The sequence below is a fragment of the Helianthus annuus genome, chromosome 10 (genome assembly GCF_002127325.2).
Source record: "Helianthus annuus cultivar XRQ/B chromosome 10, HanXRQr2.0-SUNRISE, whole genome shotgun sequence".
In the NCBI taxonomy this organism is placed as follows: domain Eukaryota; kingdom Viridiplantae; phylum Streptophyta; class Magnoliopsida; order Asterales; family Asteraceae; genus Helianthus; species Helianthus annuus.
The window spans coordinates 4,337,883-4,409,971 of NC_035442.2; the positions used below are offsets into that span (position 1 = coordinate 4,337,883).

General features: G+C 38.5%; 2 protein-coding genes, 1 long non-coding RNA gene and 1 other non-coding gene across 5 annotated transcripts; 3 read left to right on the top strand and 1 right to left on the bottom strand.

Annotated features, from left to right (window-relative positions):
- The first annotated feature begins 18,945 nt into the window (after positions 1–18,945).
- LOC110883832 (probable choline kinase 3) lies at positions 18,946–25,495 on the top strand. The gene is made up of 8 exons (XM_022131485.2): positions 18,946–19,421; positions 20,405–20,780; positions 21,718–21,839; positions 22,400–22,595; positions 22,735–22,852; positions 23,293–23,340; positions 24,757–24,857; positions 25,006–25,495. The coding sequence occupies exons 2-8, from the start codon at positions 20,430–20,432 to the stop codon at positions 25,183–25,185; spliced, it is 1,116 nt and encodes a 371-aa protein (XP_021987177.1). The 5' UTR covers positions 18,946–19,421; positions 20,405–20,429; the 3' UTR covers positions 25,186–25,495.
- A 3,679-nt stretch (positions 25,496–29,174) lies between these two features.
- On the top strand, positions 29,175–31,389 carry LOC110883833. Of its 2 annotated transcripts, XR_002560686.2 has the most exons (5): positions 29,175–29,532; positions 29,973–30,079; positions 30,390–30,467; positions 30,722–30,793; positions 31,015–31,389. It is a non-coding gene; the product is annotated as an uncharacterized LOC110883833 (long non-coding RNA). The 2 variants fall into 2 exon arrangements; XR_002560688.2 differs by lacking the exons at positions 29,175–29,532; positions 29,973–30,079 and adding an exon at positions 30,175–30,288 and having other exon boundaries at positions 31,015–31,322.
- Positions 31,390–40,776: 9,387 nt separating this feature from the next.
- On the top strand, positions 40,777–40,847 carry TRNAG-GCC. Its single transcript has one exon. It is a non-coding gene; the product is annotated as a tRNA-Gly (tRNA).
- Positions 40,848–41,896: 1,049 nt separating this feature from the next.
- LOC110883834 (DEAD-box ATP-dependent RNA helicase 39) lies at positions 41,897–50,844 on the bottom strand. Its single transcript, XM_022131486.2, has 9 exons — positions 50,141–50,844; positions 48,463–48,558; positions 47,509–47,697; positions 46,371–46,511; positions 46,125–46,265; positions 44,562–44,704; positions 44,046–44,175; positions 43,914–43,962; positions 41,897–42,570 (listed from the first exon to the last, which is right to left on the bottom strand). The coding sequence occupies exons 1-9, from the start codon at positions 50,669–50,671 to the stop codon at positions 42,056–42,058; spliced, it is 1,935 nt and encodes a 644-aa protein (XP_021987178.1). The 5' UTR covers positions 50,672–50,844; the 3' UTR covers positions 41,897–42,055.
- Positions 50,845–72,089: the final 21,245 nt, after the last annotated feature.

The window sequence follows — 72,089 nt, forward strand, 5'->3', positions numbered from 1 at the left end:
CTACTAGATCTGTAACGATAGTGTACGTAGCCACCCCCTAAATCCGACGGCGAAACTGAAGGGCTGTAAAACGTAGAGTAACCACAAGCAAGATCCAACAAGAATGCAGAGTCTTTGAGATCTTTCAGTTCTTCCCATCCAATATTTGTCGTGTCCAATTTACACACACACACGCCACCAACTGTTTCCTTTGTCACGCGGCCTCCCTCAGTAAATGTAGAACAATTCGGTACAACATCCTTGTAGAAAAGGAATGGCAATCCCACAACTATTCATGTAATTAAACGGGGCCTTCAAATACGGCAATAGACTTATCACGATTTCTCTACCCTTGACCACAATATCAATGTGTATGATAGAAAAATGTATACGCGCATTATTCAGAGCGTATACTTTACCGTTGCAAAATGGCTCGTTTAACAGTTTATTAATAAACCATGTTCTTTAATCCACCTTTCAAACTAAAAAAGAAGACACAATTTTTTTCTGGGATAATAGCCCACAAAAGACAAGATTTTTTAGTCTAAAACTTAAAAAAAAAAAAAAAAAAAAATCATCTCTTTTACACCAGAAATTTTAAGACAATGGATGCATTCATCATAACTAAACACATTCATTACATTGTGTGATTGATATTAAAAGATTTGAAACTCAACTACTTAATTAATTAGACATACATCCAACCTAAACACATAACAACTAACTAACTAACTAAAAAGAGCCATAAAGCTAAGATCTTGCGCACAATCCATGGCCGGCCCTAAGGGTGGGCGGGGAGGACCACCGGCCAGGGCCCGATATTTCAAAGGGCACGTTTTTTTAGAAAAAATCTGATATGTATATGTAAAAATAAATAAATTAATAGGGTATACCCATACAAACACCAACATAAGCCCACTTACAAAACTACTTTTATGGTTTAGATTAGTTATTAGCCCATTGGCATTAGGTTTAGACCTTTAGTGAGCCCAATACCCAAATTAGTTAAGGCCTAAGGGCACATTTTTCCAAGCTTGAACCGGGTACACAAATTCTCAGGGCCGGCCCTGGCACAATCAACACATGAATTCACTCAGATCAAACATGCATAGGATACATAACAGTTTATTGATACAGACCAGACCATGTTCTTTAATCAAACACAAAAAGACACTGTTTCTATTAGCAATCAAAATAAAGGCATGGTTTTTAGGATGCGTTCATCATAACTACATTATGCAAAACAAAATAATAAACAATTCATACCTCTGTACCAGAAAAAAAAAAAAAAAAAAAAAAAAAACAACGAGCGCAAGAGAGGGAAGGGGAAAGAGATTAGGATCTTGATTGTTTGACCCAAATGTCTTGATTCCACTGTGTTCAAGAGTTTACTAATGGGAGGAAAGGAAAAGAAAAGAAACAAAAAGAAAGTAAAAATATATTGTGTTCCAGAGTTTCATTTAAAGAAAGTAAAAGAAAGGAAAATAAAACATGTTGTGTTCCCGAGTTTCGTTTAAGGAAGGAAATGAAAGGAAAACTAGGCTAAATTCTTTAGTTTTTTTATCCTTCCGATTTGGAAGGAAATAGAGGGAAAGACATTTTTGTTGGTTCAGTTCTGTTTGTGCATGAAGGAAAACAAATAAATCATACCTGTGACAGCAGATAGTGCAGAGGAGAATCCTGTGAGAGAGTTCGACATGCCTGTCATCTTGATTCGGTTCCTCCTTAGGATGCTGACTGATGATGGTGACTTAGAAACCGAAAAGGGTATCTGTTTAGGAGAGGAGGTTTCGTGATGATGTTATGGCTTATGGGGTGTGAATTGTGAAACTGAGTAACCCTTAAACCTCCACATAACTCTCCTTATATAAGCACCCAGGAGGAAACCTAATTAGTTACTAAGGGTAATATGGTCCATCAACAATTACCAACTAATTAATAATAGGTTCTAATATATTTTGATCTCTATAATGTAAATGATTAAGATGGCTATAGATTAAATATTAAACATAATATATTTAATCTTACATTCTCCCACTTAGCCGAGTAATCATTTACTATGAGTATTAGATAAGCCTGATCAGGAGTTAACACTCATTTTAGCCTTAAACAAGTACTATAGCAGAGAAATACAGCCGTTGAATCATTATGCGACTCAGGACCCCCATTAATCATACTATAGCCTTAATTTAAAACCTAATCATCATGATCAAAATACACGTAAGCCCTTTGTTTGATTTGTAACTTTTATTTGTCCATATGCCATTATACCGGTTGAACATATTCTAATAGACATACAAAATCAAACTTGAGGAAATTTCATTAAACATAAAACATAAGCTAGTACAATATGCTCAAATAAGGTCTTTACATAATCCCATATTACGAACATGTTCTTCATAAACCTTAGGAGGGAGACCTTTAGTCATCGGATCCGCAAGCATATCCTTAGTACTAATATACTCGATACAAAGATTATTTTCCTCAACACGTTCACGTACAAAAAGATATTTCGTATCGAGATATAAACCAGCTCCAGTCGAACTGTTACTGTTCGAGAAACTAACGGCAGCTGAATTATCACAGTAAAGCTTCAATGGTCTAGAAATGGAATTAACAATTTTGAGTCCAGTGACCAGGTTTCTAATCAACATTCCATGACAGGTTGCGTTATAAACAGCAATGTACTCTGCCATCATTGTGGAAGTTGTAGTCAACTGTTGCTTGTGACTCTTCCAAGAGATAGGGCCGCCTGCTAACATAAAGATATAGCCCGAAGTGGATTTCTTGTCATCTTTGCATTTGGCAAAGTCAGAATCAGAATAGCCCACCACTTCTAAATGATCACTTCTTCTATAAGTCAGCTTATAGTCTTTCGTCCCTTGCAGATATCGAAGTACCTTCTTAGCTGCTTTCCAGTGATCTAGGCCAGGATTAGTCTGATAACGGCCTAGCATTCCAGCAATATAAGCGATATCTGGACGAGTACAGACTTGAGCATACATCAAGCTCCCGACTACTGATGCATAAGGTATCTGGCTCATTTGCTCCTTCTCAACCTCTGTTGTCGGACACTGAAACGAACCGAAAACATCTCCCTTAACTACTGGAGCGACGGAGGGTTTGCACTGTTGCATGTTATACCGTGTAAGGACACGATCTATGTAGGCCCTTTGGGATAATCCTAAGATCCCTTTGTTTCTATCTCGGTGAATTTCGATGCCAATGACGTAAGACGCATCTCCGAGATCCTTCATGTCGAAGTTATGCGAGAGTAACCGCTTCGACTCATGCAACATGTCTAAACTATTACTTGCCAATAGAATGTCGTCAACGTAAAGGACAAGTATAGTAAAGTTGCTCCCACTCATCTTGAGGTAGGTGCATTGATCCACTTGATTCTTCACAAAACCTTGCTTCTTCATGACTTCATCAAACTTGAGGTACCACTGACGTGATGCTTGTTTTAACCCGTAAATGGATTTCTTCAGCTTACAGACTAGATGCTCCTGACCTTCAGGCTCAAAGCCTTCAGGTTGCTTCATGTAAACATCTTCGTCCAAATCTCCGTTAAGGAAAGCGGTTTTAACGTCCATCTGATGCAGCTCTAAATCGAAATGAGCTACTAGGGCCATGACGATCCTTAATGAATCTTTACGAGAGACAGGTGAAAACGTCTCTTGATAATCAATTCCCTCTTTCTGAGTGTAGCCCTTTGCAACCAATCTCGCTTTGTAGCGTTCAACGTTACCATTCGGATCCAGTTTTGTTTTGAACACCCATTTGCATCCTACGGGTTTGACTCCGTTGGGTAATTCTACCAAATCCCAAACGTCATTTTTCTTCATGGAATCAAGCTCATCAATCATTGCTTTATTCCATTCAGAAGACTGATCACTGCTAATGGCTTCATTGTAAGAGATAGGATCATTGAGCTTTCCGGGATCCATTTCAGTCAGGTAGGTAACATAATCATCCCAGTTAGGAGGCCTTCTTTGCCTGGATGACCTCCTGAGTAGATTATCGGGTTCAGCGTTGTCTTGGTTTTGAGTGTTTGATGTGCCTTCGTCATGAGGTATAATGGGTTCTGATTGTAGAGGTAAATTTTCAGTTGGTGCAGTAGCTTCAGGTGTAATAATTTCATTGGGTACAAGAGGAGTAATCGGAGTAATGGTAAGCGACGAGTCTCTCCCCCCCGCGTCTTGTACTTCTTGCAATTCTTCGTAAGGGTTGGTACTGCTCCCACTGACCTTGAAATTCTCCAGGAACGCGGCACGCTTGGTTTCAACAATACGGGTGACATGGGAAGGACAATAGAAACGATAACCCTTAGAGTTCTCAGGGTACCCGATAAAGAAACAGGTAACTGTTTTAGGGTCAAGTTTCCTTAGGAAAGGATTGTAAAGTTTTGCTTCAGCAATGCAGCCCCATACTTTCATATATTTAAGACTCGGTTTCCTTCCTGTCCAAAGTTCATAAGGAGTTTTAGGGACAGACTTAGAAGGAACTCTATTGAGTATATGAACAGCTGCTTTTAACGCTTCAGTCCAGAGGAATAATGGTAAGTTAGTGTTGGCTAACATACTGCGCACCATGTTCATAAGGGTACGGTTTCTTCTTTCAGCGACACCGTTCTGCTGAGGTGTACCAGGCATGGTGTATTGGTTCACAATCCCCTGGCCCTTACAAAACTCATAAAATGGACCAGGAGCTTGACCCACATCAGTATGTCTTCCATAATACTCACCGCCTCTATCTGACCTCACAACTTTAATCTGACGATCTAATTGCTTTTCAACTTCAGCCTTATAATCTTTAAAAGTTGTTAGAGATTCAGATTTCTCCTTAATAAGATACAAGTACATGTAACGAGAATAATCATCAATAAAAGTGATAAATGAAGTATGTCCTGTTATGCCAGCGATTTGGTAGGGGCCACTAATGTCAGTGTGAATGAGTTCTAATAAATTAGAACTCCTAGTGGCACCTTTCTTATTCGCTAATGTCATTTTACCTTTAAGACATTTGACACATGTTCCAAAATCAGAGAAATCGAGAGGAGGTAAGACTTCATCCTTTACGAGACGATTTAATCGCTCTTTTGAAATGTGGCCTAAACGCTGATGCCACAACATGGATGAAGTCTCTAAGTCTCGTTTCTCTTCCATCTTTGTGAGTGATTCATTAATGTTATATGACAACAAAGATTTGGAAAAGCCATCATCTAGTTCTAATCTATAGAGACCTCCATCCAGAACACCAGTACCATAAAGAACAGAATCATAATGGATAGAGAGTTGGCGATGACCATGGGAAACAATAAAACCGTCCATGTCTAACTTTGGTCCTGATACAAGGTTCCGAGTTACCTCAGGAACATATAAGGTATCATAAAGTTTAATACATAAACCAGTTTTCATAACTAATTGTAATGTTCCAATGGCCTTCACTTCTAATTCTCGATCATCCCCAACCTTAAGCGTTCTTTGGTTTCTTTCCAGCTTCCGGATTGAAAGGAATCCCTGAGTAGAATTGGTAACATGAACCATAGAACCAGAATCAAACCACCAAGAATTAGCAGGAACACTTAAATTATAGGACTCAAGTATCATAAAATAATCGTTACCTTTCTTAGCCAGCCACTCCTTAAAATCAGGGCATTCCTTCTGCATATGTCCTGTCTTTTTACAGAACTTGCAGCGGATACTGCCTAAGGAGTTCTTAGAGCTGGAAGGTGCACTTGCATTAGTGTTAGGATTAGACTTATGGACTTTAGAAGCATCCTTCCTCTGATAATTGTGCTTTCTTTTCTTAGGATTGGAGGTAGTAAAGTTGGCAACATCAGTATGGCGATCCATCCTCATACGCTCCTCCTCCTGTACGCACATGGCGACCAGCTCACTCATCGTCCACTTTTCCTTCTGAGTGTTGTAGTTGATCTTGAATGCTTCAAAGGACGAAGGAAGCGAAGTGATGATGAAATGAACAAGGAAACCATCACTGATTTCCATTTCTAGCCCCTTCAGCTTATTGGCCATGTCGTTCATCATCATGATGTGCTCGCGAATGCCGCTCCTCCCATCATACTTAGTTGTCACCAGCTTGAGAATAAGAGTACTAGCGTGCGCCTTAGACGTCCCTTTGAACTGAGCCTCCACATGCTCCAAGTAGGTTTTAGCATCTTCAGAATCAGGAATAGCTCCCCTGATTGCATTGCTTATGGATTGCTTCATAAACATGAGAGACATGCGGTTACACCTAGTCCACTTTTCATGAGTTAACTGCTCAGCAGCAGTACTTTGAGTGGTAAGGTCCGCTGGCTTTTTCTCTCTTAGAGCATAATCGAAATCAAGCAATCCGAGAGTAAGCATGAGAGCATCCTTCCATGCAGCAAAGTTATCACCAGTCAAAGGTGGAATCCCGCAGTTGGGTGCTGATAGTGGAAATAAGATGAGCAAGTTATGATACTAAGGAAGAAATTCTAATGTGATCTATGGGCACGTTAAACTAAGGCAGGCAAAATAATGACCATTTTACATAACGAAGCTGTGATAATGTCTATTACTAACATCAAAATAATAGACTTAACTAAAAAATTCTACTTAAACGAAAACAAAACAGCTTTGGCCAGAAGTGTAATCATTTAAGCATATGTGCAAAGTGGTTGTAACAAATCAGCTTTGGCCAGAAATTGAAACAATCACTTTAGTTATGCACTTGCTAAGTATGCCATCTATGAAAGAATTAAATCAGCTTTGGCCAGATATTAAGACATTCATGCTTATGATGCACACTTAGCATAGCTTTCGTAATACTTGAACGATAAGTAGATGTATCAAGTCAGCTTTGGCCAGAAATGATATATCAAAAACTCATTCAAGTTAAGCTATTTCTGGTTTTGTAAAACATTACATTATCTGATTCTGATTAATTAACTAAGTAAATTACAAAACCATTTATTTAATAGCAAACCACCCGTTAGCGCGGATCGAACTCCGCGGTGAGTTCGCTGGGGTGTGCGGGGGACAGCGTGCCCCCGCCCGGGGTTCGGGGCGGAGCCCCGAAAAAAATTTTTCGTTAGTTCACATTTAAACAGCTTAAAATAATGAGATTGCGAGTCGCAACCACGATTTCGACTAATGACGTTATGGTTGCGAGTCGCAACTACGGTTTCGGCTAGTCACGTTATGGTTGCGAGTCGCAACTATGGTTTCGACTAGTCACGTTATGGTTGCGAGTCGCAACTGTGGTTTCGACTAATCACGTTATGGTTGCGAGTCGCAACCTCATGGTTGCGAGTGATGACATTCTGGTTGCGAGTAGCAACCTCATGATTGCGACTAATGACGTTATGGTTGCGAGTAGCAACCTCATGGTTGCGAGTCATGACGTTATGGTTGCGAGTAGCAACCTCATGGTCTCGACTAATGACGTTATGGTTGCGAGTAGCAACCTCGTGGTCTCGAGTAGCAACCTCGTGGTTGCGAGTAGCAACCTCATGGTTGCGAGTAGCAACCTCGTTAACAGCTGTAATTGTGATATCATAACCGAAAATTCGAAATCTAAGGGATTAAGAGATATCCTTTCCTGTTTAAGCTGATCTAATTTTGTTAACAGATTTCGAAAATTCTAATCTGCTTATCTTTTAACAGTTTTTGTAAAAATTTAGAGGACAAAATTAGATCAAAATCAGGAAAAACACTTAATAATCCAAATCATATTCCAAAACATAACAGAATATTCGAATTTTCACATGAACATGATGAACCCTAATCATAAAAAATAAAATTCTGGAACCCAAAACCTGAATTTTTTAATAATTTTACTAAACAGATTTCGGCTAAAACATGATCCAGTTAATTCGGTGAACAAACAATTAATCCTTTCATCGAAAATCATGATTTCGAGTCGATTCTTATGACTCGAAACCGGCTGTCAAGTTCATACGGTTTCAAAAAAATTCCGTTTTCCAAGTTTCAATCCCAGAATTATGGATACGAAAACAGAACTGACTAATCAACATATGCTCTGATACCACATGTTGGTTCAGTTCTGTTTGTGCATGAAGGAAAACAAATAAATCATACCTGTGACAGCAGATAGTGCAGAGGAGAATCCTGTGAGAGAGTTCGACATGCCTGTCATCTTGATTCGGTTCCTCCTTAGGATGCTGACTGATGATGGTGACTTAGAAACCGAAAAGGGTATCTGTTTAGGAGAGGAGGTTTCGTGATGATGTTATGGCTTATGGGGTGTGAATTGTGAAACTGAGTAACCCTTAAACCTCCACATAACTCTCCTTATATAAGCACCCAGGAGGAAACCTAATTAGTTACTAAGGGTAATATGGTCCATCAACAATTACCAACTAATTAATAATAGGTTCTAATATATTTTGATCTCTATAATGTAAATGATTAAGATGGCTATAGATTAAATATTAAACATAATATATTTAATCTTACAATTTTTTTTTCTTTCTCGTGTTTTCCTTTCTCACTTTTATTTTCTTTTCTTTTCGCACGTTAAAGTTAACTCAGGAAAAGAGCGGAAGGAAGAAAAAGAAGAAAGGTACTTATGGTATAGTCCCTTCAACTTTCAAAACTTTTATAATCGTTCCACTCAGGTGGACGCTCAAATATTATAAAACTCTATGCTAGATCGTGATCAAATCTTTTAATATTCATTTTTTTATTTTCTATATTAAAATAGTATCTCATTATTTATTTTCGAAAATTATAAGGTTGGGTGGTATGGATTGGCGCCCCACCTCCACAACAACCAATAAGGCTGGCTAGACGGTGTGGTTTCGCGCCCCCTGCCACCTCACCCATTTTGGCAACCCTCCTCCATCCCGCCATAGCCAAAGAGGGCGCTATGGCATGCCTTCGCTAGTGGGTTAGTGGGCGTGAAAGAGAAGAGGGTGAGCCACAACCAACCAAACTTCTTTTTTTTATTTTTTTTCTTTTTTATATAGTAAATGGGGGCTTTAAAATGCTTTATTCCACACCGTGCAAGTTAACAATAACGCCCCTCGCTTACGTGTCTCATACGTGGCGTGATAAGCTCTTAGGGGCTTTATACCACATCACCCAGCCTAACGCCCTGATCGCTCCCCACCTCCACCCCGTGGGCGCCAGAGGGGGGCGCCAAAGGGGATCTCGTTAGTGTAATCAGAGGCGGACCCACATCGGTGTCACCGGGGTCCCCGGACCCCAATCTTTAAGAAAAAATAGTAGATTCGATATATTAAATTGTATATGGACCCCATAAATACAATTAGGTGGACACCATAGAAATAAAAAGAAAGCTAGTGTAGTGGTAAATCTCCTTCTTTTCTACCAAGAGGTAATGGGTTCAATCCTTGATAAGCCCATTTTTCTTATTTTTTTTAAAAATCTAGTTCAAACCTCACTTTAACTCGACCCGAACGAGGACCAACCCGAAAATGGACCCCATTGAAATAAAATCCTGGGTCCGCCACTGAGTGTAATGGCGGACTTTAATGCGGTCATGGGGAGGCTCATTTGGACCATATGTTTGGATGAAAATGACAAAAAATCCCAAAAGTGAAGAACTATATTGTACAAAAAAAGTTGTTTTTAATGAAAATGACAAACATGCCCAAATATAGATGATTTTAACAATTTACTCTTTTTATTATTTCTATATTATGTTTTGGGCCACTAAATTTAATTACCACCGTATATGGTATTACATATATATCTAGTTTTACTACTAAATCAAGTTATTATTACACAAGCTTTATTTGTTATTTCTTAAGGCAACAAGCATGGTGCGTGTAGAAATATGAACCACATATGACGTTTTATAATAACTACACCAACGTTATTATTTTTTTTTTTAAAGGCAATCTTCATTCAACCAACAAACAAGACGGACATCTCCAAGCTAGAGATGACCCGTCAAAACAAAAGTTACATCACAGGAAAAGAAAATTTACACCAATCCTTTCAATCTACGTTACCTTTCCTACTTCTACTCCTATACCAAAGAAAACCCAAAGAGTTTACATCCGAAACAATTTGAACCACTTCCATATTAGTACCTGAGAAAGCCTTCTCATTCCTAGCTTTCCAAATTCGCCAACAAGCTAAGATAAGAACACCATATAGCGCCTCTTTCATAGTATCCGAACCACCCAAATAATTAACTAACTGAATGATGCCATTAGTTGAGAACACAAAGAAAGGCGAGATCTTACACCAAGTCGATATGCCAATCCAAACTCCACACGCCACACGCCACGCGACAAGCCGAAAATAAATGGTCCGAGGTCTCTTCCGCGTCGCCACAAAGAAGACATAAACCATCTCCCACACAAATATTCCTCTTTCGAAGCACACTCTGAGTTGGAATCCTATCCATCATTATAAATGACTCACGAAGCTACTACCATCTTTAGGAAAAGATAGCACCTAGGCTAGAATTAGTTATACCTTATCAATACGTTAATTTATTCTTCTTTTAGGCTTCCCTTCAAGATCTCTACTACCAATTTTAAGGCTTCCTTTCACCACACCAATAGGTTAAATACTATTTATAAATACTATTCCCCAAAATTGGTGTGTATGCATCAACTTTTGTTGGTTAAAAAGTATGTATACATCTACCCATTCAAACAATCATCAACACTTCTAACATTTATAATAATATCAATATTCAATGAAAAAACGATATCTGATCTATCTTACACACCAAAAATGATCCCGTTTTGAAAAGATGGACCATATTCCGTAGCAGAGATCTTGATCACATCCACTTCGTCAACCTTCGAATCCCCAATTCGACAAAAAACGTTTAGTAAACTAAACCCCCTTTTCGATTTCAAAAAATCCCTAACCCTCCACCACCTAGCCCCCACCAACCATTACCACCGGACCACCACTCAACGACCATAGCCCCCATCACCACAATTGCAAAATCGTAATTTGGCTAGGAGACAAAAAAAAAACAATAGCAAAACTGTAAATTTAAATGAGGCAAAACCGTAATTTGGCTAGACTAATGGTGAAGCGCCAGGTCTGCCTGACACTATTAGCCTCCATGTAGTTTAAACATGCATATAAACAAAGTTAATCAACAAAAATAATTTTTTTTCCTCAAAAAAGAGGGGCTAAACACCTATATGAGCGAAGTTGAAGGTTTAAAAGAAAAATATAAAAAATATAGCTCCATGACACTATTCAATATTCCTCTCATCTTGTTTGTAGTTATAGGTAATAGGTAATAGCATTTAAAAAATGGGTAATATTTAAAAATAACAGTCATGTAACTCGTTTTAAAAGAGTGCCTAGATTAAAAATAGTTAATTTTAAATTAAAGAGTTAATTACACCATTAGTCCCTGTGGTTTATGGAAAATAACAAGGTCAGGTACTAATAGTTTAAAATAACGTTCTAAGGTTTTAACTTTTCAATTTGTAACAACCTGGGGTATTAACACTAACTTTTGTTAACATTTCTGTTAAGTTTGAATGAAATTACTAAAATACCCTTTTAACAACTATAAGTGCCTTTTATGTAATTATCTTTATCTTAATACAGGGATCATTATAATTAAATTTATCTCAAAGTTTGACTTTTCCTTTTCTTTTATTTTGTTCTTCACCAGATTCTATTCTCACCCACCCATGTTTATGTGAATTGGTCGGCAACGAGCTATGCACTTGATCTGTCAATTGAATCGTTGAAGAAGAAGGTTTGATATTGTAGGTGTCGAGTAAAAGGTTTGATTTGTAAGTTTACCGGAGACTAATACTGAAAAGGGTTTGAACGGTCGGAGTTGATTGTGATCGTGAGTGAAATATTCATCTAATTTGAAGGGTGTTGGGGCACCATGGGATTTAAGGCTTTGATTTTGATTATAAACTAAGAGATAATTATAAACTAAGAGATAAGGATTGTTGCTCCATATAAATGAACTACCGACTTTAAATTGGGATATAATAGTTTATTGTTGTTTATGTGTTCTTTAGTTTGTTTACAAGAGTTGATTTGAAAGGATTTAAGAAATTATTGAAAGATGAAGATGAAAACAGGTTGAATATGTATATGATGGATACAATTGCTCCTCACCTAAAGTTGTACTTTAAGTAATTTTATTTCTGATGATAAAGAAGTTGTGGCTTTGGTTGACTTTGATCTCAAAAAAGGAAATGGGTTTCAGAGAACTTTGCCACAACATTTATGAAAGTAAGATCGAAAATGAAAGGGGATGGTTATCGCTGGGATTTTGTTGCAAGGAAAAATTGAAACCAAAATCGAAATTGTTTCGACACCTATTTGTCAGAACAAAATAAAAGAAAAGAAAAAATCAAAGTTTGGGATAAATTTAATTATACAAATGATCCCTGTATTACAGATAAAGAGAATTTATAATTATATAAATGGCCCTTATTGTTGTTAAAAGGGTATTTTAGTAATTTTATTCAAACTTAACAGAAAAGTTAACAAAAGTTAGTGTTAATACCTCAGATTGTTACAAATTGAAAAGTTAGAACCTTAGAACGTTATTTTAAACTATTAGTACCTGACCTTGTTACTTTTCATAAACCACAGGGACTAATGGTGTAATTAACTCTAAATTAAATGAGAAATGAAACCACAAAATAATAAAGAATAATAAAAGATAACACGTGGAAAGAAGAAAAACAATATATATCTTATTTGCCCTTGCTAATAATTCTAAGGGTGGAGATACAATAGAAAGTTTATTTGGCTAGAAAGGATAGGAAGTGATCTTGACCATCCATTAAGTTAATCAAGGGCTAAGATTAAATTAGAGAAATTGAAAGGAAGAAAAGAGGCGCGTGAGTTTGTTCAAGGGCATTCTAGTCAATCCAAGCCAATAGTTTCTCTCTCCTCCAATTCCCCCCATTTTTTAAACGTTAATAACTCTTTCATACGACATTATTTTTTTATAAAAATTGTACCAAAAAAACGAGCGTTTTTTATCTTTAAAACGAGTATACTATTGCTATATTTAAAAAAAAAATTAAACCCAGTTGCGTAAAACGCAATAGAAAAACCACCAGTTACGTAAAACGCAATGAAAAAAAAAACTAAAAAATGACATTTTTCTAAAACGCAATGCACAAAAAACACAAAGAAATGACTTATTTGTAAAACGCAATGGCCAGAAAACACATAAAAATGTGTTTTACCTAAAACGCAATGCACCAAAAACACAAAGAAATGACTTATTTGTAAAACGCAATGGCCAGAATACACTTAAAATGTCTATTTTCTAAAACGCAATGTACTGAAAACACATAAAAAATGTTTTACCTAAAACGCAATGCACCAAAAACACAAAGAAATGTCTTATATGTAAAACGCAATGGCCAGAAAACACTTAAAAATGACTCATTCTAAAACGCAATGGACTGAAAACACCTAAAAAATGTGTTTTACCTAAAACGCAATGACTAAAAACACTTAAAAATGTGTTTTTTTTCTAAAACGCAATAGCCAGAAACCACATAAAACTCTCTTATTTCTAAAACGCAATGGACACATAAAACTGTCAGTCACTGTGAACTGTCTGAATTGTCTACGAATTACTGTCTTCGAAATGAGCCAATTTCTGGAAAATTAATTTTTCTGATGCGTTTTTAGTACAGCTCAACCCAGCCAGGGGCTCTGCCCCTTGGACCCCGCCAGGGGCTGCCGCCCCTGGAACCCCGCTACCGGGGGCTGCCGCCCCCGGACCCCCGCAAAGATCGTAAAACGCAATGACTAAATCAAAAACCCAGATCATGAAAATGAAATTAAAGAATTTCTTACATGGATCGAAGCCGATTTCTTCATCAATTGACGAAATTTGAATGATAGAAACACTTATCAACGCTCGAATCGAGTGATTATCTCCAAAATCACTAGAAAAAACGAGATTTTTTTATGAAATTAAACTGGGTTTTCTTCAAAAAAAAAAAACTGAAGAACACGTTGATCGGGTTCTGAATCATTGATTGATGATGAAAATCGCACTATAATGTAGTGATTATTGAGATAGAAAGTGAAGAAAAAGTTGAAGATGGTGGGTTTTGAAAATGGCGGGTTTTTGAATTTACTGGGTTTTGAAAAAGGAAGAAGAAGGAGTTGGATCGACTAAAATACCCTTTCTCTTTATTTTAAAATTTGCCACATGTCATAATCCTATGGCTTCCTATCCGTCCTAGCGAAAATTAACTTCCTATTTGATCTTTTCCCATAATTCTAAATAGAAATGCCATTAAAAGATAGCATGTTTTTTTAACGACCAATTAAATCATCAATAAACATCATGGCATGTCTTTATTTGAGCAAACGCATTTTCTTCACGGTTAGAGTTGGATGCATGCCCGAGTCACCAATTCCGGGGAAGGCCCACTGCGGTAAAACTCGGTTCGGCTCGGTTTCGAACTGGCGACCTTCAAAGAGACATAGTTCTAAACTTCATTGACACCACCAATATCATTCAAAGTGATGTTAGTAGGAGTTGAACTTGGGATCAAGGGCGCAACTATGAAAGGGCCGGGGGGCGAACTTTTCGCTTAGTAGTGTTATGTATGTACGTTTTCGACCCCCCGATTTTTTAATTTTTTTAAGGTATATTTGTTTTCGAACCCCCCGAATATTATATAGCCCAAACAATTATATTTGGGCCCAAATATTGTATCTGTAAATGTGTTTGGAAGAATGTATTATTTATAACCCAATTAATTAGAGAGCTCAATTCCCTAATTAATACAATTATACAAAGCCTAGTCCACCCTATTATTTAAAAAGAAAACCTAAAATTGTTGTGCTTGTTGGATACGACCACTCGACCAGGCCAGACGCTGGAGAAGCGAGAACAGAAGGAAAAGAAAAAAGAATCGCTGGACGTTGCTGCCTGCTGGTGCTAGTGGCTGCTGCGCTGCTTGTTCGACTTCGACATGAGCTTCAATCTTCGACGGATTTCGACAGATTCTTCTTATATCTTCATAAGGTATGTGTTTTTAATCTTTATGTTTAATTTAGGGCTGCAATATATGTGATTTTTGTTGAAATTTGGGGGTGAAACTGGGGCAGAATTTTTGCCCTAAACTTGTTTCTATTAACTTTAAATTTGGGGTGATTTGTTAACTTGTTATTAGATTATGCTATGGGGAATAATAAAATTTCGGGTGATTGTTAACTTATATTAATGTTTGACCCGACCCGAATTGAATCACCGACGACCGACCTGGACATATCACCTCGAAACATAGCGATAGAAAAAAAAAACCTTAGGTCCGGTGACTTTCGACCCACCCGGTGGAAATTTTCAAACTTCACCACTACTTAGGATCTAAAGGTGAGAAACTAAGTGACTAACCAGTAACACTAGACCAAATGATGATGAGGAATTAAAAGATGGATGTTGCTATTGTGTTTTTCATTTAGGAAATGATTGTTTACATATAAAATAGAGTACTTTATTTGATTTGACATACTTTTATATTTATTTATCTAATGAATTATTTTTATGTTAAATTTACAAAATTTGTAAAACTCCAAAAGTTTTAGACAACAAAAATTAAATTAAACCTTTATTTGTTGCGGTACTATATTCTAATGCTCTATAGCTCTTTTAAATGATGTTGAATGCAAATTTTATCTCTTTATCCTTTACATGTATTCATAACTCTTATCCGACCACTCATACACCACCTTCTCGATCCACCACCACTCCCTCTACTACCAAATTAGTATACTCTTACTGGTTTAATACTTATTGATTCAAAATCTGTAACCTAATCAGACCTCTTACTAGTACAAGGTTAGCAAACAACCCTAACTCGTTTTAAAAGAGTACGCTAGATCAATATATAGATATTTTTTTAGATATATGTGAAATGAAGCCACATTTATAAAGAAAAAAAAAAAATTGCACGTGGAAACCATATTTGTCGTCATTGATAATCGCAAATTACAGATGCAATTATTTCAATGCATGTTATTATTGTCTATTTTCTATTGAAAATGAGTGTTTACCTACAAACACAGTACAACATTTATTAAACATACGAAACTCTATTATATATAATTAATAATAATATAAGAAAATCAGAAAAGTTTACTTGATATATATGATTACAATACGTCCACTTTAAACAAGCCGAGAAGAGTTAAGCATGAGTCTATTTAAACTCGAGTTTGATCAAATTAGTTCGTTCGATTTTGACTAGTTTTTTTTTAAACGACAAAAACTTTTATATAAATATAGAAACAGGTCAGCAAACGACTAAAAACCCAAAACAAACAAAATTACAAAACTACATTTCAGATATTGAAATCACACCAACTCGGCAACCCTCTCAATTAATACAATTGAATTTAGATTTACTTCTAATCTAAAGATAAAAATTTTCTTTGATGACATCCACAGTTCCCATAAGGCTATAAGTGTGGTGATGATCATAATCACCATCACCACCCTCCACGTTATCGGCACATCACTCCGTCACACCAACCTATCAAATGCCTCAACTTTGGGAAAGGTGGACAACGGTGAGCATTGACATATCCATGCTTCCAATGCATTATGGAGGTCATGGTGAGACCCATGGAATGCCATGAGGGGGCGAGGGACCACCATGTCCCTTTGTGGCATTCCATGAGTCTCACCATGACCCTCATATCCACTAGCCTAATGGTTATGCTTCAAATTTATGTTCGAGCTTGAAAAAATCTGTCATTCCATAATGTTTTTTTATCAAATAAATATTGGGCTTACTAAACCTAACGTCAATAGGCTAACTTCTAAACTATAAAAATGATTTGTAAATGAGCCTATATTGAAATTGGTATAGGTATATATTATTTAAAAAAATTAACACACACACATATACATATATCGGATTTTAATAAAAAATACGTGCTCTTCGAAATTACAGGCCCTGTATGATAGTTCTCCCTGCACACCCTCATCACGGCCCATGATTATTGAACTCCTTTTAATCAATTAGATCTCCCGTTTTGACTTGTAATGTCAAAAATAACATTTTTTTATCATATACTAAGGCCGTGGGTTATGGGACGGGAGTTTAGGCGTGGGTTGGGGCAAAACGCCCAAGTCACCACCCCGGGTGGGCGGGAGTTTTGACGTGGCCCCTTGGGGCTTGGGTTTCAAGCCGGACTTAGGACGGGGGAGCAAGGTGACATGGCGGTTTGTGAATGGCCCAAAGAAAAGAGCCGTTGGGCTAGCCGTTGGCCAACGACTATATTTAAAAAAAAAAATCTTCCATTTTTTCACTATAAAAAACTCACATTTTACTTCCATTTTTACCACATTCAACCACATCTTCTATACATCTTCAATTCTCCTTCTACAAAACGAAAAAATGTATCCTTACAACCGTCCTTTTGACCCGAGCAACCCGTATGGATTCCAAGAAAATAATCCTAGCCCACCACCCACTCGTCCAATAGCTCGTCCGTTTTTCATACACTCTCCTACGCCCGAATTAGCAAGTTATGCATCGTATATCGGGAATCGTTTATATACTAACTTCCCACAAACCAAAGATTCAATACCTACCCCGTTTTCACAATCGCCCATCGACCTTTCACCAACCTCCATCGACCTTTCACTAAACGAGTCCGTTCCCGAAACTCAACCACCCAAAGAGGGTCCTTCCGCATCGAAACCCATCAAAAAAAGAAGTCATAAGAAAAAAACCGAGGAGGATAAAGTAGTTGAAACCGCCAAACGAAAACAACAAAAATGGGTCTATGCTGAAGAAGTTGCATTGGCAAGGGCTTGGTGTGAACAATCTCAACATTCAACTTTAGGTATTCTTAACCTTAGTTTATATTAATATTTTTTATGAGTTTGTAATATAATTTTTTATATGAGTTTGTAATATATTAATATTTTTTTATTAAAATAGGAAATTCGCAACATCGAACCGCCTTGTGGGAATGGGTTAGTAGGAAATTCCATGAAGAAATGGGTAGGGAGACTTATCGTGAAAACGATAGCTTATCCTCAAAGTGGACCGAAATAAGCACCCAACTTACAAAATTTAGTGGGTGTTTAAATAAAGCAAAGCAAAACCCTAAAAGTGGTGACACCGAAGCCGACATTTTGACAAATGCACTGGTCGCATACAAATCAAATATGAAGGCCGACTTCCGCTTCATTTCATGCATTGTTGGGAGATTTGTAAATTTCATCCAAAGTGGTCGACTGTCCCCATTGGTAGCGAAACTAACTCGTCTTCCAAAAGGTCAAGGGCCTCATCCCAAGCCCAATCTGATGCACGAGATCAAGAGTTTGAGGACCTTTTGGATGATTCGCCAAGCCCAAACCGGCCTGAGCATGGAAGAAATGCCTCAAGAAGGCGTGCTAAAAAACAAACGGCGTCGCCTTCAGCTGGGAGTTCTGGCTCGCGTAGGGGAATATACAGCGACCAGTTGGATGACATTTCATCCAAGTTGGATACATTCAACGTATTCCAACAACAAAGGACCGAAATACGTAGGAGCAAAGAAACTAGAGATGCCGCTAGAGATGCCCTGAAACAAAGACGGGATGATTTGAAAATTCTATCCCAGCCGATTGATCACCTACATGGTGACGAGTTAGAAATAGTCTTGGCGTTGAGAGAAGAGATAAAAAACAAATATAAAAGTTAGGAATTTTTTTTTTTGTAATCTTCTTTTTTTGTAATTTTTTTATTTAAAATTATTAAAAAAATAAATTTGTGTTATTGGGTCTGCCCAGCGGGTCAGCCCACAAGCCCACCAAACCCACGCCCCCAAACCCTCGTCCACCATACCGTGTGTTGTAGTGGGTTTCCCATATCTGCCATCCGGTTCCACATATCAACCAATGCCCCAACCCAAGCCCAAACTCCCGCCCCACCATACCCACGGCCTAAAATAGTATCTTCAATATTCATTGAAAAAAAATCATAACACAAGCAGTTCCGTTACTCCGGTTTCGTTACACACATTTCACACGTTAATCCGTTAAAACTGTCAACGCCACGTGTCCCCTTTCAATTGGCCCATACACTTCTGTGCGCGTTTACGCTTCCCAAAATTTCGACTCCCCACCCCACTAAACAATTTATAAAAACAAAATCACAAAAACAAAATCAAAATCAAAATCAAAACCCCTCAAAATCAGAATCTTTCATCCTCCATCTCTCAAAATTCTTTAATTTTTTACAGAAAATAAAGCAGCAGATTCTTGGTCAATTGGGTCATTATCACAACAACAACAATAATTAAAAATTAAAAAAATAAAAGAAATTATTGTTGAAACCCAAAAGTCGTTTATTCAATCTGTTATTTTTTTTATCTATATATACGCCTTGTTCTGCCCTCCATTTGATCACATATCAGCTTCACTTCGTTCGTGTATTCTGGGTTTTCGATTGCGGATTCTGGATATTATCATCGCTGGTTAGTTTCTTTTATTCAATTCTTGTTTTTTTTAGATATTTAAGCGAATTGGGTTTTTTTTTTTTTTTTTTTTTTTTTGAGGATTATGATTATAGATGGTGATCTGGGTATTAATTATTGCTGTTGGATCTATTGGTTTTATGCGTTTTTAAATTAATTTTGCTTCCAAACACAACTGTTTTTGAAAATTTTGTTCAGTTGATTGGAATTTTGCGATTATGAGTGAAATCTACAAGAATTTCTTGAATTATGAATTAAAGGGTGTAAATGAGGTCAGCGTGAGCTCGATTAGGCTCAAGCTCGGCTTGTTTCGGGCTCTATTTCTAAAGTTAGAGCTCATTTATTTTTTTATTTTTCATAATTATTATATGTATTATATAAACAATGAGTTTGTTTTGGCTCATGAGTCAGCTCGAGCCAGTGAAACTTCAGTTCACTTACTAAACAAGCTTATTTATAGGCTCAGCTCGCTTAACCTTGGCTCAGTTCGAGCTTTTAGTGAACCAATCTAGAGTAGCTTGTCTCGTTTAAACATATGGGTGTACACAAGCCCAGAGGCTCGATAGCTACTCGGTTAAAAGCTTTAACGAGACTAAGCTCGAGCCTGAAATAGAGCTCATTTAGTTATCTAGCCTGAGCTCGAGCCTGGAATAAAAAGCTCGTTTAGGCTGGCTCGCGAGCCTAAATGAACCCAAACAAAATTTTAATTTTTTTATATATAATATAATAATAATGCTGATAACATTGACGAGCCGAGCTTTTAGCTCGTTTGAGGTTGTTCTCAAAATAGCTCGAGCCGAGCTCAAGCTCAAATAAGTAGGCTCGAGGCTCGAACCGAGCTGGGCTCGAGCTCGAGCTTCATAAAAACATGACGAGCGGAGCTCGAGCCCAGTCGGGCTCTGGCTCGGCCCGGCTCGTTTACACCCCTATAACTAAACATAATACTTATGATGATTATGGTCTAATTAACATAAGTTTTGCAGCTAATAATCTCTCTGAATTGCATTCATGGCTGTGAAGATCAATGGATTCATCGAAGGCACGCAACCCGAAGAACTAGTGAAACTACTGCTATCGCTTGCTTCCAACTGGGGCGATGTTTTTGACACGAATAAATTAAAAGTTGTTCATTTAAGTGGTGCTATGACTAATGTGGTTTATCGAATCACTTGGCCGAAAAACACCACTGGCAACGATGAACGAACGGTTTTGGTTCGAATTTATGGTGAAGGGTCGGATGTTTTCTTTGACCGTGAAGAGGAAATCCGGACCTTTGAATCGATCTCGACCCATAAGTATGGCCCACGCCTTCTTGCGCAGTTTCCTGAAGGCCGAGTTGAGGAGTTTATTCATGCTAAGGTACAAATTAATTTTACATGACATTGTGCCTTTAAGTTTTACTTTTGGTTCTATGCAGTTAATATCTGTGATATATCGGTTATCGGTCTCCATGTAAAATATCAATGTCAAATATCGGTATTGATATTATCGGCGATATTGATCGATATGTCACCGATATTTGACCGATATATCACTGAATTATTAGTGTTAAATTGCTATATATATAAATTCTGCATGATATTAAAATTACTAATATCTCAACCTGGGTTTTAAAAAGCGCGCCTGAGGCGTGCCTAGGCGCGAGGCGCACTAAGGTGCAGCCTCTGGGGTTTTTTCGCTCAGCGCCTTGTGTAATTACAAGAAGCGCCCAAAAAGCGCAAATTTTAGGGTTTTTTGGGGCCTTTTTGGCCTGAGGCGCGCGCCTCATGTATCTGAGGCGTTTTACTGCAGAAAAATGACCTTGGGTTCTTTGACTTGTACGTATAAGTAAAATGGTATAAAAGCCTTATTTATAGCTATATTTTGGTTAAAGGAAGCTAAAAACCTATGGGATATGTATGGGATATATAAAAAAAATTATATAAACATCTTGCGCCTCGGGTACGAAAAGCCCACCGCTTTTGCGCTTTGCGCTTCGCGCCTCAATTTTAGACCATGTCGCTTTTGTGCGCCTCTCGCTTTTTAAAACCAAGATCTCACCGAGATAACCTATATCTCAAATATCAGTCCTTGACCAATATCCGATATTTTACCGCATTAACTGCATAGGTTTTGTTATAGTTAAACCGATTCTGTTTATCTTACTTTTTAGAAGTTGCTGTACATGTAAATCTATAAATAACAACACTCAATTATAAAAAAAAAAAAACAGATACATATACATAGTTATATACTAAAAAATGAAATAGTAAAACATGAAATCTGAATTTTTTTTAATTATTTTTGATGGTTTCAGACACTATCAGCTTCTGATCTTCGCGATCCTGAGATTTCTACGCTTATTGCAGCCAAAATGAGGGAATTTCATAACCTTAATATGCCCGGCTCGAAAAATGTTCTTCTTTGGTCAAGAATGAGGTACATACATACATACATACATACATACATACATACATACATACATACATATAGAGTGAATTTCAAGGATTGTCCTTTATCTTTATACCGATTTTCAGGCGTTGTCCTTTATGTTCAAAATTGACGAGTTTTGTCCTTTATGTTTTCATATCATACACGTTTTGTCCTTTAGGCCTAACCCAGTTAGTTTTTTCAGTTAAATTTGGTCATATGCTTTGCACATGAGGGCATTTTTGTCAATTAAAAGGTTGCAGAACCTTTGAGCTGTAAATCTGTCGTTGAACTTACCTTTGAATGACAAAAATGCCCTCATGTGCAAAGCATATGACCAAATTTAACTGAAAAAACTAACTGGGTTAGCCATAAAGGACAAAACGTGTATGATATGAAAACATAAAGGACAAAACTCGTCAATTTTGAACATAAAGGACAGTGCCTGAAAATTGGTATAAAGATAAAGGACAATTCTTGAAATTCACTCATACATATATATGTAATAAATCACAAAATTTGATTGTATTGTGTTCTTTTCGGGACTTATGGGTTGGTTTTGTTTTCAGAAAGTGGTTGATTAAGGCTAGAAGCTTGTGCTCTCAAGAACACGCGAAAGAGTTTCAACTCGATATCTTAGAAAATGAAATCGATATACTGGAAAACGAGTTGTCACAACGCCACCAAGATGTTGCTTTTTGCCACAATGATTTACAATACGGAAATATTATGATCGACGATAAAACAAAAAGCGTCACACTAATTGTGAGTTATATCTTACCACTTGTGAACCAAACAGGACCCAAGATTATGAAAATGTTATTTATTCTAGCATTATTAAATCCATTATAAGCGTTTTTTTTTTTTTTTTTTTTTTTTTTTTTTTTTTTTTTTTTTTTAACAGGATTATGAGTATGCTAGCTACAACCCTGTGGCTTATGATATTGCAAATCATTTTTGTGAATGGGCTGCAAATTATCACACTGATACACCTCATGTTTTGGATTACAACATGTACCCAGGTAACATTTTTTTTATCTTTATTTTTTTTTTGTTATTATTGTTCCCATGTCTTACAAAAACTTAACAAATACGATTTTGGCCCCTGTGGTTATATCACTTTTACCTTTTTAGCCCAAAAAGTAATCTTTTAACATCTAAGCCCCCAACGTCTTTTTTTCTAACCCTTTTTGCCCCTAAAAGTAAATGGATGAGGTTAGTGTTAGGGGCCAAAAGGGTTAGAAAAAAAGACGTTGGGGGCTCAGATGTTAAAAGATTCTTTTTTGGGCTAAAAGGGTAAAAGTGATATAATCACAGGGGCCAAAATCGTAATTTACTCTTTATTTTATACAAAAAGAAAATATATTTTTTTCATAATTTCAGTATGTCTTGATTTAGGACAGAAAATTTACTAAATTAATCGCTTACGCACCCTTATTTTTTTTATTATAAAAAAACGCAGATTTGGAGGATCGACGGAGATTTGTGCAGTCATATTTCAGCTCTGCAGGTTAGAAGCAAGGTTTTTTTATTGTTTTACGCGCGTTTTATATCAGACAAGAAGGAAAAAGCAATGTTTTCAGACCCGAACTGGCCGGTCGAACCGGGACCGGGATTTTAATGGGTCGAACCGGATTTTGATTAAAAAAAATCATTTTACCTTTTTTATTTTTATATTATTTAGGATATCATCCGGTTCTTACATCCAGTCCGACCAGTGGACCAGTAAGGATTCGACATCCGGTCCGGTTCTGAAAACATTCGGAAAAAGTGAAACAATTTATTTTCATGATATATATTTATGGGTCTTCCTAAAGAACTTTCATTTAGTATCCCACATCTGATTTGGTCAAAGCAATAAGTCAACAACCACTTTACTTTACAAAGAAGCTTTTGAATTTGAACAAGTCAAGTTTCAATTTTTTAAAAACAGTTTATTGTTTCTGCCATGACAAAATGGACACAATCTTTACATGATATGTATAAGTCTAACCTCCTTATCTGTAACTAACCAAAAAGTCAACTTTTTTGGAGTTGACTGTAAATGATTGTAAATAACTAGTAGTTGCCCCGCCCGCATTGCGGGGCGATGGCCGAATAATTCTCAATCAATTAAAAAAAACACTATGATAATTTTGGTAGGAAAAAAACTAAAACGATGATAAGACCGTAATTTTCGGCTCAGGGCAAAACTGTAATTTTTCAGTACTAATGAGCAAGTGTTAGGTAGCTCCTTGACACCGAAAAAAAATAAACGGAGTCAACCAATTAAAAAAAACTTTTATAGTTTTGCTAAAAAAAACTAAAATGATCGGAAAAACGTATTTGAACTGAGGGCGAAATCATATTTTTCATTCAGGGATAAAATCGTAAATTAAATGGACCAATGAGGAAGTCGCATGCAGCTGCCGGCATGACTGTAATTTTCCCTGGGGGCAAAATCGTAATTTAACCAGGAAAACAAACAAAAACGATGGAGAAAATGTAAATTTAATTTGAGGGCAAAATCGTAACTTGGCTGTGAGAAAAAGAACCTAATGGCAAAACTGTAAATTTAAACGGGGCAAAATCCTAAATTTGAACCGATGGCAAATTTGGAATTTTTAGCTGGGAGCAAAAGCGTAAATTTATTTTTAAGTGGGGGTAAAATCATAATTTTGAACTCATGGCAAATCGTAAATTTAAAGCAGAATAAAATCGTAAATTTGTTGGGCAAATAGAAGAGTGCCAGGCCGCTGCCTGACACTATTCTATTTGCCGCCCATGTGAGCCAATAGATGGCCACCACCACCCATTTCACCCAATAGGTAAAAATCACTATTCCCGCACATCGAATTTGTATACGTTGAATAAAATAATAATATCATAAAGGGTGAATTTGTCTTTTTAATAATAATAATAATCTTTTGTTTATTGATATTTACAGGAAACCAACCATGTGATGGTGAAGTGGATCAGCTTATTGATGATATTGAAAAATACACTCTTGCAAACCATCTTTTTTGGGGATTATGGGGAATAATTTCGGTAAATATTTGATATTTTTTTTTAACTATTTTTATTTATATTTATATTATTTTTATGTCTAATTTAACTATTTTTATTTATATTTAATTTTTTTATTTTATGTCTAAATATCGGTTCTGATTTCGTGCTTTTTCGATCTTTTGAGCAGGGTTATGTTACGAATATTGATTTTGATTACATAGAGTATTCTAGGCAGAGGTTTAATGAGTATTGGTTAAAGAAGCCCCAATTATTGAAGGGTATAAATGGAATTTCACAAATAAACGACTTGGTAGGCGTGGAGACCAGGAACGAGAAATCTAACGGTGTTGTTGCACATGCTACATGAAATATATGTTTTTTTTAGTTATGTAATACGTATGTTTAAGATAAATAATATAGTTAGCACGCGACAAGCTCTAGCGTTGTTGAGCTGTTTTATATAAAAAAAAAAAACTTGTTATAGATTAATTATTATAGTGAATGTTAAACCCTAAACCTAAATTATGTATTTGGGTTTTTAGAATATATTAAAGGTTTGTATTAATTGTGTATATCTTTCTTGTAATGAACTCATAGTGCAAAGGGGAAAAGAATGTTTTTGAACACTTTTCACTTTTGTCTTCTTTGCTTGATATATAAATTTGTAATGGAATTAACCCTCTATTGTCTTAGTTTTTTCTGCATTTTATTTTGTATATGACATATTTGATATGTATGCAAATTAATTAAAAACACATTATAAATTCATATATGAAAAATTTTAATATAAAGTTATAAACATTTCAAGTAAAAAAAATTATAATTTATATAGATCTTAGTTGGTATTCATTATTCATTAATGCTTCTTTAATTTCTATTATTCACCAAGATGATATAATTCAATGTTTAATGGAATGAAAATCAATAATGTGATGTAGATATAGCCTTTCATTGTTATACAAAATTGTAAATATTTTACTGTTTATAACAAAAATTGTATTATTTAGTCATACAAATCAAGGATTTCTAATTGAGGGACCCGTCGATTATCTTGATGAAGATAGAAATCACAAGTGAAACTAAATTTTTTAAGTTAAGTAAAAAATGAAAAAAATTATAAGCTATGCTTGTATTATTTTTTTAATTTATGAGGATAATGATAGAAATGATTGAAATATGCAAGAATCTCTTTAGACAACTACTAAGGTCTAATCCTAATTTACTTCTGTTAGAACATGCATAATGGTAAGGTGAACAATTCCCCCAACTTTGGCCGTTTTCCGCCATGTAGCAGTACAGTCAGCAAGAGGCATTATTGGGCGTTTTTCTAAAATAAATGTAATGGGGATGTGGGCATTATGTTAAAGGGTGTAAAGAATTAAATAAAAATAAAAAAAACCAACAAAAAAACATACTGGACTAAAAAAAGGAAGTTTAAATGCTATTGGCCAAACAAATATGTTCCAAGCGTGATTTAAAACACGCCTGCGGGGTTTTGTTGCCGGATCACGCCGGAGATGATGCCCACTACAGGTGATCTTAATGATCAATTCTATTTGTATTTTATAAGATTTGAATCATACACCTCCAGAGTCATCTTACCATGTCCATTAACATTTAATGAAGTTATTATTAGATCCAAAAAAAAAATCTTAAGAATAGCATGTAAGAATAATTGGTATTATTGTCTGAGAATTTATATTATTCTCATGTTTTGATCTTAGGAGGGTGGGGGTGGTCATCACTCATTCATCACTCACAACACCCAATCAAGTTCCGCCATGTCATCGACCATTTTTCCATCACTCATAACCTTTTTAGTGGCAACAGTCATCACTCACAACACCCAACAATAAACCCTCACACCCCTCACATCCATTTATCACTCACAAGCCCATCACTCGTTGATTTTATCACGCCAACCTTCCATCACTCGTTGATTTTTTTTGGTGGCGGTGGGAATGTCACCAAGTTCCACGCGTGGAACTTTTCATCACGCACAGAATATGTAATCACTCCTTATACCCTCGATTTTGTTTAAAAATCCAATTATTAAGTATATTGGTTAGAAATTTACATTATTCTTATGTTTTGATCTTATCTTATACCCTCGATTTTGTTTAAAAATCCAATTATTATATATATTTGGTTAGAAATCCATCTATTGAACTAGTTAAATTAATCAATTATAATACGACATTTTGAGACAAAATATGATTACAATTGCATATAAGTAAGTATTTTAAAGTTTATTTTTTAAATTAACAAATATAATAAGAATGAGCGAAATAAGAGAAGCGTGGTTAAAAAATCATGGGTTAGATTTATCCGTGAATAATCTAATATAAAAGTTTCTACCAAAACGCAATATTTGACTCGGTTTTTATTTACTTTTCCACGTAGGCAATCTTTTTTACCACATGACTTTTGTTTTACTTTTTATTTTTTTTACATATATGAGTTCCCTATTTAAGAATTTTGAAAATTTTATAGTATAAAACATATCAGGTTTTTACATGCAAAAACACTATTCCCAAAATCAAAGTGAATTAATGATTTTCTTTTGTGATTTTTACCAAAAACCTCAATTTTCGCCCCTATGGTTTGCTGATTTTAACACTCTTAGTCCAATAGTTTAAAAATTGCATTTGTCATCCATTAGTTTGCTGGTTTTAACAGTTTCAGTCCACACCAGTGTTAGTGTTGTGGACCGAAACTGTTAAAATCAGCAAACTAATGGACTGAAACTGTTAAAATCAACAAACTAATGGACGATAAATGCATTTTTTAAACTATTGGAATTAGAGTGTTAAAATCAGCAAACCACAAAGACGAAAATTGAGGTTTACTCTATAAAATATAAATCTATACTATATAATAAAAGAAACCAATATTGGGACACTTGTCATGATTGTAGACCATCCTTAATTGTAGATAATTATTATTTAATTTAAATTATTAATTATTATTTAATTTAAATTATTAAATATTAATTAAATTGACATAAATCTTATCGACTCATTATCTTTTTTTTATTAAAATTAATCCTGTAAAGTAAATTTCCGTGAACATAAATCAATGTTGTATATTAACATTGAATAGTTTATACATTTATACAATAATAATCAATCAATGTTGTTTAGTATTATTACGTTTGGAAAAAAATCATAAAGTAAATTTAGTATGATGTTTATACAAAATAATCAATGTTGTTTAGTATTATCACGTTTGGAAAAAAATCGTTTTGTATATTAATATTGAAAATTATTAAATTTGGGAACTCTAAGTTATTGGCATAGACTTAACTTCAAATCGTAAAGTATTATCTAAACTAAAAAACATTGTTTCACTCAAAATATGAATATTCGAATGCTGTTTAGTATTATCACGTTTGAAAAAAAATCGCTTTGTATATTAATATTGAAAATTATTAAATTTGGGAACTCTAAATTATTGGCATAAACTTAACTTCAAATCGAAAAGTATTATGTAAACTAAAAATCATTGTTTTACTCAAAACATAAATATTATTTATTGTTAATGTTAATATTATTATTGTTAACTATGAGAAAATATATTAAACAACTTATTAATCAAACCAAAATTTAAAACAGTATTACCCTAATTTAAAAAATAATAAATTCATTTTGATTTAGAAAGATTTTTTTAACAATAGATAAACCCGTGTAATACACAGGGTTTTTAAAGATATAACATTTTTTTTTATTATTTGCTATATAAAATTAGGTTTATTCAACCCGTACAATACACAACGTTTTTTTTTAAATATAGCTTTTATATTATTTAGTATATAAAATTACATTTCTTCCACCCGTGAATAAACAAGGTCTTTTTTTTAAATATAACTTTTTTTATTGTTTGGTATATAAAATTAAATTTATTCAACCCGCACAATAAACGAGGTTTTTAAAGATTTTTTAAACAATAGATAAACCCATGTAATAAAAATGGTTTTTAAAAATATAACATCTATTATTATTTGCTATATAAAATTAGATTTATTCAACCGGGTACAATACACAGAGTTTTTTTAAAATATAACTTTTTTATTATTTAGTATATAAATTTATATTTCTTCCATCCGTGAATACATAGGGTTTTTTAGAATATAACTTTTTTATTGTTTGGTATTTAAATTATATTTATTCAACATGCACAATAAACGAGGTTCTTAAAGATATTCTTTTTTTTATTATTTAATATATTAATTATATTTATTCAACACGTATAATAAATAAGGTTTTTAAAAATATATTATTTTTTATTTAGTATATAAAATTATATTTATTCAACCAGTGTAATACACGGGATTCTAACCTAGTATATAATAAAAGAAATCACATATGGGACACCTGTCCTTCAATTATGCAATTGGTTTTTGCTTTTGGCGCACAAATTGAAGCTTCCTTTTCCCGGACGAATACCCGTTTTCTTGGCCCATTACACAAAACTCATATTCCATTCATCTATTCTCATCCAAAACCCTAGACAAGTTTTCCTCTCCCATTCATCCGTCTGCCACCTCCTAACTTCTCCTCTCAAATCTCTAATGTTCTCGATGGATTCAACACCATATCCGCCGCTGCGCATCCTCAAACCCACCATGGCCACCGCTGCGCATCCTCCAAACCCACCATGGCCGCCGCTGCACATCCTCCAAACCCTAGATCTAATACCAGAGTACTCTAGATTGGTATGTACACCATCATTTTGTAATCAATTATGCTATTGGTTTGTTCATATTTTTATTTAATTGCAACATTAAATCGTTTTAGGCTTTCAAAAATATGATTGTTGCAACTCAAGTTTGTAGAAACGGAGCTCATGTTGTTTATTATATATTACCATTTGTAATATAAATTTTGTGATTATGGCATAACTGTATGATTGTGTAGGACACCTAAAATATATATTTAGATTTGATTTTTATGTCTTGAGTTTTTATGTTACTTCAGTATGTTGCAACAACCATATGCTTTATATTTTAATTACTACTACTATGAAATATATTGAATAAATGATTAAATTACAATATTAAATCGTTTAGGCTTTAAAAAATGTGTAAATAAGTTCAGATCTTTATTTACTTAATGTATTGAAGCTAATTTTCATTAATGTTATTTTTTGTTTCAGTTGCTTTGGACCCGGGCTTATGGTTCAAAGAATGTTATTTTTGTTTCAGTTGCTCCGGACCTGGGATTATGGTTCAAAGAATAATTGAGATGACTTTTGTAGGTCACGTAAGTAGTCCTATTTGATCTTTGTCTTTATGACTTATTCGCATTAATCCCCTTCGTGAGAGTTTCTTTATTTACATTAACATCACTTAAAACTGTAGTTTTTTGGTTTTCGAAAAAAAAAAGAAAATTGAAGAAACTCAAGTTTTGCTATGCGATTAAAGACAACATGATTTCAAACTCAAGTTTAGCAGTTTTTGACAGTTTTTTCTGTGCGTTATGCAATTTTTGTGTTGGGTTCGGGTTTCCAGCAACAACTCTTCATTCATTTATACTTGTATGTAGACTAACATGTGTTGCTTTATATGTGTAGTTAATGTTTCAGATCTAGAATGTCACCTGCCTATGATTTGTTAATCTACCCGAACAGGAGAGCCAGGGTTGACTCGAGGTAAAGTTAACAAGTTTCTTTTACACTTTTATTTAGTATTAGTTTGTTCAATAGTCTATAAAATCTATTAGGGGAAAAAACAGGTTGGTTTCTTAGTATTTTTACTTTTTCTTTTTGGCTTATATGGAAAATTAACTACAAAATTTTACTTTTTATATGAATTTCTAGAGTGAGAAACTTTGCTATATGATCATTCTACACTCATGCGCATTTCTAGAGTGTGAAACTTTACATTTTTCTTTTGTTGTTTGCAGGTGCATCCTAATACAACGAGGTTAACTTTACAAGTTGTAAGTGTTGAAGTTGACAATATACGCGCACTGAAGGTTCGTTTAATATACCATTATTTTTGGCTAATTTTTTTTATGAATGTTGGAATGTGAATAGCCCATGCACAAATACGAGTTAAATTTGATAAACATTATGACAGGGAGCCTAAAGTTGGTAGGCGTACTCCCCATGGGATTATTTTGTTTAGATCATATCTTAATTTTTTATTATTAGTTATTCTTATAAATTAATCATTTTTAATTGGATGTTTATTTAGGTGAGATTGTATACTTTCATATGGGAAGGGGTAGCAGCAACAACTGAGCGACAAACGAGCTGAGATAAGACTCTCAAATCATAGACCCGTTATATGTTAGGTTTTGAAGCGTTTTCATTAAAAAAGTTACAACGTGCCATTTCCTGATGCGGAAATGGAAAACTATTGCTCGACGTGTTTAAGATAAAACAAGTCAGCGTTTTTTATATGCATCCGTATTAGGATTGTAGTTTCACTTTGTCATTAGACTTATGTAATATGTATATTATGCACGTTTAATTTTAGTTTCAATAAGACCACTAAACATTCAAAGTATTGTTATGTGTTAAACCATGTGTTATTTATATTAGATAAGGATGTGAATGTTATTTTTTACCTACCATACATGTTTTTAAGTTATTTTATTTATATTAAATTTAATTTTATTTAAGTTTAATGAAAACAGATCAAATGCAAAGCATTTTCATTTGTGAAACCGCGTGTATACGCGGGCTCTAACCTAGTATAAATATACCCAATAAATTAAGTTCGTATAGTTTTCTTCTAATTTAGGGACAATATACTACTCAATTTAAGGGGTAAAAACAGAACTCTATTTTTACCTGAACTAATTGGTCCCAACCTTTTCCTTTTATCTAATTGAGTTACTACTTTTATACTAAAATAAAATAAATATATTTCACAAAATTCTGATATTATTATTATTATTATTATTATTATTATTATTATTGTTATTATTATTATTTAATCAAAAGTGCAAAGTGTAAACATGCATGGACACATGAGATCCGATTAAATACGCAAAATCAAAATTGGAACATTCATTCTTGAGACATGAGTCATGACCACCAAAGTTGGAACATTGATGTGTCAAAGCATCTACACAAAAAGTAGGTATTGTTTACCAAAAAAATAAAATCTTCTTTCAAACTCAACTTATTTATTCTTTCTTGCTTTGGTAACTTTAATTCTCATTTCGTGTTTCGGTTCTAAACAATTTAAAACATTATACGGATTACTACAATGAATAGAAACTTAAACGAATAACAATTTGGGTGTTCATGTTGAATAATACATTGATGTATTCACAAGCCTTTCATAATGTTGCCAGAGACGCTAATATGAGCAATCACACAATAAAATAACCGGGTCTAAGGGTGCCGGATTGCCGGTTAAAAATAAATGATATATAAAAATGATATTATTATAACAAGAATATAATAATTTATTAAAAAATCAATCTAACAGATTTTACACGTTTGACCATTTTTACATACACGCTTACTACTAGTTGCCTGTTTTACCAGGTATATCAAAACAATTTGACCATTTTTCCAACACACACAGCAAATTTGAATCTCTAACGGATCACTGTCTATTTTACCAGGTATAATATGGATGTAAATGTATACATAAAATGATATAATATGTAACTCATTAGCTATTTATCGGTCATTAAAATAACCTTTATGTTTTAATTGTTTGAAACCTAAACAAGAAATGAGTTATCTAATCAACACTGAATAATTAGACATTGCTGGAAGATTCCGTTTTCATGGTGAAGAGAAAAAGGGGTTAAGACCCCCCCTTTTTTTTGTTTAGATGCTTTGACATATTAATGTTCCAATTTAGTGGTAAAGAATAAAAGCACCAAATTTAGATGTTGCGTTTATCATTTGATTTGATATGTATTTAGAATTTGTAAACTCATATATATATATATTTTTTTTGAAAGGTGAACTTCTTTTAAGGTTATTCACATCCCCAAATTGGGGACCCTAACCAAGATCTGCCCAGACTTACGTTGTCTTAATCGGGCCCGCGCTGGGTAGTCAGACTTGGCTACGGCTTTCGCCCGGAAACCGTGCCGCCTCCACACGAGTGACCTCGCTGGAGTAACGGCCGGATGAAAACCGGGGCCGGCTCAGGCTCGAACTTGCGCAACTAATGGCTAACAAATTCTTACCATCTCTGTAGGTATGTAACGACAGGGGCGGACTTAGAGTGGTAGAAGGGGTAGTCTCCGTTGCCCCTTGACGCTCCGGTGACGCTCCAACAGTAGTGTAAATTTTGGAAAAATTTGACGTTTTTTCGATTTCGTTACCCATTTTTATTGAAACGTTACCCCTATATGGATTTTCTAGATTCGCCACTGTGTAACGAACTAAACATTAAATGAAACGTCCGAGAATCATTTTCTAGGAATTTTGTATATTTTCGCCTATTTATTAAATAAAAAACATGGACAATTTGTTTTGTTTTTTTTAACAGGTTATATTTTATATTTTATATTTAATTTATGAATGAGTAAAGTTTAAACCTTTAGCCACAAATAAATTAATCGAAGAAGTGAAAGTCTTACCCTTTTTTGAATCCTTTTATTCAACATATTATATTATTTTTAAATTATGTATTTTTAATGCATTATATACAATTCTAAATATCTATATAAAGGTATCTAGATTTAAAATGGTCGTTTCAAACCTAGAATATTTCTTAGGCATGGTTAGTTGGCTGTGCTTAGTGCTTACTTTTGTTAAAGTAGAACACAAAAGTAACATACACTTTGCACAATGGAAGTTTCAAATGATTAGAAATAGTAATTTATGTTTAAAGTACTCCAAACTAAACAAAATCAGTTAAAAGTGTTCTAATAATTTTCTAAACCTTCTCTTTTCGCTTTTAAGCCCGAGTTTTGATACACGCTAAACAATGCCTGAGACAGGAATTCTTTTCCTACGGTGTCATTTTTTTCGATGCATAGGTTTATAATAATCCTGAGTCAAAACTTTCATAGCGGGTCAGGTCAGATAGAATCACATAACTAAAGCCATTATCATAATAAAAGTACAATGTCATTGAAAATAAATACATAATAAAAATAGGGAGTCATTTGAAACACAAGTTAAACAAATCAAATAAACTAATTGGAAATGGGCTATAATGGTTATTGGGTTAAAAAAAATTAAAGACATGTAAAAGATTTTATAAAAAACAAGGGTGTCACTCGTTAAAAAAATGGTGTCTCTCGTTACAAAACAATGGTCTTGCTCTAGATAATAAACTATGGCGTCGCTTGAAATTTTCCTATTAAGCGTCACATATGATCAATGGTGTCAGGCGATACCGTTCTCTGTATGGTGCTCCGCCAATGATGCTAAAAGGACAATCATATCACCAATATTGATTATTGTCTACTTTGCCCACGGGAAGCTCATGATTTTGTATTTAGTTGAATGGGTTCAGACTTCCTAGAAGGTCACTCATCCTTGTATTACTCTCATCTGAGCATGCTTATCGGTAGAGTTTTCCCTTTCATCGGCAGCCATTCATTATAATTTTCGGTTCTAAAAACATTGGGTATTACTTCTTACTCATCTTCACTTTTTCCTACAGTATTGATAAACCGAACTGGTACCAAATGAATGCCTAACACGAATGAACATAGCCTATTCAACATATTATGACTATAACTTTTCGATTTACCTTTTCGTGTACTATAACAAGTACACAACGTCCGATACAACACGGGTTTAAAACAAGTTACAAGAAAAATAAATAGCGTGTTAGTCAACCATAAAACAATTTTATATTCCTCTTCCTACAAACTAAATACAATGTTTTTTAAACTTTTTTAGTAGAAGTATGAGAATGTTCCGTCTCTTTATAGTTTATACCCCCTTTATGATGATTTTTAATTGAGAAATTAGTTTGTTATTATAAAGTTTATTTATATTAATTTAATTGGTTAAAACAGTAAATAAAATGGAGGTCCAAAAAGAAATTGGGGGAAGTGAAAAAAAGAATCATATCTAATTTGTGATTAAAAAATGACTACTATATATACACATCAAATTTTATAAGAAATAGTGTTTTTCAATGACGTGCGTTGCGTGAAAGGCATTGGTGTTTTCGATCGTGGGGTATGGTGGGGCGGGGGTTTGGGGCATAGGTTGACACGTGGACTTCGAGCCCACCCGCTGGTGAGTGACGTGTTGGGTCGGTATGGCGGGGCGTGGCTAGCCCGCGTGGGTTGGCCAGTTTTATAAAAATAAAAAAAAAAGTAAATTGGATTTAAATAATCCCAACTTGCTCAATTTGGCCGATAATAATCCCAACTCAGTTATTGGCCGATAATAATCCGAACTGGTCCACTTTTGGCCAATAATAGTCCGCCGTTAAAATTATCTTAACGGAGTTAAGCTTTTTTCCGAATTACAAACCGATGTTTTATGGATTTTGATTAGAACGAGGATACGATTCGATTTATGTAAAACTTAGCTCGAAACGGTGCTTCAAACGACTTGATTTTTGTCAATTGGAAGTTTAAACAGCCGAATTGAAGCACCATTTTTGTCGTTTGAGGCAGTATTTCGAGGTGAATTTTATAGCAATCAACTCGTATCCTCGTTTTGATCAAAATCAATAAAACATCGGTTTGTAATTCGGAAAAAAGCTTAACTCCGTTAAGCTATTTTTAACGGCGGACTATTATCGGCCAAAAGTGGACCAGATCGGATTATTATCGGCCAATAATTGAGTTGGGATTATTATCGGCCAAATTGAGCAAGTTGAGATTATTTAAATCCAATTACCAAAAATTAAAAAAATACACACAGAATTAAAAAAAAGCCTAAAATTATTATTAAAAGTTCCTAAAAATTACAAAATTTAAAAAAAAAGATTAGAAAATAAAAAAAAAGCCTAAAGCGTTAGGTAGATTTCGAACATGGCAAGCTTGTCAAACGGCTTCCGCTCCTTGCCCAGGAACTCGATGTTGGCCACCGCCACCCGGTTTTCGTGACTTATATCACCGTCTGGGATGCTATCGTAGTAGGCTTTAAAACAGTCGAGCTTCGGTCGTAGCTCGCGCCACTTGTGTTGGCACGCGTTTAAATCGTGCTGGTCGTTCCCCACGTTGTGCTGGTAGCTAGCGAAAGCTTCCGGCCAGTAATGGGTCTCCCCGGGTTGGCGGCCCTTCATCGCGTTGTGCCGGTATCAAGTGTGGGTAACGGGTTCAGGTAGGTGGAGTGGAGGGTTGGGGTAGCGGTGTGGACAGACAGTGGGGTTGGGGGGTTTTATAGTGACTTGGGTGAACCGTTTGGATTGGCCAAACGGTTATTTTTTAAAATTTAAACCTAGCCGTTATGGCCTAGCCAACCCAGCCAATGAGAGCCAGCCACGGAGGACCGCTAGGCATGCCCAACACCCGGGCTGAAACTCCCGTCCAAGGGGCCACGCCGAAACCCAAGCCCACCCAAGGTGGTGACTTGGGCATTTGTACCCAACCCATGCCCCAACCCTTGCCCCATACCCCATAGTCTAATAAATGAATATAAAGTATTATATGATAAAATCAAAACACTGGCCATTTGTACCCAACCCATGCCCCAACCCTGCCCCGTACCCCATAGTCAAGCCAAACGGTTATTTTTTAAAATTTAAACCTAGCCGCTATGGCCTAGCCAACCCAGCCAATGAGAGCCGGCCACGGAGGACCGTTAGGCATACCCAACACCCGGGCTAAAACTCCCGTCCAAGGGGCCACGCCGAAACCCAAGTCCACCCAAGGTGGTGACTTGGGCATTTGTACCCAACCTATGCCCCAACCCTCGCCCCATACCCCATAGTTTAATAAATGAATATAAAGTATTATATGATAAAATCAAAACACTGACCATTTGTACCCAATCCATGCTCCAACCCTCACCCCGTACCCCATAGTATAATAAATGAATATAAAGTATTATATGATAAAATCAAAACACTATTCATCCAGTTTTGATTTTATCATATATAGATGATTAAAAAATGACTACTAAATATCAAATTTTATAAGAATACAAATTTAGTGGTGCATATATAAATATAAAATTTTATAAGAATATAAATTTAGTGGTGAAGAATGAGTGGTCCATATTTGGATGTTGCGAATTCCATTGGACTTGATATGCATTTAGACTTTGTAAATTGATATGTTTATTCAAAGTTTGTATAACTGAATCAAATAGGCGAAGGTCTCTTAAAATTATATTCCAAAGCATACATCTTTTTAGATCATTTTTGTTTTCTAACTTACCATACTATTTGTATAATTATCTTCTTCTTTTTTTACCATCCTTATACGGTTCTAACATAAATAGACATGTATACTAAGGGATCGTTTGGCAACATCTGAATGGTTAAGTGCTAAACCAGTAAGAGGTCTGAACCATTAAGTGCTGAACCAGTAAGAGGTATGAACCATTAAGAGCCTGTATAATGCTTAATCGTTCAGAGGCAAATGTCTGACCAATTCAGATTAGAGGTCTTAACCATTCAGACTTTGTTTAAATCTTAACCATTCAGAGGCAAATGTCTAAACCATTCAGACATCTGCTCATGAAACAAACAGTCTGAACCATTAAGTGCTGAACCAGTAAGAGGTCTGAACCATTAAGAGGTAAACAAACAGCCCCTAAATCGGTTATTCCACACCTCGGATTTTCAAAGCATGATTAGCTGATTCAATTTAATTTAAGTAAAACACAAACGTAATTAAACACTTTACATAATTAAAATGTAAAATGATTAGGCCATGTGTAATAGGTTATAGACATTATCGGGGCATGAAGGAGCTTGATAACGCTCCTAACACCGTCTACCTAGGCGTTGCATGAAAAAAGGGATGTGCATTTCTAGTATAATGTCAAATGAGGGGCAAAGAAATTAGAAAATAATGATTAAAATGGCATTAAGGGACATTAACCGTTCCAATTTTTTTTTTTAAAGGGGCTTATGATGTTGATGTAATAAAAAATGTCCCGTAAAAAGAATTAACCATTACAGATGATTTTATAGAGATATGTCTATCCATAAAAGACTGTCGAACCTAAAAGGGGTTCATAGTTTAAACACAAAATACTCTATGTCCAAAACTTTTACAAATAAAAAAAAACTATAAAGAGCTAACACGCAAAAATATATTTCACATATAAAACGTTAAATATAAATTCACATATAAAACGTTAAATATAAAAAACTATAAACCGTATGCAGATAACATTTTATGGGCATCTATCCATATCTACCTTATGTCCATACCTATCTTGTGTTGGACACCTTACGAATTTGACTACTTAATTTGTAGATATCTACTAGCAAATGTAATTTCCATTCATGGGTGCTTATAAAAATCAGTGGTGGATTCAGAAATTTTTTTTATCGGATTTCTTTTGGTAAATTTTCATTAATTCTCACTACTTTATTAATAATCAGACAAAATTTCCACTATTTTTTCCAAACTGACCCAAAACACCCATGGATCCGCCACTGAAAATCTATATTCCAATTTGAACAATTTATGAACAAATAAACAACCACCATACAAAGAGAATATAATCAAAGTATGCATGATACTTTACTTGTAAAATACATTGTACAAAACATATGTTCATGTATCGTATATAGTTAAGGGAATCTTATAAAAAAAACACGCATCATAATCTTTCTTATACACCAAACGTCTTATGATCTAAATAAGCTTAGATCATAAAGTTATGTTAGACTTTATACAAAGTCATAATTATAATCTAAGATGGTGTTTGTTTTTTGGCCAGAAGCACTTCTGGCCACTTATGTCTGCGTCGCGCAGACGCGCGCAGACGTTTGAGTGCTGCAGCTTGTTTGTTTTCTCGCAGACCTTTCATTAAAAAAGGTCTGCGAGACCTCTTCTTGGCACAGACATTGACCCATGTCTTCTAAGGTCTGCTCACCTCTTCTCACCTTCTCCTCTTCTCCCTCCAGACACCACCTCCTCTGCCACCACCTCCACCTCCGCCGCCCACCTCCACTCCGCCACCACCTCCCACCCCTGCTCCGCCATCACCTCCACAAATCAACAGAATCAACGAACCAAACACCCTAAGTAACAGACAAAAAAGCTCGAACTGTCTGACCTGGAAATCATCAGCGGCAATAGACATCATCATCATCTCCATCATCGCCTAGCATCATCGGACAGCCCAAGAATACCGCCGCCGTGAGCAGCGGCGGCGACGGGGTTCCTTCGCCGTTTCTCTCTCCTCACTCGTTCCCCAGTGTCTGCTTATGTGTGCCGCCACCACCAAGAGTGGTGGTGGCCGGTTGTTTTCTTCGTCGGAGCTAAAAGAGACGAGATGGTGAGGGGTGTTGCAGGTGGGTGTCGCCGGAAAGAGGGCCATCGGTCGTCGGCCGGTTCATTCACAGGTGTGGGTTATCGAGAACCCAAGAAGGAGGGGAGGTTGTCGTCGGCTGGAACAATCGCCGTCGGCCGGTGTATCACCGGTCCGACATCGAGCAGGGAAAGGGGAGGGGTGTTTGTGAGCATCTGATTGTGAAAATGAGGCTCTGTGTTGTTTTGTTTGTATGTAATCGAGAGAGTGAGGATGATGAAGGGCAGAAAGAGAGATCGAGGGAGGAGAGAGAGATCAGTGTGTGTTGTGTGTGTGTGAGAAGGGATTTTGTAGAAGTAAAAAAAACAAACCCTCTTCTCCTTGCAGACTGCAAACATTTTGTCCACCTCTTCTTCTGCAGATGCCTGCAGATGTGGTCCGCAGACTGCAGACCTTTTCCCGCAGAAAAAACAAACAGCACCTAAATAACCTTAGTTGATCGATCTAGTATCATAATTACAATTATTCATTTGTTATAACTAAATAAATATGATTTACAAGTAAACTACAAAACAATTCCATACATATTTTCAAAACAAAGTGTAGTGTTTTTAATAGGAGCGCGAGATTGATCTAGTCTTTACATCTCCTTTATGATGTTTTTTTTTTTTTAATTTGGGAAATCAATTGGTTTTTAAAAAGGTTTTCTATATTCATTTTAATTCTTTAAAGAATAAACAAAATGGAAGTAAAAAACAAATAGGACAAGTGAAAAAAGGATTATATCTAAATATCATTTATAATAACTATTATAATAACAATAATTACAATACTTTACCAAAAGCAAATGGATATGAATAGTGTGGTTGGGCTAAAATGAGTCCTATCTATGCTAAAATAGCCTGTTTTTTTCTTTTTTATTTTGGAAAAAGGTGTGAAAAGTTGCTTTTTTTCGTTTTTTAAATATTTTTGTTCTAGCTCTCTATTTTGTTACGGTTGAGGTTTTTTTTTTGTACGTCAGTAATATTTGGTTTCACGTCTCTGTTTTGTTATATTTGCGGGGTTTTTTAATGTTTAACTTTTAGGTTGCAATTTTGTTAATATTACGTTTTTTTACAAGTATCATGACAAACCAAACTGATGTCGACCGAAATCCTCTCACGTCTGCACGGCAACTCGCATTTCGATACATCTAAGTTATTGTTAACACGCATGTGTTTTTTTGCCGGTTATCGACTTTTTCATGTATATATTTTATTTATTTTTGTGTATCTAATTCACCTTCGTGTATGTATTTTATTTTCTAAAAGGTGGGTTTTTTTTTTTTGTAAAATCCAAGACATTTATATTCTGAACATAAGAAAATAAGTAAAATTTGTTAGCATATTCATTGTAATTAATTCAATATTTTATTTCTTGATGAAATGAAGGAAGTTTATAATTAACTAATATGTTACATAGGATTATAAAACAATTGTTAAAATATTCATCCAAAATAATAAATGAAAAATGCTGTTAAAAATTACCTATTAGCTAACTTTTCAATTTATATTTATTAAACTAAATTAACAATATAAATTGATTCATAATATTGATACAAAGGTCTTCAAACATAACAAGCAAAACAGAAGCACCAGTGGTCTAGTGGTAGAATAGTACCCTGCCACGGTACAGACCCGGGTTCGATTCCCGGCTGGTGCACATTTTTTTCCTTTTTCCACTTGATTATGTCACACCCCTTCCCGAGTTATGGAGTCACTGCATAGATATAAAACTTTCCCCATTTCACCGATGTACTCGAAAATAAACGATAAAGATTTGAACACGCCGTTTTGTACGTTTAACTCGGGTACACAATACTCGTTCATCAGCGCGGATAAAACCGTGAACGGCGTTTTGTACGTTTAACTCGGGTACACAATACTCGTTCATCAGCGCGGATAAAACCGTGAACGGTGAACATGTTTCTGCAACGATCGTGATAGCAACAGTTCTAGCTACAATATGGTTCACTTTCGACTTTCAAATGTTCAACGACTCTAGTTACAATATCAGGGACACCGACTTTATTTGCAATCTCAACCGTTGCTTCAACAAGTTGTTATAGTTTCTTCGATCCAACGCCATTCTGCTGACCCAAAAATTTGCGAAAAACTCTGGAAGAATATTTCTTCGAATGCAATCGGCTTCAACACCTTCACTACTCACACTTTTTCACCACTTTCAACATGATTTTCTTCATCGGGAGATTGAAACTCGCGAATCAAAATAACCATAACTTTTTTTGTATAATAACTGGCGTTGTTAAAAGAATGATAAAACCGATTGCTCATTCAAAGTCACAGTAATAACCTTAAACGCACATCCAATTACTATGCAGTTAATATCGGTGATATATCGGTTATATCGGTCATATCGATCCCTTAGTAAAATATTGGTGTCAACTATCGGTCAAAATATCGGTACCGATATTATCGGCGATATTGATCGATATTTGACCGATATAACCGATATTTGACCGATATAACCGACTGAGTTATTGGTGTTAAATTGTTATATATATAAATTCTGCATTATATGAAATTACCGTTATCCCACCGATATCTCACCAAGATAACCTATATTTCAAATATCGGTCCTTTACCGATATCCGATATTTTACTGCATTAACTGCATAGCATCCAAACACACACAAATTGGTATAAGCAATTGCACAATCATAGAATATGCATGCGTGTTGGAAGTGATTATACGATAAACTGATAATGGATAGCCAAAGATATCCGGACACACGTCTCGTAAAGTGATAACTGAATATAACTAAAAGGGCAGTTTCAATTTCTATCAACTGAAATAACAGTTTTTTTTTTTACTTTTTTTATAAACTGTTTATCAACAATTCTTTTAATTTAACTAGCTCTAACTGAACCTGAAGCAGAGCTGCGCCCCCTAAACCCGACAACATTTAGCTTCAACGGTGATTTCACAACAGCAGTTTTTTGGCTGACCGTGCGAGTTGACCCGCCAATTTTCGCCAACGGTTTGGTAGAAACTTTACTTGTCGTTTTCTTGACTTTCGAAAAGTCAACTGCTTTATCGGATTTCGGTCCTGATGAGCTTCTTTTGGTTGGCGATTTGGAAAAGGCGACTACTTTACTAGACTTAGGCCCCGACGTGCTTCTTTTGGTGGATGATTTTGCAGCCGAAAGACTTTTGTTGTTTTTCTGATCGGACACTTTGACTTTGACTTTGACTTTGACCGGCAGCTTACCTTTTGCTTTATGGTCTTGAAGTTTTGGCCTGCCACCGTCTCCTTGAAAGTTGTTTACGGTTAGAGACTCTAAGCTTTCGTTTTTCCTCATCGCTTCCTCAACACGGTTTGCTAAAGTGAGATCCTTTTTCGTAATTAGACTCGTCACCTTTCCTGAAAAAAAATCGGAATGTGTAGTACATGTAGTTTAGAACTCAAATGTCTGAAACGCCCTTTTTCATAACAACAAAGTAGAAGAATCTTGTGGACAAAGAATGTGACAAAGGGCAAATAGGTCATTTTTAGCCAGAAAGTTTTAGTTTACCAAAAACGATAAAATTTCAGTTAGTGTTGAGACTCTCAAAACGAAAATTGTGGAAAGTTCTATAAGAACGAGTACATATTAGAAGATGTGCAGGTTGGATAATAAGGTTGGGTTGAAACGGGCCATATATATATATATATATATATATATATATATATATATATATATATATAGGGAGCCGCTAGAATGAGAACCACCCCGAGTTGTAAGAACCGCGAGAACCACACCATCCGGGTCGCCGTTTACCATGATTTTTTTTTACAACTAGATGTGTAAATTATAAACATATCCGTAAAAAAAAAATTTTAACCCCCCCCCCCCCCGAGGGGGTAGTTTTTTACACCACAAGTTTGGTGAAAAGAAAAAAGAAAAAAAATAAAAACACCAAACTTGTGGTGTAAAAAACTACCCCCTCGGGGGGGCGTTTAAATTTTTTTTTTACGGATGTGTTTATAATTTACACATCTAGTTGTAAAAAAATATCGTGGTAAACGGCGACCCGGATGGTGTGGTTCTCGCGGTTCTTACAACTCGGGGTGGTTCTCATTCTAGCAGCCCCCTATATATATATTGACCCCTTTTAAGATAGGGGAATTGGCTTGTAATAATCCCAACTAGACGTCATTGGCCATTACCAGTCCCACCGTTGAATATTCCCCGTGTCAGTCCCACCTTTCACTTATTTTTCCTCCACTGGTCCTCAGTTAAAAAATTTAAATAAGTTAAGTTTTTTTTCTGAATTACAAGCTGATGTTTTAGGGCTTTTGATCAGAACGAGGAGACGAGTCGAATGATGTAAAACTTACCTTGAAATTGTGCTCCAAACGATGAAAACGGTGCTTCAATTCGGGTGTTTAAACTTCCAATTAACAAAAATCAAGTCGCGTGGAGCACCGTTTCGAGGTAAGTTTTACATCAATAGACTCGTATCCACATTCTGATCAAAAGCCCTAATACGTAAGTTTGTAATTCGAAAAAAAAAACTTAACTCCGTTAAGTTTTTTTAACTGAGGACCGGTGGAGGAAAAATAGGCGAAAGGTGAGGTGGGACTATCAATGGCCAATGACGTCTAGTTGGGATTATTACAGGCGAATGACCCTTTAAGATACTATAGAAGTCAAATTGACCCATTCATAAATAAATATAGATTTAAAGTGGGGCATAAAAGAAAAGAAAAACGAGGAAATTTACCTTTTGCACCCATGCGGGCAGTTCTTCCAGTCCGATGAAGATAGTCAATCTAATATACAAATAAATGGCTATTATTAATTACAAAATTCTAAAAATAATTTATTTAAAGAACATCAAATGAAAAAAGCTTACAGAGTTTAACGGAAAATCAAACATAATAACATGATCAACATCCAAGTCCAAACCCCGAGCTGCGAGGTCAGTACAAACGAGAGTGGGGCAATCTCCATCATTACTTTTGAATTTTTTGAGGTTTTCAACCCTGTTTTATAATTAATACTATTGTTAGATACAGAATTTATAACAATGTGGATCATTATAGCAGTCTTAGATAGGATTAGGTTCAAGAGTGAACACTAGTGTAGCTTGCGAACTGAGTGAACTAATCCAGGCCATACACGTGTGTAGATCAATGGCCAGGATTTGATGTTGAAATACACTAGTGTATTTTACGATTTGATGATGAGATCTTGGCCATACACGTGTGTAGATCAATGGCCAGGATTTGTTCACTCAGTTCGCAAATACACTAGTGTTCACTATAAAACCCCACCCGTCTTAGATATGTATAAGTGCATAGTTAAATCCAATAGAATGATAAAGAGGTATTTTACGCATTTAACTAATAATCAGTTAAAATAATCAAACCTTTCAACTGCGGGCACCTCGCCGTGATAGTTAACAGTAGCCAGTTGGTTTTCACTAAGAAAATGGTCCACCGCACGGCTAGAATTCAACGTATTACAAAACACCATCACTCTGTTTCCCTTTGCTAAACTTGGCTCAAGAACCTACATAAACAACATCATTAAAAAAAATATGGAGACTAAATTCTATTATAATTTATAAAAAATAAAGAAAAACGTTTTTTTTTTTCCTTTTGCGAAAACAGAAAATTCTAAATCTAGATCGATGATCTTATAATACTTGTACATCATGCATTGAAAAACTTGTTCCTTTGCACATATGAAGTTAGATGCACATAGGGCTGCAAACGAACCAAACGAACACGAACAAGACCTTGTTCGTGTTCGTTTGTTAAAAAATATATGTGTTCGCGAAGCGTTCACGAATTATCGAACGAGATTTTATGTTCGTGTTTGTTTGTTAAGGAAATGAACTTGTTCGTGTTCGTTTGTGTTTGTTTGTTAATTCTAGGTAACGAACAAAAAACGAACGCTGATGAACACAAATGAGCATAAACTAATGTTCATGAACACAAATGGAAACAAACGAACACAAACAATCGTTTCATGAACATAATATATAGTACACTGACACTTATTAGATATTTAATTTGTCGGAATTTTGAAGTATTTAAATAGATATAAAACCTAAAAACACTAATGAACTATCGAACACAAACGGACACGTTACCGAACGTTCACGAACATAAACGAACGAACACGACCTCTGTTCATGTTTGTTCATTTAACTAAACGAACGAAATTTCTTGTTCGTGTTCGTTTGTTTTAATAAACGAACGAACACAAACGAGCTTCCCGCCGAACGGTTCACAAACTGTTTGCCGAACGTTTGGTTCGTTTGCAGCATGCACATATTGACTTCAAATGTCGACTTGTAATTACCCAATTTACAATTAGTATAAATTCTTCTACATTTTTAACACCAAATATTGCTCTATATATAATACTTGTGCTTTTAGACATGACAATCCATTTTCCGAAAAAAAAAAATAATCATAAACATGTTGATATAATATTAAAAAAATAAAAATAATTCATTTGACATTCATAGTCAAATTATGATACCGACAAGAGAATAAAGATACCATACAGAATTCAAAAGTCGATAAAAAACATCAAATGTTGTTAAACGGTTCAAAAGTCAAAGAAATCATTTAGGGGGGGGGGGGGGGGGGGGGGGGTAGTGCACGGTCCTCCCAACCGCCGGAGTGATCCCACTCCGGGAGCCGCTACCCGACCAAGCTAGCTCCGCGGTGAATTCCCCTTGCCGAGTTCTTATCCTGGGCGACATATGCCACTCCCAAGACTCGAACCCGGTACCTCTGGGAAGAGGTGGGTGTCGGTGGCCAACTGGGCTACCCTAGTTGATTAAGTCAAAGAAATCATTTAGCGCGTTTTATACAACTAATTACAATATCGGCGAGAGAGAAAATTTCAATTTTCCAAAATCAATGCAGAGAGGTTAAACATAAAAAATAGAAAAAAAAAAAAAAAAAAAAAGAACCTGTAGTAATGCTTCCAACTTGTTTTCTGAACCAGAAAGCTTTATAAAATCATGGCGCGCAGAAGCAACCTTTTTATGCAGAGTTGAAGTGCGAAGATGTTCAATACCTTGAAACTCCTCATCGACTAGCTTTTGTACGGCCTGCAAACAATTAATAATTTATCTATTATAATGTTAACTTTATTTCAAGTTATATTACGTTATATAACATTATGGTAAAGAAAATTAGATAGCAATTTAGCATACATTTGTCATTGTAGCAGACACCAAAACAGTTTGAAAATCTAGACCATCGGCTTTTTGTGCACGGTTTTTCAACGGGCCAAGAAACTTGCGAATATCTGGACCAAACCCTCGATCGAACATGGTGTCTGCCTCATCCAACACCTAATAACATGAGATATTTAATGAGTATTTGCTTAATTTAACAGCTTATCTACTTGCACTTTAAAAGATTACAAGATTACCCTTATGAGGAAATAAGTTGTATTTAATGAGCTAATTATCTGCTTCTGCTTACAATAATACGGATAAGATGCATAGTTATCGATAGCAAATAGCAGAAGATAGCGACAAGCTACCTATACGCTACAATGCTACATTGCGATAGCGATGAAATAACGGGCGCTATATCATGTTTAGCGATACACTAGAAGAGAATTTTAGAAATATTTTACATGTATATATTATCAAAAATCCTGTAAATGTGGAAGAAACATAGTTGTCGATGGCGAATAGCGACAAGGCACCTATAGGCTACGTAGCGAATAGCGACAAATAGCGACGGCTATTTTATAAATAGCGACTACACTAGAAAAAGAATTTTGAAAATTTTTATATGTATATTACATCAAAATACCCTTGTATATATGATATTTTACATGTATATTTAACAAAAACCTATAAATCCAGCTATTTTATAGCTATATCTAATTGATATTAACATCAAAAAAACCCCTAACTGTCGCTAAGCTCGCTATTCATCGCCATAACCTATATAGCGACACATAGTCGCATCGCCATATAGAGCGCTATAGCGACCGCTATAGCCGCTATCGACAACTATGGGGAGAAATACGCTTCTTTTTTCAATTCTGAAACAAAAAACCCTAAATACGCTTCTTTTTTCAATCCTGAAACAAAAAATCCTATATACGCTTCTTTTTTCTCAATCTCTATCTATATTAAATAAAAAAAGAAAGAAAGAAAGAAAAAATACGCTATTTAGGCGCTAAACATCATATAGCGGGATACTCCCGCTTCGCTACGCTATTCGCCATAGCGAGCGCTATGCTCGCTATTAACAACCATGATAAGATATAAAGACCCCCCTAACTATTTATATGTTTTGAAGCAAAAAAAAAGAAAAAAAATAGATGGTCACCAGATATTTGATATCACCATACACCAAGTTCCCCTCTTGGATATGTTGAAGAACCCTGCCAGGTGTCCCCACCACCATGTCAATGGGTGAATTCAGTGCATCCTCTTGGGGTCTTAGACGACCGCCACCACTAACCATGGTTGACCTAAACCGCGCATGGTGACTAATTGACTTTGCAACACCGAATACCTGCAATATACAAACCTCATATAAGTTAAAATGGCAATCACAAGATTTCTCAACAGGGTATACACTTTAGGGGCAATTACAAGTACTGAAATACATCATCCTAAAGTTAAATTACCGATATCCCACCGCAATAACCTATATCTCAAATATCGGCCCTTGATCGATATTTGATTTTGGACCGCATTAACAACATAGAAATATACAACAGTATGTGTTGAGATGATTCACAGCAATAACTTTATTTTCCTATTTGTTTATTCAGTTAAACAAGTTACAGGTAAATGATTGTATTTTATTCACTATGAAATCGTTTAATACGATATTTAGTGTTTTGAAAGCGTAAATATGTTCTGAGATTTAGAAGGATATATATATAATCTTGAACTTTTAGAAGAACATATGCATTAACTTCCCGCTTTTAAAAACACGTTCCTCTTCCTTTCAAAAAAAAAAAAAATCTCTTTTTTCCTTTAAGAAAAAAACAAACTATTTAGCAGGGTATGCACTACACACGCATATATTTCTTTTTTATTTTTTTAAACTGCAATATACCACAAAAAAAAAAAAAAAAAAAAAAAAAAAAAAAAATCCTAAAGACATGCATAATCTGAGGAGCAATGTTAACCTTAATAACAACATCCTCAAAACAAAAACAAAAAGTCGATATTTTCAAATGTACTGCCACGTCATCTGCCATGTCAGCATATTAGACCTGGTGTACAGATTACCTTTAAAGACATACATAAGTAAAGTATCACTGTTAACCTGTTCACATAATTCCCGTGTTGGGCAAAGGATAACAGCACGTGGACGCCTGGGCTTCATCACCATGCCATTCAATGCTTCGTCTTGCCTCAACAACTATACGGAGAGAAAAAACAAATAACAAGTGAGTGTATACATCTGTATCTTTTACCTTTTAAAGGATCCGAGGATACGATTCCAACCCAATTAAGTTGTATTTTATTGCTAATGGGTCAAACAGATAACGAGTGAGTGTATACATCTGTATTTCCTTGCTAAAGGATCCGAGAATTGTTATTAAATTTACCAAGTTTGACCCCTTATCATGTGAGACTGAAAAATCCGAATTAGAACATCAACTACGATAATACATTTTACGGCAAGATAGTTTTTAAAGCTACTTTTGATTCACGGATCTGTAAAAAAGTCACTTCTCGAGCAGTTGACATCAGATTCGACCAAATCATACTACTCCTAACCCGGCTGTTTGAACATCGCTATTTAGTTGTGTCAGGGGCGAAGTATAGTGGGTGCCCGGGGGTGCACCCGCCCACCCCAATGTTTCGGTTAGAAGTGTATAAGTTCCGATTTTTAGTCCGAAAATTTTAAAACTATATAGGATCGCCCCCGATTGTTTTTCCTAAATTGTATATCCTAAACATTTATAAACATTGTATATAAATGATGGGTAGTTTGGTAAATATACACTTTGTTTTATTTGGAACTATTATTATTTGACCCGACTTGAATCGAATAGCCAACCCGACCCGACACGAAACATAACGATAGGAAAAAAAAATTTGGGTCCCGTTTTGGTCAAGCTCCGCCACTGAGTTGTGTATAGTTATGTCAGCGAAGGTTAAAAAGAACCGAATTGAGCCTCGAGGCGTTTTCCCCTCGCCTCACGAGGCGAACCGAGGCGTAAGCCTGAGGCAGATTAAAAAAATAAATATAAAATTATATATCTTATAAAAATACAATAATTGACACAGAAAGTCTAAAACATCAAAAGCACGCATAACCCCATGAGGCGCCCCTGAGCCACACGTTTTCTTACCCCCTCGGCCCTAGAGGCATACGTACAAACATAACCCCATGTATTTTGATTCCTATATATCCACCCATGTGGTACTTCATTATACCATATAGATAAGATCCATCTGTATAGATATCACCATCTACGGCGTGCCTCATACACGTTTTCTTACCGCCTCAACAGTTTTTTTAAAACCATGATGTCAACATACATTTATCTAGGTGATCAATTAGTTTTCTATTTTAAGAAGTCGTCGCGTCGCCGCCGCCGTACTCAGTAAATCCCACCAATAGCAAAGCTAAGGTATGGTCTGAGGAGGGTATGTAGACAGCCTTACCTCTACCCGTAGGAATAGAGAGGCTGCTTCCAGTGAGACCCAGCTCGATAGTAGCTTTGCATCAAGCCTTGGACATAAGGCACATGACACTCAGCAACCGGGACAAAGGCCGATTAGTGCATGTATCCCCATGTCTTTCGGCTATCAACGCCACCACCTGATGCATGATTAACCGTCTGCCGCTTTTAACGTTATTTTCATGAAAATAGTCAAATAACTTTATAATTAGTGCAATTATCATCATCAACCCCCCCCCCCCCCCCCCCCCCCCCCGCGGGGCCACACATATATACATTAAAGCATGTTAGAATTTAAGCAAACCTAACCTGAACAAGAGGCAACAAGTAAGCAAGAGTCTTCCCAGAGCCAGTATGAGAGCCCAACACCACACTCTTCTCATCAAGCACTTGAGGTATCCCCAAACACTGAATCTCAGTAGGCACTGTAATCCCCATTTCCCCTAAAGCCCCTAACACCTCTTCACTCAACCCCAACTCATTAAACCCTAAAACCACCTTCTTCTTATTCTCAATCTCACCACCCTCACCCTCCAGTTGTTGCTTTTTTATTATGTTACTGTTGTTGCCTGCTGCTGAATAATCTTTCAGGTGTCTGATTCTGAGACGTTCGAGAAGAATTGAGTGTTTTGAAGATTCTAACGATGGTTCTTCGGTGACGGCGGTGGTGGTGAGGGGTCTAAAGTGTTGATACACCCTGAGGGGTGTAAACGGTTGATTAAGCCTATGAGGAGGGTGGAATTTGGGGGAAGTGATGAGAGAGACTGAGAAACGGGTGGTGGTGGGGGTGGTGGTTGAAGATGATAATGAGAGGGTTAGGATTCTTGTGGAGGTTGCCATTTCGCCGGAAAGGGTTGCAGAGTGGTGGTGGTAGTGAGTGGGTTTAATCCATAAACGGATAGCGTACGACAGTGGACCAAGGTTCGGTTTTTATTGTTCTGGGTTCATTCAAGACGGAAACTCACGTGGACCGGTTTTTATTGTTTTGGGTTCAATATACTACCTCTTGTGGCAGCGTTAACCTTAAAATAACACGAAATTATATCGTCTAAGGAAAACCTTTTATATTTTACCTGAATTATTTTCTTAAAGACTACGTAAAAATGTAAGAAAATAGTTTTTTTTAAGTTAAAGGATGGTACTTGAAGAAACACTGAACTAATTATGGGGATTAATCAGTTTGGTTTATGTTTCTACCATGATTGTTAATCTTCTTATGAATATTTGAGCTCCAACTTGAGGTTCAATCCTGCAAAACAAAACACCGTTACTCGTTAAGAGGGGAATGTGGGGGTTTCCCTCTTAACCGGGCTCCGGCGTGAGAATAAGCGACCGCTTTGGGGATAATTAAGTGCTAAGATTGAGAGTAGAGGGAGTAGAATGTTTTAACCTGTGGAATGAGGTCTCTATTTATAGCCGGAGAGGTGTAAGAGGATATGGGCTGATGGGCCTTGGGCCGGAAATGGACAACACAACGAATGTGCTATGTCTCACTAGTGTCGACCGTTTAGTGGCTTCTAGAAGCTCTTCGGTGCTGGCGCACCTTGATTGGAGCCACGTGTCGTTGTTGTCGGCCCTCTGTTCTTCTGCCATCAGCAGACAAGTGGAGATCGTGGGACAGATATCTCTGTCCCCTGATTGGTGCCACGTAGGCGTCCTTACGTACTTCTCGTCAGACGATCGCGGCGCACGATTGGCCAGAGCCTGCTGGACGCTCATTGGCTCTTTTCCTTGCCACTTGTACCTACCACTGGAGGTAGCCTTGCGCTGCCTTCCTATGTGGTTCCTGTTGAGCATCTAACTAACCCCGCGCGGGTTAGTATGCCCATGTGCTCTTTTAGTATGCTAAGTGTTGATACCAGAACTCCTTGTGGGCGAGACCTCGCGCGACGTAGAGCAGAGAGTGGTGTATCTCGCGCGAGACTCTTGGTAGGAAGTGTATTAAGATAAGGAGTATGGTCCCACGCGCAACCTTGATGGAGGTTTGCGCGGCTTTTTGGGACCATACCCCTTCAAGTCCCCCCAGTCTAGTGCTGCACCATGCGTGACGCAAGTGGTTGGAGCTCTGGACTTAGAAAAAATAAAAGTTGAAGGGAATGTGTCTTGCTTTTGGTTGGTGTGGCGCGACGCGAAGTGTTGCTAAGGTGAGGTTACCTTGCGCGCCCTTGATAGCTTTTGCATGAAGCTAATTTTATGGCGGGAAAAACTTCGAAATTTGAACTCTGGCAAGTTGGTGAGATGAGTCGCTGATTGCGACGTCTGAGTTGACCCCTGGCACGGATGTCATCATGTCGACTGCGACGGTTGCACTTCGTGTCAGGAGAGTGAGGCCCACGCGCGCGTGGTAACTGTCACCCATGCTTTTTCATGTGACGTGGCAGCCTCTCGTTGGTTAGCTTAGCGGCGAACCCGGCACGTTTACCCATCGCATTAAATGCGATGGGTATATATACCCGAAGAGGTGTGAGAAGTTCTCACTTTTCCTCTACTCTTTCCAACTCTCTCGTTTCTCTTCTTTTGAATCTTCAAATTTTGAAGCAGATCTTCAAGATTTTTCTTCATATCTTCAAGTATTTCCAGAAACTTGCATCTTTCATCACCATGACTGAAGAACATCAGGAGGGTGTTTCTACAGAAGAGGGTCCTGTTCCCGTTCTCCGGTGGGATCTTGGGCTGTTTGAACAGATTGTTCGGAGCTTCCGGTTTCCACCGGAGTGGGATGCACGTTACCCGGCTCAAAACCAGACGGCGTCCGACGCACCGCCGGGTTATATTACGTTGTTTGAAGACTTTTCTCTTCAAGGTAACTTTAGGTTGCCGGCAACGAACTTCATGGGGAGCATACTGCATCATTACAATTTTCATCTTTCTCAGATGAGCCCTCCTGGAATGGTTAGGGTTCGTCACTTTGAGTTTTTATGCCGATCCCATGGCATTGAGCCAACTGTCGAGAAGTTCCGGGCTTTTTACCAACTGCAACGAACGATGGGTTTCTTCTCCTTTGCCAGCCGTGGTGCTGCAAAGAAGATCTTGTTAAACCCCCCAAAGAGCTTCCACGACTGGAAACCCAAATTCTTCTTCGTTCGGGAAGAGGTGCTTCCGATTGCCATGCCCTTCAGAGACTGGACTGAGCCCGTGTTGAAGGAGGATCTTCCAATCCCCAAGCAAGCACTGTGGTATCAACAATTAACCCCTACCCCGAATCGGGTATTTGGGGAAAATGTGTTGGTGGCCGCGCGAATGAGTGACCGGTGTTCACCGGACAGCAAAGAGGTGCCTGTGTTGAAGATTGGCGATCAAGGTCAGTGATTTTCTTCCTTTTCTTTGTTTCATGTGTTTGTTTTATTGTTACTTATGTTATTTGGACGTGTAGAGGCGCAACTATATCAAGCGGCAGTCGCTACGTTCGGTGGTTCTATGGGCGTGCGCCCACTGCGCGAGAATGAGGAGAGCTGGTACGAGCAAATTAGAGGCAATTTTATGTACCCTGTTGCTGATGCCTTTACCTCGCCGCCTACCGCGACTGAAGGTGCGCAATTCCCTAAACCTCGTCCTTTGCGCTCTGTGACTTCTGCTGGGAAAGAGGTTGTCTATCTTTCCAGCGAGGAGTCTGTAGGGTCTTCAAACGGCGAGCTAAGTTCGTGGTCTAACATCTTTGCAGGTGTGTTGCGCGACCTGGGGATTGACCCAGAAGAGAAGAAGAAGAAACCCCTGAAGAAGAAGAAGACAGTTAACTTGGATCCGGAGGTGACCAGTAAGGGGGCTGGTAGTAGTCGCGCAACCGCTGTTGCTGTTAAAGGTACTCTTCACCTTCGACAGAGTGACTTAAACGATTATGTGATAATAAGTGACTCACTTAAAGGCTTATCGCACACAGCTGAGACCAAAACTGGAGCGGGTAGCTTAAGGAGCTCTGGAATCGCGGGTTCTCGTAACCCTGATGCTGGCGCGACCCCTTCCGTGCATGAAGAAGACGAAGCTGAAGAAGAAGAAGCTGCTGTACAGTTGGTCAGCAGAAAAAGAGTTAGAAGCGAGACCACAGCTGGTGTGTCTGCTGCGCCGCTAATTGGTGGGATTCCCTTGGTTGGGAAAACGAGCAATCTGCGCTCTCTATATAAGTTTTCTCCTGGTAAGCTCTTGATTTCTCTCTCTTCAATTATTTTCCTTTCTTAATTGCTTGTTTTCTGCAGAGATCAAGAAGAAAACCCCTGAGAAGGGTGTTAAGTTTACTGAGCCAGAGCCGAAGAGGCCGAAGATTACTACCAAGTCTTCTCAGACTGCTGGTGTTGAGTTTGCCAAGGAGAAAAACGTGGCTGAGAAGGATGCAGCGAAGGCTGCTGAGGCGCAGAGGAAGGATGAGGAGCGCGGGAAGAAAAGTGAGGAAGAGAAGAAGAGGAAAGCTGAGGAAGATAAAAAGTCTGAAGAAGCGAAGAGGAAAAAAGCTGAGGAGGAGAAGAGAGCGGAAGAGGCGAAGAAGAAGAGGGCCTTCGAGTTGGAGAAGGAGCGGGAACAGAAGAAGGCTATGGAAAAGCCTATCAATGTTCAGGAGTTTGAGGTCATTAAGGGTTCCGAGAGGAGGCAAGAGCCCGAAGTTGTCAAACCTACCCACCCCGCGCATGCTAAGACCCATGATCGTTCAAAGATAGTTACTTCCAAGGGGTCGGGTCGGTATGCTTCTAGTGGCGCGAGCTCTGGTGGGGCTGGGGGCTACAACCCAAATGTCATTGGGGCGAAGGACACCGTCGGTGATATATATTATAAGAGTTACACCGAGGAAGAACGTGGTGATGCTCCTCACCAAGCTCCCTGGAGTTTGAAGCAAAAGGATACTTTTCAGGAATTCGGGCCCTGCCGCGATTGGTTCTTAAACTCTTTTACTCCTGGCGAGGTTAACCAGCAGAGGGCGAAGACCCATGAAATGTTGTACCGAACTTACGTGGTTGTGGAAGCCAATGCTCGCGCCGCTAATCATCAGATAGTTCTTGAGTGGCGAACGATAGTTAGGGAGCGGGCGGATTGGGAGGGTTACCGCGAACGAATGCTGAAACGTATCACCGACTTTGAAAAGTCCAAAGCTGCCTTTGATGAGGAGAAGGCCAAGTTTGATGCAGATAAGAAGGCAGAGGAATGGGGGCTTGAGGGCCTGAAAAATAAACTCCAAGCTGCTGAACAGCAACTGGCCAAGGAGAAGGCCGATTTTAAGCGCATATGCGAGAAAGACAATGAGCGCGCGTTCGCAGCTCGGAACAAAATTGTTGACCTTGAAGCTAAGGTTGTGGAGCTTACTGCGAGGGTTGAGGATGCCCAGGCTGAAAAGGCTGCCAAGCAGCAGATTGAGGTTAGCTTACTACTCTTTCTCTTGCTATACTGTTTACGAAATAGCCTAAGTCTTCTTTTTTCAGGTTGAATTGGCCGATGTGAAGGCGCAATTGTCTAGTAAAGATAAGGACTTGCATGCCAAGGACGTCGAGATTGCTGAGCTTAAACGTCGCCTGAATGACCAGATTGATAGGTGCGAGTCCTTAGAAATCGACCTTGAAGCAGAAAAAGTTAAGGCTGCCACTGCTGAAGAGGCGCGTGCTGTCAGTGTCGCCGCTCTTAATGTAGCGCAGACCAACTACTCAGAGGCCCAAGGAATTGTTGATACGCTTGTCTCTGAGGCCGAATGGATGCGCGGTCGCGGAGTAGTGCTGGTAAGTTTGTCTTTTGTAAGCTTAATTTCGCGAGGAGTTGTCTTTTATATCCTGTTTTCGTTCTAGGTTGCCAACTCTATCCTCAACGCTGGGGAGCTAGATCGCGCCGTTGCTGCACTGACAGACGCTGCGCGCGCGGTAGGTTATCGAGGAGGGTATCTGGAATGTGCTCAACACGTTGAGGAGGTGTTTGGACAAGAGTTTGATGTGAGCCATTGCTCGGTTACTGACCAGGCTAACGTCGAGTTGACGCGTGCTGAGAGTGCTTATGATAACCTTTCCTTGCCTGTGGTAGACTTGGTAGTAGAGGCTTTAAAGAAGGATGACTGGTGTCAGCGTCTCAAGGCCATTCTCGATCCACCGGTGACTGTTGAACTGTCAGATGAAGAGGAAACAGCTGGTGATGATGGTGGGAATGGTGGTGAGGATGGTGGGAACGATGATGATGGCGATGATGATGGTGATCAACATGCACTTGAATAGGCTTTGCCGATTAGGCTGTGCCTTGTAATTTTTTGCTTTTTCTTTTGAATGTACAATGTTGCGCTGACGCGCTTGTTTTTAATGAATGGATTTTGCCTATTCTTTCCGTTACAATTATTGCACTGTTGTTAGAAACTTAGGTTAAATTAGCTCGAATAAATGGAAGTCTCTTGAGTGAGTCGGACTACCCGGTCTCGCGCTTTGTTCGCGGAGGACCTTGGAGGCGTTCTTGTTTGAGAATTTCTAAGTTGCTGGAGTGTTTTCGTGCTAATCAGAAGTTTAACATGCATTTGTAACGAAAGAAGTAATAGAAAACATGTCGTATGCTTTCATTGCTTTGTAAACGGGCGCGTAGGCCAACATACATTAATTGTCAAAGGGCATATAGCCGACATAGGAAAGTACAAAAAGGGCGTGTGGCCGATACTGGCGTTCAAGGGCTCAAGGCCGAAGTAAATTACATATAGCATTTGCGCAGTTGTTGCGCATTCCATGTCCGGGGTAAGATGTGGCCATCTAAGGTGCGTAACTTGTAAGCCCCTTTGCCTAGCACTTCGTGGAACAAGTATGGGCCCTCCCATTTGGGTGCAAGTTTTCCTGGACGTTCCGCATTAGACGCTTCATTGTCTCGAAAGACGTATTCTCCTGGGGTGAAGGTACAGATGCGGACCTTTGTGTTGTAGTACCTTTCCAGCTGTGTCTTGTACTTGGCTTCTCTGATTCGCGCGATTTCGCGCCTTTCTTCCAACAAGTCCAAGTCAAGACGTCTTTCTGCTTCATTGTCGATTGCGTTGACTGCCGTCAAGCGCGGGGAGGGTAGGCCCACTTCAGCCGGGATAACCGCTTCTGAGCCGTAGACTAGGCTAAAAGGGGTTTCGCCGGTACTAGTCTTTGGCATGGTTCGGTGAGCCCACAAGATGCTCGGGAGCTCATCTACCCAGCCTCTTCGCCTTGTGCCCAGTCGGGCCTTTATCCCCTCGACAATGCATTTGTTCACGCTTTCCACCTGTCCGTTGCCCTGAGGGTGCGCAACGGAAGTGAAAGTGTGTTCGATTTTCATCTCTTTCATCCAATTCTGGAGGTCTTCTGACGCGAAGTTGGTGCCATTATCGGTTACAATCTTGAGCGGGAGGCCAAATCTGCAGATGATGTGTTCCCAAATGAACTTGCGTACCATCATAGCTGTAGTTGACGCGAGGGCTTTGGCCTCCACCCATTTTGTGAAGTAGTCCACGGCCACTATTATGAACTTGACGGCGCCGGGAGCTTCTGGGAAGGGTCCCACCATGTCGATCCCCCACTGCTGGAAAGGCCATGCAGTGGATACAGGGATCAGGTCGTTTTTGGGGCGCAGGGTTTTTGGAGAATGCCGCTGACAGGAGTTGCATTTGCGGATCTCCTTCAGGGCATCGACGTGCATCCCTGGCCAGTAATATCCGGCGCTCATGATCTTTGCGACAACCATGCGTGGTCCTGAGTGAATGCCGCCGATCCCTTCGTGGATCTCCCTGATCAAGTAGTTCGCATCTTGGGGGTCCACACAGCGCAGGAGTGGCCCCAAGAAGGACTCTCGATACAGAATACCGCCATTCAATTCATAGTGCAGGGCCTTGTTTTGAACCTTCCGTGCCTCTGCTTTGTTTTCAGGGAGTATCCCCTCTTGCAAGTATTGGATTATAGGGGTCATCCAGGATGGTTGCCCCATCTCGATCACGTTTACCTGTCGCAACAGCACTGATGGATTCTTGAGTACTTCTATCCTTACATCTTTGGCAAGATGTTGAAAAGAAGTTGAAGCAAGCTTTCTCAAGGCATCAGCTGGTTTGTTTTCAGAGCGATTGATGTGGATTACCTTGTGAGACTTGAATTGTTGAAGCAATTCCCTTGCCTACTCTAGATACAGGGCCATGACTTCGCCCTTTGCATCATATATACCATTGACTTGGCTGGCTATCAGGAGTGAGTCAACATGTGCTCGTAAACTTTTGGCTCCCATTTTGATGGCGAGGCGTAAGCCTGCCAGAAATGCTTCATACTCCGCCTCGTTGTTGGTGTTTTTAAAGTCCAACTTGATGGCGTAAGTAAATTCGTGTTTCTCAGGGCTCACTAGGCGCAATCCTGCTCCCGCGCCGTCTTCATTTGAGGCCCCATCCGTATAAAGCATCCAAGTCTCATTCGTCATGTCTTTTTCCGGAGTCTCTACCAGCTCACATTCTTTGATTTTATCGGCCGCCACTTCTGTGAGGAAGTCGGCTAGGACCTGGCCCTTAATAGCTGGGCGCGGCCTGTACAAGATATTATGGCCCCCCAGCTCAATGGCCCATTTTGCTAACCGGCCTGATGTCTCCGGCTTTTGCAGTATTGTGCCAATGTGGAAGTTGGTAAGCACAGTTATCACATGGCTTGTAAAATATCTGCGCAGCCTTCGGGAGGCGTGTAGCAGCGCGAGAACCAATTTTTCCATCATGGAATATCTTGTTTCTGGGTCAGTGAGTACCCTGCTGACGTAATAAATTGGAGTTTGAACTCCGTTTCTCTCCACCAATAATACTGACCCTACTGCCTTATCTGAAGAAGATAAGTACAGTACGAGTGGTTCTTTTTCGAACGGTGCAGTCAGGGTAGGGAGTTCAATCAGACACTCTTTCATTTGCTGGAAAGCCGCCTCCGCCTCGGGGGTCCATTTGAATTCTTGTTTCTTCACGCAGTTGCGCAATGTGCTAATAAAGGGGTACGACGGCGTGATTGGAGAGAAAACGATTAAGCGCGGCCAGTCGGCCGGCCAGTCGTTGCATCTCTTTGATGGTTCGCGGTGAGGGCATTCGCTCTATGGCCTGTACTTTCTCTGGATTCACTTTAAAACCGCCGTTTGTGACAATGAAGCCTAGAAACTTCCCTTCTTCCATGCCAAAAGAGCACTTGGCTGGATTCAGCTTCATATTTACACTGCGTAATGAATTGAACGTTTTTTCGATGTCTTTCAACATTTGGTCCTCTTCGGGACTTTTAACCACTAGATCATCGATGTAAACTTCAATATGCTTTCCGATGTCCCCTGCGAAGGTCTTGTCCATCAAGCGTTGGTATGTTGCGCCAGCATTTTTCAGGCCGAAAGGCATCTTTGTGTAGCAAAAGATTCCAAGATCAGTTCTAAAGGCTGTCTTGTCTTCATTTCGAGTTTCATCTGTACTTGATGATAACCTTTGTAGCAATCCAAAAAGCACTTCCATCTATATGGCGCGAGAGAGTCTATCTTTTTGTCGATCTCAGGCAAGGAATAACAATCTTTTGGGCAAGCCTTGTTGAGATCGGTGTAGTCCACGCACATTCGCCATCCGTCGTTTGCCTTTTCAACCATTACCGGGTTCGCAACCCAACTCTGATATCGTACCTCTCGCAAGATCCCAGCTTTGAGCAACTCGCATACTTGCTCATTCATTGCTTTCGTTTTGTCTGCTCCTAAGCTGCGCCTTCTTTGGACCTTTGGTTCCACAGAGGGGTAAGTGTTTAAGCAATGTTCGGTTATGTTGCGCGGGACACCGGTCATGTCTGCCGGGGTCCAGGAAAATATATCCATATTTCGGTACAACAATTGCTTTAAACGCGTTCGGATATCTGACGAAATGGCGTGGCCGATTGTCACTGTTTGCTCTGGGTATTTGCGGTTTAAAACCCATTTTTCAGGCTCGGTTGTGGAAACCTTCACCGCTTTTGCTGGGCGCGCTTCTTCAGTTGACATCACTTCCATTTTGGCATAGATGATTGCTACTCCCGTTTTGGTTTGGAACCCTATCGCAGAGTGGGGCGTTGAAGTCACCATGTTCAGCTCGCCCTGGGTCTCCCTCCCAATTAACACATCATGCCTCGATTTTACGGGCATCACCATGAAATTTACGCTTGTTGTTCTTGAATGTTTCCCGTCAGAAAGTGTGACGGGGAAACTGATCAGACCGAGTGGGAAAACCATCTCGTTGCAAAATCCGGACAAGGGATAATCGACTGGCTCGAGTCTCGCCTTGTCCTCTTCATCAAATTGGTTGAAACACTGCTCATAAATGATGTTAGCTGTGCTTACTGGGTCAATGAATATGTACTCCGTTTCATAATGGCCGATGATACCGGTAATGACGACGGGTCGTGTGGCGCGAGGACCGCCGCACACTACTGGGAAAATGACATGTTGCTCTTCCCAAGAAGGCTCGTAGGGTCGCTTGCCTTTCTCTTTCGCGCTATATCTAGGTCCGTTGACCATGTGGGTCTCTAGGCGTCGGACTTTCTTGTGGTTCCCTTCATCGTGGCGCTGGAGCTGATGAGTTTCTTTGCGCACGTTCTTCACCAAATGGCTTAGTTTACCGCTTTTAAGCGCTCGCTCGATCTCTTGGCGCAAGCTATAACAGTCATTGATGTATTGCAAAATACATCTTTTATTCGTGTAAAGTTTGTATAGTTTTCGTTATATTTAGTTTTGATTTTCGTTAGAATATGTATACTATTGATCAAATCGTGTTTCGCAGGTCTTGATGCTCAAATATGCGAGAAACCGAGTAAAACGAGTAAAAATATTGAAGTGTCAAGTCTTGAAGCATGTTGGGAAGGTCGAGGAGTTGAAATAGAGTTTAAAAGCTGAAAAATCACTTTCTGGCACCCCATCACCCACTGAGCAAGTTTTTGGCACCTGGCGAGAGTCTGAAGTTAGTACATGAGCTGAAAAAACAAGGTGGCACCCCACCACCCAGTCCCTGATTTTCTGGCGCCCAGCCAGAACGTTCTGGCTGGTAATTATTACGAAAATTATAAGGGTTTGTTATGAAAAAAGATATATAAAAACATCCTAAACTTGGGAAGAAACCCTAAATTCGATTTGTGGGACATCTTGGGCGACTTATTGAGCATTCTTGGAGCGTTTTTGGAGATTTTGAAGCCTAGGAATCATCGGTACGAGTTCGGGGAAGAAGACTTGAAGATCTAATCGGGTTTTCTAGTTCTTTATTCTTAACTTTTCTTACGAAACTTGTTATGATGAATTCCGGTTTAGATTTCTTTGGATTGTTTTCACGTTTTAACATGCTTGGCTAGATTTATTAACCGCCTAGACTTGAAGAATGGATTAATTTAAAGTTTTTATCGTTTATGTTATTTGCATGATTGTTATGGATTAATTGTGTTTAGTAAGAAGTTTGATTTAATGATTTGATGTATATGCATGCTTTGAGTTGGTTTATCGTTATTATTTGCTTCATATGATTCTTAGTGACGGTCTATATCACAACATTGAGTCATATTAGGGTTTAGGATTTCGGTGAGTGTCTATATCACATAAGAAAACTTATACTCTTTAGGGAGAATTGGCCAATAATCTTTAGAAGTAACTAGTAATAATTTACTAAGTCTTAGTGTTCTACTAGTCCTAATACCTGGAAAGTGAGGGGCTATTGGTAGGTCTTACCCGGCGAATTGCTTTAGATAGTCCTTGGAAAAGGTCATGTCTTGGTTTACCTGTCGGTCTTATTAGTCTATCAAGTCAAATTAATTACTTCAAACTACCTTAGACCTAGGATTGGAAAAGAATAGGTCAATATTAGGGTACTTACACAATAATTAGACAACTGGAAAGGCGTCTAATAACCGGTAGGATTAACGGCCTAGGTAGTTCCACAGGTTTCTCCTTGAGAAGGGTCGAGGGGCCTCGATGGTTCTTAATAGGTTTAGTACTTTAAGATCCCGGTTCCATAACTCGTGCACTTAACTTAATCTGTAATCCCTTAAAATCAATCCAGGATTCTTGTCTAGGTGGTCTCGTTCTCATATAAGAAAAGTCCTCAGTCATTATTCGTCTTTAGTCTAGTTCTAGTTTAATTTAGTAGTTTAATATAGATTTCCTAGATTTTCCGTAACCCCCCCCCCAAACAATTAAAACAAGTTAAGTCGTGTCTGTCAGCGTCTGTTAGAGTCTAATTTGCGTGATACATAGAGTCCTGTGGTTCGATATCCGGACTTCCTAGGTTATACTACATTGATCGGTACACTTGCCGATTGTGTGGTTTTAGGTCGAGTCTAGAATTAAAGCTTTTTAGTGTCTAGCTTAGAGAGTCTAATTTAGTTAATTTTTATAGTCTGTTTAGCACACATCAAGTTTTTGGCGCTGTTGCCGGGGACTCTTGGCAATCGCGTTCATTAGCTTTGATAGATTTCAGTGACAAATACGTGCTACGTGTTTTATTTTGTTTTGTGTCTTTTATTTTCATCTTGAGTCGTAGTAACTTCTGTTTGCTTTTCTTGTGTTCAGGTTTCTGCTTGTAGTGGATGCCACATCTGCGCTCGCACGGACCACCATCACCAGTCAAGCAGTCTTCATCTCAATTGGGCCAAGGCCCTCAGGTTGCTTCTTCATCCTCTTCTCGTTTCCCCAACTTTGATTCCACCCCATTACCCACCCCACCTCCCACACCACCACCTTCGCCAAACCGTTCACCTAAAACATCACCTAAGATTTCCCCACCCGATAGCCCTACTTTTAGCACCTCTAGCATCCCAGAGAACCTAGAACACATGGCCAACGCTAGGCAGGCCGTTCACCAACAAGCCACCCAAGGCTTCACTGGTCTTGCATCACCCATTACCGTTCCACCCATAGTTAGCGAGAACTCATGGCAGATTCCATCTTATGCCATGCAAGCCATCACCAATAGCATCCAGTTCCACGGTCGCGAGGACGAGGACGCACCGGCCCACATAAACCGGTTCTCCCGTATTCTCGCCACTTTTAGCCTTCACGGTGCACCCAACGATGCCACCTACCTACAGCTTTTCCCATTCTCATTAGCCGGCCGTGCGGCTACTTGGTTGGACTCTCAACCAACCGGTACCTTCACCACATGGGCGGGGCTTCGTCAAGCCTTTTTGAATAAGTATTTTCCGCCCGCTAAAGCCTCACGTCTTAGAGACCAAATCCACTCTTTTCGCATGGAGCCCGACGAGCCTTACTACCTTGCTTGGGAGCGATTCCAAAACCTGTGTGCTCGTTGCTCCCAGCATGGTCTTTCTGATTGGGCGTTATGTGAGAAATTTTATAACGGTCTCACCCAAGAGACTCGTGATAGGTTCGATACTAATGCGGGGGGGGGGGGGGCATATGATGGGTATTCTTACAGTTGCTGAATGTTTAGAGCGTTTTGAGGCATTTGCTCAGTCTCAATCCCAATCACGATCCGACCAGCGGTATCAAAGTGGTAATTCTAATACCACTACTAGTGCACCCGCCCGTGGGGTGAACCATGTCACCATGGATCCTAGTTTAGCCGTTGTGTTGGAAAACATGTATAGGGAACTTAAGGAAATTAAGGCTAAGGTAGACAAATGTGAGTATTGTCGAGGGGGTCACGACACGAGTGCGTGTCCACTGCTAGTAGGTGAGGAGCAAGTCGATTTTGTAGGAGGGGGTCAAGGTAGAGGTCAACCTAGTGGGTTTGGTAATAATAACTTTGGTTCGGGTTGGCGTAATAATAATAATAATTTTGCTTCTAACAACAATTTTCGCTCAAACGGACCCCCTGGTTTTCAAATAGCTCAAAATCCAAATAGGGGTTTAGGTTCACTCTTTGGTGGGGGTTCAAATGGGCAGGTTAATGATGGGGGGTCAAATAACCAAGGTCAAACAGGTCAAGGTCCAAGTTTGGATTTAGGGGGCAGTCTAGAAAGGATGGAGGCTATGATGAGCCAGCTAGTTGTTAGGGACCAAACCACCCAAAAGAAACTTAGCGAACATGACCTTATGCTTAAGAATCACCAAGCTGCTTTTCAAGACCTCCAAAGGGTTGTAGGTGATATGTCTAGAAAGTTAGAGGAGAGATTACCCGGTCAGTTTGCGGGTAACACCCAACCTAACCCGAATGCTCATGTAAAGGCCATTACCACTAGTAGTGGCAAAATAGTAGGGGACCCTAGCGTTGAAGAGAGAGTAGTCGATGAGGATGGGGATATTGTAGACGAAGAGATAGAGATGGAGGCTCCCGGCAAAGTGCAATCGAGGCTGCGCCCAGCAAGTACCGCACGACCCGAGGAGTCTCAAGGTGAGAAGAGAGTAGAGAAACCTCCCGTGGATGTTAGGCCTTCGCCTTTAGTGAACCATGCGTATGTCCCGTTCCCTTCCCGTCTTAAGAATCAAAAATACTCGAGGGAATACGGGCAATTCTTAGACATCTTCAAGCAATTGAAGATTAATCTTCCTTTTATCGAGGCACTCCAGTCCATGCCTAAATACGCGAAATTTTTAAAGGACCTTCTTAGGAATAAGGAGAAGTTAGGGGAGTTGTCGAATGTCCCATTGCATGGAGGATGTTCGGCCGTTGTCTCAAATCAGCTTCCTGAAAAGCTTACCGATCCCGGTGTTTTCACAATTCCTTGTCTATTCGGTAGTAACACTAATACTAGAGCTTTAGCTGACCTAGGTGCTAGCATCAATTTGATGCCATTTTCTCTCTACGAAAAGCTAGACTTAGGCGAGCTTTCACCCACCCGAATGACATTATCCTTAGCTGATAGATCCGTGAAACACCCTAGGGGCATAGTCGAGAATTTGCTTGTTAAGGTGGACAAGTTCGTTTTTTCGGCTGACTTCGTCATTCTCGACATGGAAGCCGATGAAAACGTACCGTTAATCTTAGGACGCCCGTTCTTGAACACCGCTAAAACTCTCATAGATGTCTTTTTAGGCACCATCACATTTAGAGCGGGCGAGGAATCGGTGGTTTTTAAGGTTATGAATTCGAGAGGGTCAAGTGATAAAGTGGAGGCGGTATCATTAGTAGGGGAGTGCGAGAAGAATGAGAGAGATGAAGAGAAGGTGGTAGGACTCGAGTGTGGGGATCCATCGGATAGGAGAGTAGAGGAATTAGAGGAGAGAATCGTGCGTTTAGAATCTAGGATAGAGACACTGAGCAAGGTTCAGTGTGGGGATGGAGTTCGATATGAAGAGCATAGATTCAAACCGCCAGATGAGGAGTTGAGAGGTTGTGAGAGAGATAAGAGTGTTTGGGTTGAGTTGAGCGATGATAGGTATAATGGTGCTACAGCCCGTGAGTGTGTGTTTGGAGGTGAGCTGCATCTTTTTGATCCTCCATGAGTATGTGAAAAGTTGAAAGCCCAAGTGTATATTTTGTACCGTTTGTATCTTCATTTATTTTTCGTATTATTTTCGGTAGCTAACAGTTGTTTTTCGTAGTTTTTTCGGGTCCTTGTTTGTGTTTTGAGTCGTTTGCAGGAGTGCATCACCGAGGATTTGTAGGAAATCGCGAGGAGAATACGGTTTCAAGTAAGTTTTAAGTCGTAGAAAAAGAAACAAAAATTCGGTTGGTTTTTTGATGGTTTGGGTAAAATCAAAATTTTGTCTAAGGCATGAAAAGGAGATTTGGGGTAAACTTAAAAAAAAAAAAATCGAAAATTCATACGGTTTGGCGGGCTGCCACCATTTATTGAACTTTCTGGCCACCGGCCAGAAACCATAGCTGAAACCCAATTATTTTAAAACCAAACAACGTAATTAACGTGGTGGCACCCCGCCACCGGATTTTCTCGCCCCCCGCCAGCACGTTACCAGTTTTGACGCAAAATGACAAGGTAGCGGGCTGCCACCCACATCAAAGGTTTCCTGGCAGGCCACCACCTCCCACATCTGCAACCCAAAAATTTAATTGAAAGCCCAAAAATTTTTAAACCCACCCACCTCCCAAGTCCCCTTTACGCAGAAACCCCATCTCCCTCATCCTCTCACCACCGCCACTCCTCCCTCCTCCTCCCCATTCTTCACCGATAACCCACTACTCCCTTCCTCCTCCACTCATAAATTCTCGCCGACCACCTGACCTCCCCTCCCCATCTGCCGACCCCACTAACTGCCGACAACACCTCACCCTCCTCCCTATCCTTACCGCCGCCCACCTCCTCGCCGCCGTACACAGCCGCCAATCCCCCACCTCACCACTGTTATCCACCGATCTCACCCCCCTCACCGAAACCCACTTCTCCCTCCCCAACTGCTAAACAACCGCCGCCAGCAATCCTTCCTCTCCACCATTACCGTAAACCTTTACTTCTCCTCCTATCAACAGCCGACCACCCTTACCTTCCTCCTCACCGTCGATTCCCACCACCAATCCACCATCTTTCACTGTGAAATCGGGATTTACCTTTGGGTTCAAGAGTTCAACCGAACTTTCTTCTTTTTCTCTTATCCTCCACAAATCTCAGGTATGTGTCTTGTCGTGTTTATACGTGGTACTTGTATTTTAGTTCTGATTAGAGTAGTTTAATTTTAGGGTTATCCTTCTTGTTTAGTTTAAGTTTTTTTTAGGTCATGTTAGTAGTAGACTGCGATTGCGGCATAGTTGGTTTAGGTATATCTTGGTATGTATTGTTGCGGGTTTGGTTCGGTTTGGGGAAGGGTTTCAATGTTCATCATATCCAAGTCTCGGATTAGGTTTTGATTAAATGTGGAGTATTTCAAGGTTTAGCGGATGTAATCAGTTGTGGTTTGGGTATGGTTTGGGTGTTTAAGCAAGAAAATAGGTTGCGGGTGGTTCGGTTTGGAGTTCGATTGCAATATTCATCATGTCTTGGGTGTACCGTTAGCCAACATTGAGTGTGGGGATTCGGTTGGGTAAATTTTTGACATACAATTCAGATTTATTCACTGTTTTGACCCGTTTCGCTAATGCAAAATACAAGTTTTCAACTTTATATCGGTATACACTCATTGTTGGTTTGGACATTGGTTTGGTTTCGGGATGTTGTGATTTGCGGGTTGGGTTGGAACGTCTTTTGCTGAATTTTGAGTGGGTTGTAGTATGTTGACGCGTATGATTCCAAACTTGCGATTTTGAAACGACACTTTTGCAAAGAATGGAACCTCCTTTAACTAGGCGGTATTTTTCAATGCTAAAATTTGTTTTAAATTCCTACATGGCTGAATTTAAGCGGGTTTGGAAGTCGATGTCGGTTTGGTAGGCACTTGGGTTTACTTGAGGGCAAGTAAAGTGCCGGGAGAAGGTATAGTTTGTACTTGGTGTACTTTGCGTCTAAGTTAGATCGAGTCTAGTCAAATGGTTAGTTTAGGGTCTTTGGTGTCGTTTTAATTGTGTTTGATTCATCGTAGTGTTTTATTGCGTCTTCTGCTCATCTTATTATTGATACCACTCGCCCGTACTCAATCTCCATTCGGGCGAGGTTCGGTTTATGCTTAAAAAGGGATTTGCAAAACGCCGCTTTAACATCACTTTGTTTTAAACTACGGCCGCGAACGTAATGCTATACGGCCGTTGTTTTTGTATATATTAAAAAAAATAAAAATTTCAAAAATACAAAAAAAAAATTGAAAAAAAATCAAAAATACCAAAAATAGTTCGTGACTAATATTCTGCTTTTCTTTGTCTTGTCATACGTGAATTGTTTTTGCAGAATGTCAGGTGCAGGATCATGCAGTCGGCCCAACAGGAAACGAGGCCCAGATACTCGCCCATGAGTAGGATACAGGCGGGTGGTGAGGTGTTGGATAATGCGGAGTAGAGTGCGAGGATGCAGCGAGGATGACAGCTTATATCTTTTGTTTATTTTTATCTTTATGCTGTTTTTAATCCTCGTTTATTGGTCTGTATTAATACGTTAAACAGGTTGGTTGGGATTTTGGGGTTGGTTGATACACTTGTGGATGGTTGTTGAACGTGATATTACATATTATCTTTTGCTAGTGTTCGGTGTTTGCGTGATTAGGTTGGTATTAGTAGCCGCTTTCGTTCGCGTGTCCGAGGTTTGGAGTTGTTTGCTGAGCGCGTTTCGAATTGGAGGGCTTATGTGGAAACGAATGGCACTTTGACAGTCTCACATACTCAGCTAAGTCGTTTCCCTTTTTGTTGTTGTTGTATATTTTTATTTATTTCGTTTGCAGTTTTTATTTTTTTAGGTAGTTGTTGAGTCGTTTTTTCGTTCTTGCATTAGGGACAATGCAATCTCTAAGTGTTGGGATGGGATACATGTAAATATTTGAGTCATAAATATGAAAAAACACAAAAAAATTAAAAAAATTGAAAAATCCAAAAAAAAAATTGAAAAAATAGAAAATGTCTTTCGAATAAAAAAAAGAAGTTTGCAAATTAAGACGGAAAGTGATAGAAAAGACGAATTTTTGCTCGGGTTCGAATAATAATAATATGAGATTATAATAAATGGAGCTTGCGTCTAGTTAGGGATATGTGGATAGGCCCGGGTTTGGTTTTAAGTCCCTTTGATCTAATATACCTTAATTGTCGGTTTACTAGTGGGTTTTCGCCTGGGAGATATGGGAAACTAAAACCGCCAATAATAGTATAAGGGGCACCGTTATAAATTAAAACCGTTAGAGTTTTTTATCATGAAAAAGTAGAATAAAAAGTGGGCTAGAAACTAAATGAAAGTAGTGCATTCCTATGTAGTCTGAACTGGGGATAGCGACTCTACAGCAAGATTACCGCTAGGGTGTGTGAAATCGACTGTGCAAAAAGAGAAAAAAGTACCGAAACCTAAGTAATCTGTGGTTGGGGATAGCGACTCTACAGCCGGATTGCCTCTTGGTTAGGGAAAGCATCGTCTACGCTCACTTAGAAAAAAAAAAGCGAAAGAAAAAGAAAGAAAAAAAAAATGAAAAAAAAGAAAAATATGATTGTAAACTCTTCTGGTTTTGATATAAGACGGTTGGGAATTGGTCCAGTGATCGCTCCTTTAGTCCTATAAGCTTGAGGCGGGAGTAGGTGGACTGTAGATTCTAGCGTGAGACCCTAGGTAGACTGACCGCACTTAAATTAAATTCACATGATAAGGGCTTAGGATTGGATTCGGGTTTAAGGGGACAAATATATTCGCAATCGCAGCTAACGAAAGCTTTGTTTTAATTAAATATACCTATGCTTTTGACCCGAGTGATAATTTGTTTCTGATTCCGTTGCATAATTCTTTTTCGAGGACGAAAAAAGAGTAAGTGTGGGGATGTTTGATGTATTGCAAAATACATCTTTTATTCGTGTAAAGTTTGTATAGTTTTCGTTATATTTAGTTTTGATTTTCGTTAGAATATGTATCGCAGGTCTTGATGCTCAAATATGCAAGAAACCGAGTAAAACGAGTAAAAATATTGAAGTGTCAAGTCTTGAAGCATGTTGGGAAGGTCGAGGAGTTGAAATAGAGTTTAAAAGCTGAAAAATCACTTTCTGGCACCCCATCACCCACTGAGCAAGTTTCTGGCACCTGGCGAGAGTCTGAAGTTAGTACATGAGCTGAAAAAACAAGGTGGCACCCCACCACCCAGTCCCTGATTTTCTGGCGCCCAGCCAGAACGTTCTGGCTGGTAATTATTACGAAAATTATAAGGGTTTGTTATGAAAAAGATATATAAAAACATCCTAAACTTGGGAAGAAACCCTAAATTCGATTTGTGGGACATCTTGGGCGACTTATTGAGCATTCTTGGAGCGTTTTTGGAGATTTTGAAGCCTAGGAATCATCGGTACGAGTTCGGGGAAGAAGACTTGAAGATCTAATCGGGTTTTCTAGTTCTTTATTCTTAACTTTTCTTACGAAACTTGTTATGATGAATTCCGGTTTAGATTTCTTTGGATTGTTTTCACGTTTTAACATGCTTGGCTAGATTTATTAACCGCCTAAACTTGAAGAATGGATTAATTTAAAGTTTTTATCGTTTATGTTATTTGCATGATTGTTATGGATTAATTGTGTTTAGTAAGAAGTTTGATTTAATGATTTGATGTATATGCATGCTTTGAGTTGGTTTATTGTTATTATTTGCTTCATATGATTCTTAGTGACGGTCTATATCACAACATAGAGTCATATTAGGGTTTAGGATTTCGGTGAGTGTCTATATCACATAAGAAAACCTATACTCTTTAGGGAGAATTGGCCAATAATCTCTAGAAGTAACTAGTAATAATTTACTAAGTCTTAGTGTTCTACTAGTCCTAATACCTGGAAAGTGAGGGGCTATTGGTAGGTCTTACCCGGCGAATTGCTTTAGATAGTCCTTGGAAAAGGTCATGTCTTGGTTTACCTATCGGTCTTATTAGTCTATCAAGTCAAATTAATTACTTCAAACTACCTTAGACCTAGGATTGGAAAAGAATAGGTCAATATTAGGGTACTTACACAATAATTAGACAACTGGAAAGGCGTCTAATAACCGGTAGGATTAACGGCCTAGGTAGTTCCACAGGTTTCTCCTCGAGAAGGGTCGAGGGGCCTCGATGGTTCTTAATAGGTTTAGTACTTTAAGATCCCGGTTCCATAACTCGTGCACTTGACTTAATCGGTAATCCCTTAAAATCAATCCAGGATTCTTGTCTAGGTGGTCTCGTTCTCATATAAGAAAAGTCCTCAGTCATTATTCGTCTTTAGTCTAGTTCTAGTTTAATTTAGTAGTTTAATATAGATTTCCTAGATTTTCCGTAACCCCCCCCCAAACAATTAAAACAAGTTAAGTCGTGTCTGTCAGCGTCTGTTAGAGTCTAATTTGCGTGATACATAGAGTCCTGTGGTTCGATATCCGGACTTCCTAGTTTATACTACATTGATCGGTACACTTGCCGATTGTGTGGTTTTAGGTCGAGTCTAGAATTAAAGCTTTTTAGTGTCTAGCTTAGAGAGTCTAATTTAGTTAATTTTTATAGTCTGTTTAGCAGTCATCGGTCAAGTGCCCTGAGTCTTTATGAAAGTCACAGTACAAGTTGGGGTCTTGCCCCTTTTTGTTTGTCATAGGTCTGGGAGCCTTGAAATCGTGGTTCTCCGTCATCAATACCTCTTTTGGCGTTTTTGTGAGCGGAGTCCAGTGCTTGTCACGGTTGTCATCCTTGACCGCTTTCTTGTAACCGATTCGGTCGATTGTTTCACGCGCGTCTTCCCTATAGTGCGGCCTTTCGTCATGGCCTCTTGATCTCCCAGACTTCCAATCATTACTCTTGTACTTGTTGCGTTTGTTGTCGCGCGTGTTCCCTCTGGAGAATCGATCTTCAGAGTAATAACTCTTGTTACCAGCGAGTGATTCTTCGGTTTGCGCGACGATTTTTACAGCCTCCAAGAGTTTATCCCACTCCTTTGGCATTCCATCTTTGCCTGTGATAGTTCTGATGAGACTATCACAGCGGATGGCTTTCTTGAAATGACAGCGCATGAGTTGCTCACTGACACCGCCTATCTTCAAACATTCCTTGTTAAAACGGGTGATGAAGTCCTCCAGACCCTCACCATCTCTTCGCCAGATATCTTCTACTTCAGCTGTGTCGCGCTGGTAGCGACGTTGTTGGCTGAAGTAACTCAAAAACTGCGTCTTGAAATCTACCCAAGATTTAATTTTCCCTGGCGGAAGGCTGTCGAACCAGGCGCGAGCTGCCCCGGTAAGAGTCTGAATAAACAAGTGACACCACATAGGCATGTTCCAACCTCCCATGCAGCCTACACTTGTGAATGTTCTGACGTGATCATCTGGATCAGTCAATCCGTTGAACTTTCCAACAGTCAGATGTAACTTTTCTCGTGAAAGCGGCGCGAGTGCGATTTTTGGGATAAACTTGGAATGTTCCGCAGCTTCCGCTGGTCTGTATGCCAGGCGGAAATCTCTCTCAGCTTCTTCTGTGTACCCGATGTGCTGTCTCGGCTTGAATTACTCGTGGTTTTTCGGCAAGCGGTTAAAGACTGACGAACCCTCGTCGTCTACCCAAGTTGGATCGTTCGGGTCTGTCTCTTCCCATTCGTTGTTCATGTTGCGCGGCGTGAGCCGGCTGTGAACAGGGCCTCGTTGAAGGGTTGACGGATAGTCGTAATAACTATCTGTTTCCCCTCTTGTGCCGCGCGTGTCGTGTACGCTCAAACGTCTGGTAGGGGGAGGCCTGTTTATTCTGCCTTGGAGATTCGGCGGTGGGGGCATCTGGCGCGCCCCTTGACTTGGAAGGGTCCCCAAGGACGGTTCTGCCGTCAAAACTACTTGTTGCGCAATCAGCGACTGGTACGCTGCATTGATAGTGGCGATGTTCTTGGCATACCATGAGGCC

What these genes read in the sequence shown, in the direction of transcription:
- LOC110883832 (XM_022131485.2), top strand. Translation starts at nt 20,430, where the DNA reads ATGGCTGTGAAGATCAATGGATTCATCGAAGGCACGCAACCCGAAGAA. An exon ending in GTCATATTTCAGCTCTGCAG is followed by an intron (nt 23,341 to 24,756) that starts GTTAGAAGCAAG and finishes TGATATTTACAG; the next exon opens with GAAACCAACCATGTGATGGT. An exon ending in GATTATGGGGAATAATTTCG is followed by an intron (nt 24,858 to 25,005) that starts GTAAATATTTGA and finishes TCTTTTGAGCAG; the next exon opens with GGTTATGTTACGAATATTGA.
- LOC110883834 (XM_022131486.2), bottom strand. Translation starts at nt 50,671, where the DNA reads ATGGCAACCTCCACAAGAATCCTAACCCTCTCATTATCATCTTCAACC. An exon ending in TGTCTGCTACAATGACAAAT is followed by an intron (nt 46,266 to 46,370) that starts GTATGCTAAATT and finishes AATTGTTTGCAG; the next exon opens with GCCGTACAAAAGCTAGTCGA. An exon ending in GAGGTGCCCGCAGTTGAAAG is followed by an intron (nt 44,176 to 44,561) that starts GTTTGATTATTT and finishes ATTATAAAACAG; the next exon opens with GGTTGAAAACCTCAAAAAAT.